The sequence below is a fragment of the Coregonus clupeaformis genome, chromosome 29 (assembly GCF_020615455.1).
Source record: "Coregonus clupeaformis isolate EN_2021a chromosome 29, ASM2061545v1, whole genome shotgun sequence".
NCBI classification, from domain to species: Eukaryota; Metazoa; Chordata; class Actinopteri; order Salmoniformes; family Salmonidae; genus Coregonus; species Coregonus clupeaformis.
The window spans coordinates 57,227,562-57,285,261 of record NC_059220.1 but is presented as its reverse complement, the minus strand read 5'-3'; the positions used below and the strand labels follow the sequence as shown (position 1 = coordinate 57,285,261).

At 44.1% G+C, this 57,700-nt stretch overlaps 3 protein-coding genes across 4 annotated transcripts; 1 reads left to right on the top strand and 2 right to left on the bottom strand.

The window, feature by feature from the left end:
- Window positions 1-2,012: 2,012 nt before the first annotated feature.
- On the bottom strand, window positions 2,013-5,663 carry chtf8 (CTF8, chromosome transmission fidelity factor 8 homolog (S. cerevisiae)). Its single transcript, XM_041890040.1, has 3 exons — window positions 5,469-5,663; window positions 2,931-3,048; window positions 2,013-2,619 (listed from the first exon to the last, which is right to left on the bottom strand). The coding sequence occupies exons 1-3, from the start codon at window positions 5,492-5,494 to the stop codon at window positions 2,386-2,388; spliced, it is 378 nt and encodes a 125-aa protein (XP_041745974.1). The 5' UTR covers window positions 5,495-5,663; the 3' UTR covers window positions 2,013-2,385.
- A 59-nt stretch (window positions 5,664-5,722) lies between these two features.
- On the top strand, window positions 5,723-13,302 carry LOC121576681 (U3 small nucleolar RNA-associated protein 4 homolog). The gene is made up of 17 exons (XM_041890036.2): window positions 5,723-5,823; window positions 6,174-6,342; window positions 6,717-6,905; window positions 7,022-7,106; window positions 7,271-7,360; window positions 7,486-7,697; window positions 7,929-8,100; window positions 8,206-8,297; window positions 8,473-8,569; window positions 8,962-9,026; window positions 9,230-9,352; window positions 9,957-10,113; window positions 10,284-10,390; window positions 10,504-10,599; window positions 10,765-10,950; window positions 11,189-11,299; window positions 12,952-13,302. The coding sequence occupies exons 2-17, from the start codon at window positions 6,184-6,186 to the stop codon at window positions 13,066-13,068; spliced, it is 2,058 nt and encodes a 685-aa protein (XP_041745970.1). The 5' UTR covers window positions 5,723-5,823; window positions 6,174-6,183; the 3' UTR covers window positions 13,069-13,302.
- A 130-nt stretch (window positions 13,303-13,432) lies between these two features.
- Window positions 13,433-23,391, bottom strand: LOC121576682 (WAP four-disulfide core domain protein 1). 2 transcript variants are annotated; one of them, XM_041890038.1, is made up of 7 exons: window positions 22,792-23,391; window positions 15,468-15,666; window positions 15,205-15,288; window positions 14,965-15,105; window positions 14,838-14,897; window positions 14,681-14,746; window positions 13,433-14,488 (listed from the first exon to the last, which is right to left on the bottom strand). In XM_041890038.1, the coding sequence occupies exons 1-6, from the start codon at window positions 22,900-22,902 to the stop codon at window positions 14,682-14,684; spliced, it is 660 nt and encodes a 219-aa protein (XP_041745972.1). In that variant the 5' UTR covers window positions 22,903-23,391; the 3' UTR covers window positions 13,433-14,488; window position 14,681. The 2 variants fall into 2 exon arrangements, with proteins under 2 accessions (XP_041745972.1, XP_041745973.1); XM_041890039.1 differs by having other exon boundaries at window positions 14,838-14,879; window positions 22,792-23,387.
- Window positions 23,392-57,700: the final 34,309 nt, after the last annotated feature.

Sequence of the window (57,700 nt, the reverse complement as noted above, 5' to 3'; positions counted from 1 at the left end):
AAACATGTTGGAGTCACAAGGCCATTAAGAGACGCCAGCCAGAGAGAGTGTGAGTGGAGGTGGTGGTGGCCAGGCACAGAGGGGGAAATGATTTACTGTGTGGCTGGATGAATTGGTCCCTTCAGCCATCATGGAGCAAAAAGGGTGGACATCTATGGTTACACTTCTATGTGCATGCCAAGAAGGGACCTCCCCCTTTCCCCTAAACACACACATAAACAGCCCCTAAGAGGGATGCCTGCAACCCCTTTGGCCCTCTTTAAGGAATCAGTACAGAATGCTGGAACACAGAACTTAGTGTTTAAAATTCTGTACAGACAGCAAATAATCTCTTTTAATCATCTGTCTTAACATGTAGATGTGGCCTACTTTTCCCTTTTTACTCCAGAGGGTGTATGTCAGGTGACTGTGTAATAAGACTCTCCGCACAGTGACTGTTGATGCACATGTATAATGTATGTAAACTAGAAGCACCATATCACCAAGTAGAATTATGAGTATGTGTAAATGTACTTGGCGAATAAAGGGGATTCTGATTCTTCTGATTCTGACATAGATATTGGGATTATGTGAAGAAATGTCTGACATTCAGTTGTATGGTGTGGAGATGTCAATTACAATGTTTGTTATAGCCTATCTTTCAGGCTGAACATCTGCTTTCAGTCTACAATATTGTCACTGCCTCTGAGGTACTCAGGCCATTGAGCTGTGACAGTTTCAGACCACTCATGTTTGACAAGAAATAAATGGATCTCATAATGCTGAGTGACTGTAGATGTCCACCCATATTTGTAAGCATATCTTACATGGAAAAAACCCAGTCTTATAATAGTATTGGTTTGAATATAATTACATAACTATTCAATAAGTCTAATGTGACTGAAAATCTATACCAGACTTTTCTAAGCCGTGTCTCAATGACATAGAACAACTGTTGAGCCTTTCCAACAAACCATGGTATCTCAGCTCATACATCATTTGATGTTACATAAAGGCAATGTTTCACAGTATATTGCAAAGTAGTATATTTTGTGTATTGTATATATTCAAAGATATTTTGAAGAATAGGCCTATATTTAAAAGGAACTATGGGATTTGTACATTTCATGAACCAATAGCTGTTTACATCATTTTTACAATGTGATGTAGTTAGCATATAATGATCTGTTAATTCAGTGTAGTTTGGTCTCTAGTGCTCATCATTGCTACACTGGTCTTTTCTGTAGTTTCATGGATGAGACATCACTCATATTACCATTATCCCTATTACTATTTAGAGATTATGCTTCATGTAGATTTAGAACAGGCAGGTATAACTGTCATGTAAAAGTAATAAACCAAAAGATAGCATTTCTGATACACTAGTAGGGTTAAAACTCCTGAGTGGCGCAGTGGTCTAAGGCACTGCATCGCAGTGCTAACTGTGCCACTAGATCCTGGTTCGAATCCAGGCTCTGTCGCAGCCGGCCGCGACCGGGAGACTCATGGGCGGCGCACAATTGGCCCAGCGTCGTCCAGGGTAGGGGAGGGAATGGCCGGCAGGGATGTAGCTCAGTTGATAGAGCATGGCGTTTGCAACGCCAGGGTTGTGGGTTCGATTCCCACGGGGGGCCAGTATGAAAAAAAATATGTATTCACTAACTGTAAGTCGCTCTGGATAAGAGCGTCTGCTAAATGACTAAAATGTAAATGTAAAAAAAAAAAACTCAGAATCATGCACCAGCATATGGCTATACACATTTTATTTTACTGGTATATAAAAGCTGAACATAATGTATTGTAACCACCCAGGTATTTCATTATGTACATATTTAAATAAAAGACAAGACGTTGTTGGAAAAAGTTTTGTATTTCAATTTCAAATCAAAACGTTTATTTTTCTGACTTGTACAGCGGTTGAAAAAAAAAAGTGTATTTTTATCTGAATAAAAAATATTTCTCATTCGACTGTTGTGGCGATTTCTCCCCCATTGGAAAATAATCACTGTACAAATGTCATGTCAACGCATTACTAAATCCTGTCACATCTGATAAGTGCAACAATTTATTTGAATAATACACCACATCATACAGAACATTCCAGCAATGTAACCACTGACATATCAAAACAAATATGCACACAGGCTAGTTCCAGATGACCCATAACCTCAAGCCAGAGGAGTGTGTCCCAAGTATAGTCTTGCACTGTGTGCTCCATACTTGTTGGCCTGGAGTCATTAAGAGTGCAGCATGTCCTTTGCTCCCACAGAGGTGACCAGGGTCAAGGTCATTAGGCACAAAATGGAAGAAAACAGACTGAAACAGGGACTACCTGAACTTGTCAAATTTTTTCAGTTAAAAGTGTTTTGCGACAGTGAGCCCTAATGCATACGACCAAGCACTTCACTACACTTTCTTGGGCACATTAGTGATGATGGGCTTTGGGCGAGTCTTGAAGATGAGCTTCTTCTTGATGAGGGCGGAAACAGAGTAGGTGGTAGGGTTCTGCTGGTTGGTTTCCATGGGAACCTCCTCCCCCTGCGGGAGGCCAGAGTGTTTCATCAGGACAGCAAAGGGCTTCTCCAGTTTGACCACCTTACCATAGAGGATGTGGTGTCCCACAATTAGCACAGGTACACCCTGGGGAGGGGACACAGGTGAGTACAGTAAAGACAAGAAACAACATCTCTGAGTGGAAAGAGGTAAGAGAAGAGTGTACTAGCACTACATTACATTTACATTTACGTCATTTAGCAGACGCTCTTATCCAGAGCGACTTACAAATTGGTGCATTCACCTTATAGCCAGTGGGATAACCACTTTACAATATGTTTTTTTTGGGGGGGGTGGGGTAAGGGGGGGTAGAAGGATTACTTTATCCTATCCCAGGTATTCCTTAAAGAGGTGGGGTTTCAAGGGGTTTCACATTATAGTGCCATGTTGTCCTGTACCTCTTTGGTGTAGAGCAGATCTCCCATCAGGTTCCCAGCCAGTCCAGAGTTCTGCCTGGACACCATCTCCCCCTGGAGTTCAACCAGCAACCACTCAGCAGGACCAAGACCATCCACACTGGACAGGGATGGATAGGGGAGTAAAAACAGATGTACTCACCAAATACATAGACATCAAGCATTGTCACTAAACATGATGAAATGAATATTTCACACACTCAGAGGCGACCCGTCATTCAGGGCAGGTGGGGCAGAGCCCCACTTATTTTGAACCCCACATATCAGTTTGCAAACAATGTAAAAAAATACATAATAATATCATTGCGTTAATAAAGCTGCATACAAACATGGTCTCTTTTTTGCTTTCTTGAGTAAGGCAGCTCCAAAATGCAGGTGGTTCAGCCTAGCTCAGTGCTTTCTGTAGTGGTGGGGCAGCTAGCGGAAAATACGGAGCGTAGGGGTTGGTAATAATATGCCATTTTAGCAGACGCTTTTATCCAAAGCGACTTACAGTCATGCGTGCATATATTTTTGTGTATGGGTGGTCCCGGGGATCGAACCCACTACCTTGGCGTTACAAGCGCCGTGCTCTACCAGCTGAGCTACAGAGGACCAATGTTCTCTAGTTGCGCCGTGATTGGGTAATGTTCTCTAGTTGCGCCATGATTGGCTCAGTGTTCTGTCACTCATGGGGACACTACATCACCGCCAAATCTAAGGGTAGAGCTAAAAAATTCAAGCCCCTTGGGTGCTGCCATTGAGTTACATTAGAAATGCCCATCCAAGAAGGCTCAAGGTCATTGGCCACAGATAAAATGACGTCAAATCACGTTAAATGTACAGTAGCTTTGATTGGACTGATCATGTCAACATCTTACTTTCAAAATCTTAGCTAGCAGTCATCATCATGAATCATGTCGACAATCTACTGGCAAATGCTTTTTAATCCTTGTCATATGAAGAGAAATAATGAAGAGAAATTACAGATAAAACGTATCGGTGCTCATCGGCCATTGAACATAAACATTACACAACAAGTTGGAAATCGCAAATTCAACAATGAGTGGTTTGGAAGGAATTAGTAACTGACTGCAAGCATTGCAAAGCAATCACTACCCTGCTTTTCAGAGGAGTGGCTGTGTAGTCCCAAGTCTGGGTTTAAGGGTCTCTTTTCCAAGCTTAAAATGATAAACATTTAACATTGGCCATGCTGTCAATCCAGCATGATTTATGTCGCACTCAAAACAACTGTTAACTCCGAACTGGGAAATCTGACTTCAGTGAGTTCAAGACAACTGGGAACAAAAACAAGCTCCGACTCGGAAAATACGTTTTGAACGGTCATCCAACTCGGAATTGTAAGTCGGGAACTCTGGCCTCTTTCTAGAGCTACGACCTGAAGATCACTGACGTCATCATGATTTGACCCTGTTTTTTCCCCGAGTTCCCAGTTGTCTTGAAAGCGCCATAAATCCAGAGAATGCCAGACTTTGATGACAAAGTTTGCCCACGAAGGACCGCCGTGCCACCTTCCTGTTCAAGTGAGCATAGCACAACAAGGTCAGTCCAAAAATGTATTTTATGCTGCTGCATAAATGATGTAATATGCCAGGGAGATATGTATACTGTAGCTAAGAAAGTGTATGTTGTGTAGTAAACTGTTAGTAGCCCATGTGCCTCACGCTAATAATTTGGTCTATTTTCACCTCTTAATTGTGCCTACTGTTCTGACTTGGTGGTGCACATGTAGCCTATAGCCTGTTTTAGAGAAAAGTTCTAATTGAATATTGTAAGAGCTTTCATTGTCTGCTTATATGCCCCCTTTATTTATCCTACGGTTCTGACTTGGAGTACAGGGAGAATACTGTAAGAACGGCCCATGTTCTGAATTTTGTCGCTGTACATTTCAAAAGTGCTGAAGAAATAGTTATCTTGACTACATCCGTCCAAGCTCACTCATTAAGTTCTTAATCGAAATTACGGATTGCCTCTTATCCGCTTGTCGTCCCCTTATGCCATAGTTTGTACATCTCAATTGTCAGTAGAAACCACGTTTGTTTAAGCAAGTCAGCCATATCTGCTATGTTTTTTAAAAAGGCAGTAAATGAGGCTGAATGAACTGTTTCGCTGCCAGACATGGCTCAGCTGATAGCCAGGTGTAGTAGTGGTAAGGTGTTGGGACAGCTTATGTAGGCCCTAACAGTTTGTGGGCACCGTTTGTCACCGTTACAATGCAATTAATGTATTGTTTAGTGTTGTGGCTTTGCTCGCATGCATCCCCAAATATTTTGTCTGTGTGTCCCACAAGATGTACATGCTAAAATCGCCACTGCACACACTACAGTTGACTGATCGACAGCATTGACACTCGCAGTCTCTCAACAGATCTAACTCTGTTCATTACCATCTGATGAAATGAAAGTTAGCTAACTAGGGAAGTTATACTATCCTGAATGTTTTCATACTCAGCGAAGAGACAGACAGAACTTCTGTGAATTGACCATTTATAAGAATCCAGATGAGATTGAGAAGTCTTACCTTGAATTTATAATTATTTGAACCATCGTGCTGCTCGCAGAAAGATAACTAAAACACTGACAGGGTGAGGAGAAGAAGAGAGATGCAACACAGGCACTCAATGCGACATTGTTAGGTAAATATAATGATCCATTAACGCTAATTCTGTCGCTGACAAGTCGTGTTTGTTTTCATGTTTTTCCCGCCAGGAAGATATACCACCTTCTTCCGGCGCACTGTCACGTCACTTGCGTGTAGGGGTTTTCGTTTCCGGTTCGAAGGTATCCAACGTGGTGTCTGCTGTAATTCAACGTGTGGATCTAGGAATGAATGTTTGTGAAAATTGAAGAAAATACTAAAGAAAGGGACGATAAAAGTAAGCGTTTTCTTTAACTGTTTTTATGTGCATTATAAATCGGTACATGTCAATAATATAATTATTTGCGCATAGGCAAGCGGTGTTCGTTCAGTGTCCAGCTAGCTAACCAGCCTAATTGTTTGCCAGATGGCTAAGTAACGTAGCTGGTTAGTTAGCAGCTATTTTTTTGAGTTGCTAGTTAGCCATCTTGTTTATACATGTTTGAAATTATGACTTGCATCGCATTATGACAGTTTAGCCGGTAGTTAACACGCGGCACGAGGCTAGCTAACTGGATAACATCAATACTGATTTCCACGCAAAACTGTTGATCCTCTTTTAATTTTAGCATCCATCTGTTTTCTTAGGTTAGCGACAATGGGGGAGTTTAAAGTGCACCGGGTTCGGTTTTTCGACTACATGCCCACTGCCATCAGAGCTATGGCATTCAATGCCCACACAGAGAAATTGGCCCTGGCACGAATGGATGGGAGTGTGGAGATTTACAACTTTGCTGACCACTATTTCCAGGAAAAGGTTAGTAACTTGTTGAATAAATGTATGGCCTATTCAGAATGAAAATAAACATTATGTTTGATCGTTACTCTACATTTTAGCATACTTAAAAGGCTTTACATTTACATTGTAGTCATTTAGCAGACGCTCTTATCCAGAGCGACTTACAGTTAGAGTGCATACATTTTTTTTCTTCCATACTGGTCCCCCGTGGGAATCGAACCCACAACCCTGGCGTTACATGCGCCATGCTCTACCAACTGAGCTACACAGGCTTTACACCTCCTTCCTTAGGACATTGTTGATGCTTATTGTTGATTAACAATGTCGACAGAAATACACCCACGGTTGGTTGTCACACTTGCCATTAATTAACACTTGTTTTGGATCTGCAGGTTATCCCAGGGAAGGACTCCCGGTCAATCGAGGCCCTGTGTTGGGTTGGAGGACGCCTGTTCAGTGCTGGCCTAAATGGAGAGATCACAGAATATGACCTGGAAAACCTGAGACCCAAATACTCCCTGGAGGCATATGGGGGCCCCATTTGGACCATATCCAGCTATTCTCAGGGGGCACACTTAGCGGTCAGTCACCTCTCTGTAATAGTGTCCTTTCAAACATATTGCACTTTGTGTTTTATGCCGACTTTAGATGGTATTTAAAATCTTGTAACTTTTTTTTTTTTTTTTTTACATGTTAGATCGCATGTGAAGATGGGACAGTGAAGTTGTTTGAGGTACTTGAAGAGAGCATTCAGTTTGAGCGCAGTCTGGACAGACAGAAAGGTGAGTGGAACAGAGTACTGATTCACTTGTCTAAACATTTGTTCCTTCCTTACATTGCAACCTTTCTTAATATGTTTTGGCATCCTTGCTGTCAATGGGGTTGCAACTGTGTTGACAACTGACCTCTTCTAGTGCAGCTTAGACTGTGTAATCCTGTCTTTCAGGTCGCATCATATCCCTCTCCTGGCACCCCTCTGGCACACAGATTGCTGCTGGCATGATGGACATGATCTGTGTCTTTGATGTTCCTACAGGTGAGTTAGGAACAGCCATGTGAAAATATTGTCAGACAGTTAGTGAGCTAACCACAATACGTTTAATGATAGGTTTCCTAATTTTGACTTGTTTTGATCCTGACCTCCAGTGTTTGTTGTTTCAGGTCATGCTGTACAGAGGCTCCTGGTGGACCGGGGCATTGGAGGCTCTAAGAGTCGGGAGACTGTAGTCTGGAGTGTAGTCTTCCTGTCAGACCATACTATCATCAGCGGTGACTCTGCTGGGAAGGTCCAAGTCTGGGACAGACACACCGGCACGCTCGTCAAAACACATCTGGTGACCAAGTGGGATGTGCTGGCACTGTCTGTCTCCAAGGTGAGAGGGTGTTCACTGTGATGGACACTTGGCCTTTACCATTATCTTATCCCTCCTTCCAGATTGTTGCACTTTGTTTATTAGGAGGAGCTAGAGAATGTAGATGTCTCTTTGATTTTCTGAATCCATATGTTGCAGAGAACATGATTTGTTTGACCCTACTAATGTGAATTGGTAGGATTGACTAGAGTGGAGCTTCCTTCTAGACTGGTCTGTGTGTGTGATTGACAGGATGAGAGCAGTGTGGTGGCGGGGACGTCAGAGGGTACTGTGATCCAGTTCCAGTTCATTGCTCCTACTCTGCAGCAGCAGGACAAGGAGTGGGTTAGAACCAGGACCTTTAAGAACCACACCCATGATGTCAGAGCCCTGGCTGAGATCGAGACTGCCATCGTCTCTGGAGGTCAGTACTAATGCTCAAATGGATGAGGATGAAGTGCTACTGTAGGACCATGAATGCTGCTTTATATTGACTGCATGACTAATTCTGGATACAATCTCTTCTCAGGTATGGATACCCAGCTTGTAGTGAGACCCCTCTTGGAAAAGTTTGATGAGAGGTCACATGCTTCGGGACTTCGCAAAATCCACTTTCCCCATGTGAGTACAGAAATAGTAGAAATTACTTGGGTATCAGAGCTGTTGCAAAAAATATTAATTGCATAGATTGTGAATAGTGAATTCAACAGAATGTTCATATTAACACTGAACAGATTGTTATAGAATTGCACTAAAAAGCTTGATTTGATCCTGTTTGTACTGTTGTTCTTTTCAGCGGAATCTAGTATCCTGTGCAAAGAAGGCAGGGCTACTGCTCTTCCAGTTCCCTGGTCAGCTGGAGCTGTGGAGACTGGGAGAGAGTGATGGACATGGTGAGAAGCTCTCACACACTCACTCTGGGAAGAGGGAGATGGGAGAATAGTCAATATCATGCAAATTATAGTAGCAACTTTACAAAAAAAGGGGAGTGATTATCACACTTGTCTAATCAAATCAAATCAAATCAAATTTTATTGGTCACATGCGCCGAATACAACAGGTGCAGACATTACAGTGAAATGCTTACTTACAGCCCTTAACCAACAGTGCATTTATTTTAAACAAAAAAGTAAGAATAAAACAACAACAAAAAAGTGTTGAGAAAAAAAGAGCAGAAGTAAAAATAAAGTGACAGTAGGGAGGCTATATATACAATAGAATAAAGTGACAGTAGGGAGTCTAATGGGTGTAGCTGTATTTGATGACACCTCTCTCTTCTTTTCAGGGAAGCCAGGAGACAGCTTGCCTCTGAAGAGGAAACCTGAGAAACTCCTCCATCTCAAGAGAAAGGTAGGTACATTGCTCTTGCATACACCTGTTTATCACCTCAATCTGTAGAACTATCCAAGATCACCTCACCCTTGGGCATTTCATTTTAGCTGATCTAATAACAGTATACATTGAATTTGAGTGGCATAGTCTGAGTTTATGTAATGTTGAAGAAACCCTGTTTAACTGTAGTTGTTTTGTTATTCTGTGACGTTTGCCCTCAGGGTGAGGATCAAATCTGCTGCAGTGCTCTGTCCTCCTGTGGAGGATGGCTAGCCTACTCCACTGTGTCCAGTGTACGTCTGTACAGGCTGCAGACGGACAATAACGACATCAGTATTACCAAGGTAGTACCAAGTCTTGATTGTGGTCTCCATTATGTTAGATGCACAATCGGCCTCCTCACCTACTTTATCATGTTTGCCAAAGTGGTTTGCTGATTTGCTACACAAATCCCATTTCATTGTTTGACTAATTCATAAAATCCTGTTTGTTCTAGTTTAATGTCATTTGAGCTTGTTGAATCTGATAATAGATTGTGTGCTTTCACTCTTCCCAAGGGACAGTCGTATTTGCAATCATTCAAATGGGCCAGCTTTGACTGGACAATAATTTCACTCTAATATTTAATATCTAATATAATATGTCCTCTGTAGCTCAGCTGGTAGAGCACGGCGCTTGTAACGCCAAGGTAGTGGGTTCGATCCCCGGGACCACTCATACACAAAAATGTATGCACGCATGACTGTAAGTCGCTTTGGATAAAAGCGTCTGCTAAATGGCATATTATTATTATATTATTACTGAGCATCCAGTAGATGGCGCCATTTGTCCGTGCTGTAAAATGTCAGTTTAAAACTCCAACATTGCTGGTTGAGCCCGGTCTTGTTCTCCTCTCCTACATTGTTCAGTTGGAGAGGTAGTCCAAATCCCTCTCCCTCTCTCCCCCAGGTACCCAAGCTTCCAAAAGTTCTGCGCTCTGCACACCAGCTGTGTTTCTCGTCAGACTCCTTCAAACTGTTTGCTGCCTCCAGCCAATCATCAGTCCTCGTTATTGCCCTTAGCCAATCTGAGTGCAAGTATGTGCACACCCTTAAGCCCAAGTCAGGTCAGTGGATCATCAGAAATATTGGTTATCTGATCTCCCATGTCAACTGGCAAACTGCTTTCTGAAATTGCAATTTTGATGCTCTTCACTGAAAAACCAAAGCTCTGTGCTGGATAACCTAATCTCTGTTTTTTGGTAACATGGCCTCACTCTGCTGTTTCCTTCTCCAGGGTCCAGACAGCCCATTCACCTAATGACTAACAGTGTGGATGGGAAGTGGCTGGCGACAGCAAATAGTGACTGTGAGATCCACGTCTACAATGTACAGAAACTAAAGGTGACTGAGTTTTCCTCTGATCCAGTCAAGCTCTACAGCTGTTCTGTAAAAGTAGTGTAATCTGCTACCAATGACAGCCTCACATGACCCATGACCCTATTCTTGTGTTCCAGCTCCACTGTATAGTACCTGTGTATGGTTCCTGTCCCAGTGCCATGGGGATCAACCCCACCACCAACAACCTGACCATGGTGCACGCTGACCAACAGGTAAACACCATGCCACCTCTCATACTGCCGCTGCAGATATTGGTATCTCTCAATAATACTTTTAACAGGAGTGATCGTTGAAACTTGTGATATCCCCTGTAGGTTTACGATTTAGTACCCCGACACGTGTAGATATGCTGACTGTTCTTTGGTCCATGTCTATAGATATTTGAGTACTCAATAGTGGAGAAGCAGTACACAGACTGGAGCCGAAAGCTTCAGAAGCAGGGGCTCCACAACTTGTGGTTGGACCGGGACACACCCGTCACCCACGTGACCTTCAACCCTAAAAACCCTGAACAGATCCTCCTGCACGACATGCACATGTTCTGCATCATCGACCAAAGTCTGGTAAGAAACCTGCATCTCTCCCACAGGCATCCTTCTTTTTTGTTTTCCTTTAAAGTGTTTATCCATCAATGTCTTTGTCATAATGGCCTTTAGCAGTCCTTCTCAGTTGAGCCTTTTCATCTATTCAAGGAACAGTGTTGGTTTAGTGGCCTATTATGGGTCATATTGAATGTATCATTATAATACACCTGCTTTTAGTGGCCTGTGAGGTTAACACAGTCACCCTCTACCCCTTCAGCCCTTCCCTGACCAGAAGACCCAGTTCTACAATCAGATGACCCTCAGGAGCCTATCAGAGCAGGAGAGGCCCTGTCACCTCCATGCTTTCAAAATATGTAAAACCTTCCAGGTGAGTCTCTCTGTTTGGCCAGGTAGAACCCAAACTGGGACAATATCAGGATTCTGTTGAATATATCTTATATACAGTAGGGGTGTAACGGGACACGTATTTGTACCAAACCATTCGGTAGGGGGACCTCTGTTCGGTCTGTGAACTGTGAACCCAAATTAAAACATACAAATAAAAACACTAAGCCTATGCTTCAAGTAAATCTGAGTTGGAAAATTGTTTCAGGCTATTCTGTTGAAACAACAAGACGTTGTATAAACAATTCTCATCTTAATTGGCGCATTTCAAACTGTCCTTTTGTGAGGCGCAGCCAGGAACTAGTTCTACTATGGCGAGTGGTGGGGTCGATAAACCAGGAGGAAGATTCTCCATTTAAAATCTCCAGTTTGGGGAAAATGTTGACTTCTTAGTAGATTACAACAGCAATGGACAGAGATTTGTGGATAAAACATTAACAGTATGTCGCCACGCTCAACAAGAATAGCCTATGCAGCTGCCAACACCTTAAATATGTTGGCACATTTACACCGACATCACGCCAGTAATCCGGAACAAGACTGAAGCGCAAAAAAACAACACAACATCGTCTCCCCTCTGCATTCAAGCAGCTGATTCTGACTGGGCCAAATAAATTACAAGAGCGATAGGTAGGCTATATTTATATATTTTTTACAGTCTTTGGTTTATAGCCACGGTTATGCGCCTATTCTCGGTGGTTGAGAATAGGAGGTTTCAGCACCTCGTAAAAGTGCTCGAGCGACGTTACGAACTTCCCTCTTGCACCCATTTCAGCGAACCGGTAGTATCCGCTCTATATAAGCAAACCGAAGGCAAAGTTTTCAATGAATTGTGCTTTCTTAACAGTGACAGCCCATCACATTACCCCAGAGTGGAGATGTACTATGCTACAGACACGGCCCCTTTATGAGAGTCACAAGTGCGCATCTGGCACTGAGAGAGGCAGTGTCATGGTGCATTCGTAACCAAGTGGAAATTTACCCAATACGACTGGGAAAAATCCACTTGAACGGCTCTCCAACTGGTAATTACTAATGGGGAAACTCGTTTATCATTCTGAGCACCCACTTCTCCCACATGGTGAGCTCTGACGTCACCTGCTAGGGAAATTGCCTCTAGAACAGCATTTTTGGCAGTTAATGTAACAAAACTCTATTTATATAAAGCAATCAAATGTTTTTTTTTACTCTTTAATTTGTTTACAAGCATGATAGCTGTACTTTTAGTTTATGGTTGGCGCAGCTTGTTGGCCATTAGCCAATCTGCGTTTCTCAATGAGTTCAAATCACATGAATGCATCCAACTGGTATTTACGATTTCACAACTAGTAAATTCCCCCCTCCCACATGGTTACAAACACAGCATCAGAGTGGAAACTTGAGAGGCCCAACATATCAATCCTGTCACAACAGACAATGCCAGGAACGTTATGAATGCTGAACATTGTGAATGGCATTTAATTTTCACGCTGTACCGAAACCGATCCGTGACCCCAAAACCGCAATACGTACTGAACCGTGGGTTTGGTGAACCGGTACACCCCTAATATACAGTAATGAGATGTTTAGATTCTATAAATGTGATAATGGGTCAAATCAGTATGTCTCTGTTCCTATGATATGTGTCCTGTGTAGGACTTGCTGTCTGTGAGTTTGCTGGATGACCAGTCTCTGGTGATGGTGGAGCGCCCTCTCCTGGCCATCACATCCCAGCTACCTGCTCCCGTCAGACAGAAGAAGTTTGCCACATAAACATGAGGGAGAAGTGTATTTTTGTTTGTCTGTGGCTGCGCTTCTATTCTCTACCCTTCTCCCTGAAGTGGGCACACATTCATTGGATTTGAAAAGATTGCGACTGCTGTGACCAGGTGCACATTTCAGGAGCAGGGAAGGGAATCGGAGCACAGTCTGTCTCTCTTCACCCCTGACCCATGCTTTGTAAAGACTGTTTGATACAGTAATAAATGAAATATTTACTGTAATGTACAGACTGTTTTGTCATTTTCTCAAGGTAGTCACCTAAAATTGGCAAGGACAGTCAATCATGCATTTGGGTTAATGGTTAGGTTTCAGTGTAAAGTTTGTAAGTCTGTACAATAATGTATATAGCAGATCATTCCTCAAACATACCGTTTATTTGTAATACACAAGGCAACATTACAGCACCAGTTTGATAACATTTGGATATTACTGTCTCCCTCATAGAGAATGGTTACATGTTGTTCATACCTCCTAGCTTATTAGTTTTGGAATTCAGTCTTCATGTGTAGACCAGCTTATTGTTCTGTTAGAAGAGACGGCGTTAGAACTGAGCACCATTTGATGTAGTACTAACATACAGACATGCCTATTCCTAACCACTCACACCTGTCTTTCTGTCATACTAATGTTCATCTTTGGACTGACTTGAGTGAAAATACTGGATGGAATATGTTCAATTTGATTTACAGTCGATACAAACAGTTTGAACAACTGTGTGTGGATGATGGGGTCATACTGGTGTAAGGCCCAGCTTGCTCTCCCACCATGATTGACAGGCTTTGTTCAAGCTGTAAGCGGAGTGGAGGGCAGCTGTGAAGTTATTACATGAATCATGTATGGAGTGTGTTGGTGGTTCTGGGTCTGTTCCTGGGTCTCTGTGTTTATGGGACCTTCATCCTGCTGGCCTGAAGGGTGAGGGCCAACAGCAGCACATAGTCCTTATTTCCTGTTGACCATCCATCAATGGGCCTCAGGTTAGGTTTCTATGAGATGGGTGTGTGTGTCTGGTTGTGGGGTGTTTCAGTGGATCTACTTTGATATTGTCTATACAAAAATGGCATGTTTTTTTATTTCCCAGTTTGAGACTGATCAAGAAAAGGGCTTTGTCTTGTTCCTTTCTCTGCTTCAACCATTACGCCTTACCCATGACTAAATCAAAGCATGTTTCTGTGTGTGTAAATCTGTCAAAGTATTATGTGTTTAAAACCCTGCCTGGATCATTATTCCAACCAAAGGAGTTTACCAGTTTGAGAAGAGGTAGGAACTGTATGCTTGTTTTCCTCCTTTCCCCAGGCCAGACGTGGGAAGTGTAAAGCACCGTGAGGTTATCTTGTCTGGGTTGTGCTGTGTTCCATTGTCAAGAGAGGTTTGATATCTGGGCTCTGATAGCTGAGGTTCTGTGTTGAGGTATCTGAGGAGGAGAGACTGTTTTGAAGAGACTTCCAGCTTTTTACTCTGTCAGATAGTCCGAAATGGTTATTATAGATTGTTAGATTGACCCTTGACAGCTCAGGCATGGACAAACAATATAGGCTATATTCTGACCTCTTGTTTTTTTTCCTAAATGGCATCAAGATGTAGTTTCTCTCCCAGTAACACCTACCTCATCCCAAGTGTTTGTGGTGGTGTTTCTCATAGGCCACTGCATTATTAGAGCTACTTCCAGTTCCTATAGTGGAGAAATGACAGGCATGTTCATGTAAAAGAGACCCCAGCAGTATAATTATGGAGTATACAGGACAGTTGATCACCACACTTACCCAAGTAGTCCTTGTAGGACTTTTGCCTCATTGGACGTCCATCTGGATGAGAAATAGCACCTCCAGTTCGTGATTATGCCAGTTTTTAGAACTATATTAAATGTCTGTTGACTGAATCAGACCTTACCAGAGTTGCCACGAGACTTGATGCACTGTCCCCGGTTGGGAATGCCAGCGGCGGGGTTTCCTTGGTTGATGATGTGGCACTCGTAGCCCGTGGGACAGTGCAGGGGCTCGTCACCATCCTCTGTGGTGCTGCAGGCCTCCGCTGGAGGGCAGGGGACACACAGGTCAGAGGTCAACTAAACACACACACTGATGGTGTAGAGTTCAGGTGCGTTTAATGGTGATGTTCCAGGCTACTCACCCTGCAGTACCTCCTCTGGACCGTCTAGAAGCCAGCCATTCCCTCCCAGCCATCGAGGCTTGGGTTGAACCAGCCAGTCCAGCACTGATCAACACAAACACACATCATTGGTAAGTTTGATCCTAATGATATCGTCAGTATTTTACTGCATACCCTAGTACCAATGGTTAGAGCCATGCCCATGCTATGTATGACCATGTGTGTCGTCATATGGGTCGATAAGTGTGGTTTTGTGGACTGTCATCTAGATCAGTGGTGCTTACCTGGTGGGGGCTGCACTGACTCCAGACAGGCGTAGATGCAGCCGTTGTAGCAGCAGCGCTTGTGGCGCTCACACTCTGAGTCAGAGCGGCAGCCGGGCACCTCACAGGCCCGCTCCGGCAGCATCTGAGGTGGGGGTGGGCAGCGGTCGTTCTTCTGGTACTGTGTGGACTGGGACTGCTGGTTCGGATACTCATAGTCCTGAGAGGAGATGAGATAACAGAATTACTTTATTGTTTGCACAGAAATTTGCAGTCTACTATCCTGAGGCTGCAATATAGAGAGACCTGGATCATTTTCAACACAGTAGGTGATTGCTGGAGTCTTTTTGTACATACAGTAGGCCTACAAAGATGAATAGTGATGTCCTACCCCTTTGACCAGCAGGTGGCAGTAATGCATTTTGTAACATACTTGTTGCAAAATTTTCCATCAGCTCCTTCTATTTGTTATGTTTTCCATGTTATGTAGCTATCATGCCTGTTAGTAAACACCTTGACCTGCACTCTAAACACGTAGAGTGATGAAGAACTGAAGGGTAAGTCAATAAGGGGGAAAAAGAGGGCAATGAACGTGATACACTGTCAAGGAAGTCTTACCTGCTTTAAACCCACACACATTCTCCACCTCACCTGAACAGTGGTGGTCTGTGATTTGCTCCAAAAGAGCTTGTGAAACACTTACATAATCAGATCTTTAATACAGCCATGGCTGTATTTCCATGTACCTATTGTGTGAACTACTTCCTGGAGGATGTCATAGGTCAAACTGGTTTATTCAGGTTTGTGGTCCCTGTATGTGATGTGCAAATAACCATAGAGCTAAGGAGGCAGCATTTGTGGGTCTTTCCTCATATTTTCCTAGTGTTATTCCACAGAGGAGCTGCTCTGGCTCAGCAGCAGATACAGTGAGGTCCGGTTTCCCGTTGCAGTTGAGCTAGCCTACTGTACAGGGCCAACCACACAGTCTCAGTCTGGGAGGCTCACTCTGACTCTGCCAACATTAACCAGAATGCAAATATTCCACATAGTCTGGCCAATGTTAACCAAAGCGCATCTTTATCATGGAGCTCCAGACCAGACACTGTAATTTCAAGTGCACATCCTGCTGCTCTCGACGTGGATGCCCTGCCAGCCCGGGTAAGGTGTCCCTGTCCCTTTCCCCCTGACAGAGAGACTGTGGCAGGGGCGCTCTGAGAGTTTCCCCCCTCTCACTAATTAGATAATGGGCTTGCGGACTGCACATGATCGTTAACTGCGCTGTTTATTTGGCAGGCTAAGCGACTGCTCTTCCAAACCGACCGTAAAAACGAAAGCAAATGTTTGGCGCTGGTGTTTGTGCCACAGAATGAATGTTTGTAATAAACACACAAATAATTTACTCCGTCAGCTGCCAGGTGGGGTGCCAGGTCTCAGTGACTGGATCAACTTGTAGCATTGGCGTGGCAACACACGAGTGCACTACTTTCTGGCCTTCCATTTACATTTTAGTCATTTAGCAGACGCTCTTATCCAGAGCAACTTACAGTTAGTGAGTTTATACATTTTCATACTGGCCCCCCGTGGGAAACGAACCCACAACCCTGGTGTTGCAAGCGCCATGCTCTACCAACTGAACTACAGGGGACTGCTGACTTGGTTAGGTTATTGATCCTGATTTTAATAATAATAATATGCCATTTAGCAGACACTTTTATCCAAAGCGACTTACAGTCATGTCTGCATACATTTTTACGTATGGGTGGTCCCGGGGATCGAACCCACTACCCTGGCGTTATAAGCACCATGCTCTACCAATTGAGCTACAGAGGACCACGTCTTAGTACCACTTCCAGTCTTAGTACCACTTCCAGATTTTTTATGTGCTTTACAGCGATTCTCCTTCCTCAAGATTCATCTTTAGAGCTTTTGGCCTTATCAGGGCTTGCCTGGCTACCCTTCCACATCGCTCCGGACAAACACCACGCCCACTAACATTTCTATGGAGCGATCGATATAGCAACGGAATTAAATTCAGGATGAGTCATCAGGCAACATCAGGGCGCTATTCATTCTAAGAATTAATGCTTTTAGCAGCTGTGGTCCACATTGGCCAGATTGGATCCATCATCTCTCAGATCTTCTGACTGTCTGTCTCCTGAGGGTTTCTAGGCCTAGCTACATTAGCCTGTCCTATAGTATCTCAAAGAGAAGCCAATCACATGTCACAATGCTCTTAGGTCTACAAAATGATTCAAATCCTGTTTACAACGTTACAGAAAATGATTATGGGAGGCAAAGTAGGCCATTCACTTTCATCCTCATGTCATTGTGTATCTTTACAAATGCAGTTCAGACAACTCCAGGTTTAAAGTACAAGAGTGAGGCTGATTATCCCTGTGATTGGACAATGTGAGCTACAGTGACCACGGTTCATTATCTGCTCAGTTCCCATGGTTTCCCTTCAGATCTCAGTAGCAGAGGAAGTAGAATATCCGGTTCCTGTCTATCAGTCTGCCTGTCTGAGTGCCAAGCTGCCCTGCACTGCCCTACCATGCCCTGCACTGTGCCGTGCTGCATGTGTCTGTTTGATGTTCAGTCCCACATTGTTTATTTACAGTCATTGGTCTCTTCCTGCTGGGCCACAGAAATGCCGGCAAACCTGTTATATTGATTTCTTCCAGGGCAGGGATTTCAAAGCTGAGCGATGCAGCAGAGTGGTCTGAAGCCATTAGAGACCTCATTTGGCTCCAGACTGTGATGTAAACTGTGATCAGGCCATTGACGTCTGTACTGTATCTAGTCCTTAGATCAGGCACATCCTGATTCCTAGAACTCAGGAAGCACACCAGCTTCTCAAGTGAAACGATGTGCAATGTGATACGGTCATACAGCCCAAATGGATGTATGGATTGCACTGATTATTTCATGATAGTCACACTTATGCATTGACCATGCTATTTAGATCCGTATCGCTTTCTTTCTCCTGTAATACAAGTGCAGCCATTCTCCACCCTCCTTTCCATGCTGAGATAATAGTTAGACTGAGACCATGTCTGGACATAACACACATGCAGGTCACTGCCTGCTTCTGCACTGACTGTTTACCATGGTGTTTTATCCTGATGGATGTTTGGACTATCACAGGTTTATTATATCACCAGAGAGCAATGGGGGTGCTTCTCCAGCCCGCTCTCAGCGGGGAGCTGATATTCCTGTGGGTGTGTACAGTAATGTCCAGACCATGCTCACATGATATCATCTGACTGGGATTAACGTTCAAAACTTCTATCGAATCCTCAGTGGGCTAAGTGTATTAACTCTGACCTACCCAGCAGTTTACTCAAACCAAGTATGAAACAGACTTTACCTCCTGTGGATTTCTTCCAGAATATCTTATTACTGTATGCCAAGGCCATATTATGTTTTGTATTTGTTATGCATATTTTGTTTTTATTTTTCCTATTTCTATAGAGAGTGGTATTTGCTGGCTACACTAGAGGGATTATATCCTATATTGAGTCCAGCCATCTTGGAATAGCCTAGTAAATGAATTTGGCCGACATACTGGAATTATCAAAATTAGGATGCTTGTTCCAATCTCGTTCGTTCTGACGTCTCAGCACACAAGACAGCCCAATCCAATGGGAATCATTCCCTTATAGCTCCCAAGAACGCTAATGTAACCTGTCTAAATGACTATCGCCCTGTAGCACTCACATCTGTAGCCATGAAATGCTTTGAAAGGCTGGTCATGGCTCACATCAACACCATCATCCCAGACACGCTGGACCCACTCCAATTCGCATACCGCCCAAACAGATCCACAGATTATGCAAGCTCATCACTATGCTCGGGACCCTGGGACTGAACGCCTCCCTCTGCAACTGGATCCTGGGCATTAAAGATAAAACACCAGGTGTCATTTTAGATTCTGAACTCAATTTCGAATCACACATTAGGAATGTGACCAAAATAGCTTTTTACCACCTGAGGAACATTGCCAAGGTGCGGCCGTTTCTATCTCAGGCTGATACAGAGAGACTCATCCATGCTTTTATTACAAGCAGGCTTGACTACTGTAATGCTCTCCTGCCATTGGTCAACTGCAAAGCAAACAGAATGCTGCAGCACGGGTACTGACCAAGACCAGATGGAGAGCACACATTACACCGGATTTAAAGTCTCTGTACTGGCTGCCTGTGAGTTTTTTAGAATTCATTTTAAGATTATTCTATTGGTTTTTTTAATCAATCCACGATTGTGCACCCCAATACTTGTAAGACATGCTTTTGAGTTATGTACCCAGTAGGTCCCTCAGGTCCTCTGGCACTGGCCTTTTAACTATCCCAAAGCCTAGGACCAAGAGGCATGGAGAGGCAGCCTTTAGTTACTATGGCCCCAGCCTCTGGAATAGCCTGCAAGAGAACCTGAGGGGGGCTGAAACTGTGGAAATATTTAAAAGAGATTTTAAAACACACCTTTTTAGCTTTGCTTTTACTTAGGGTGCAGTTTTTATTGTTATTCTTTTGTTTTTTTATTCCCTTATGTTTGTTGTGTAGTAAATATTTATGTTTTTATTTTCATTTTTATAAAAATGTTGTGAAGCGCATTGTGTTGCATTCATGTCAAATGTGCTTTATAAATCAAGTTTGGTTTGATGATTTGGACTTCCTGACGGGCTGCCCCCAGGTGGTGAGGGTAGGCAACAACACATCTGCCACGCTGACCCTCAACACGGGGGACCCTCAGGGGTGCGTGCATAGTCCCCTCCTGTACTCCGTTCACCCACGACTGTGTGGCCGCGCACGACTCCAACACCATCATTACGTTTTCTGATGACACGACGGTGGTAGGCCTGATTACCGATGACGATGAGACCGCCTATAGGGAGGATGTCAGTGACTTGGGAGTGTGGTGCCAGGACACCAATCTTTCCCTCAACGTCAGCAAGACAAAGGAGTTGATCGAGGAAACGGAGGGCCGAGCATGCCCCCATCCACATCGACAGGGCTGTAGTGGAGCGAGTCGACAGCTTCAATTTCCTCGGTGTCCACATCACTAAGGAATTAACATGGTCCACACACCCTCAGGAGGCTGAAAGGATTTGGCATGGGCCCTCAGATCCTCAAAAAGTTCTACAGCTGCACCATTGAGAGCATCTTGACTGGTTGCATCACCGCTTCGTATGGCAACTGTTTGGCATTCGACCGCAAGGCGCTACAGAGGGTAGTGCCTACGGCCCAGTACATCACTGGGGCTGAGCTCCCTACTATCCAGGACATCTTTACCAGGCTGTGTCAGAGGAAGGCCCTGAAAATCGTCAAAAACTCCAGCCACACAAGTCATGGACTGTTCTCTCTGCTACCGCACGGCAAGTGGTACCGATGCACCAAGTCTGGAACCAACAGGACCCTGAGAACAGCTTCTACCCCCAAGCCATAAGACTGCTAAATAGTTAACCAAATAGCTACATGGACTATCTGCATTGACCCCCCTTTTGACTCATCACATACGCTACTGCTTATTTTTTATTTATCCTGTTGCCTTATCACTTTACCCCTACCTATATGTACATATCTACTTCAATTACCTCGTACCCCTGCACATCGACTCAGTACTGTGTATAAAGCCAAGTTATCTTTACTCATTGTGTATTTATTCCTTTTGTTATTATCTTTATATTATTTCTATTTTTCTCTCTGCATAGTTGGGAAGGGCCAGTAAGTAAGCATTTCACTGTTAGTCTACACCTCTTGTTCACAAAGCATGTGACAAATAAAATTAGATTTGATGTCCGGACACATGTCAGGGACAGAGAGTATCCCCCTGGGTGGGATACAATAACAGGTGTGAGTTACTAAGCAGTGGAAGCTGTGGTTATTGTAATGTTCTCCCCACGCTAGCAGACTGTTGGCATGTTTCTGGCTGTGCTGGCCAGCTGCTCATTCTGCTTTGCTGCTCTGGAGGGAAAAAGAGAGCATCCTGTGCCCCTCTGCAGCCCATCTCTCTGCCTCCTGCACCCCTCTCATTTCTCCCCTCCCTCCACCACTGTCTCTGTCTGCTGCTCTCACTACAGGAGCCCCTCTGTGACAATGACCATGCTCTGTTTCTCTGTGGTCAGTCTTCTGCATGACCGTCCGTCACTCCTCCACTCCTCACACAGCCAGGACAGAGTGGAGAGGACAATACACAGGGGACTACACAGCATTCACCCTGCTATTGCTAAAACTGAGCACACTGGAAGGGTTTACATGGGAAAGATGGCAGAACTTTAAAAGCTGTGTGACTATTGAATGACAAGGGCTTTAACACACACACACACACAGACCTGTACCTTCTACAGTGAGGGAAAAAAGTATTTGATCCCCTGCTGATTTTGTACGTTTTCCCACTGACAAAGAAATGATCAGTCTATAATTTTAATGGTAGGTTTATTTGAACAGTGAGAGACAGAATAACAACAAAAAAATCTAGAAAAACGCATGTCAAAAATGTTATAAATTGATTTGCATTTTAATGAGGGAAATACGTTTTTGACCCCCTCTCAATCAGAAAGATTTCTGGCTCCCAGGTGTCTTTTATACAGGTAACGAGCTGAGATTAGGAGGGGACAGGACAACTTCACCGCATCAAAGGGACGATGGACGGGGCCATGCACCGTCAAATCTTGGGTGAGAACCTCCTTCCCTCAGCCAGGGCATTGAAAATGGGTCGTGGATGGGTATTCTAGCATGACAATGACCCAAAACACACGGCCAAGGCAACAAAGGAGTGGCTCAAGAAGAAGCACATTAAGGTCCTGGAGTGGCCTAGCCAGTCTCCAGACCTTAATCCCATAGAAAATCGTTTTTCTGGATTTTTTTGTTGTTATCCTGTCTCTCACTGTTCAAATAAACCTACCATTAAAATTATAGACTGATCATGTCTTTGCCAGTGGGCAAACGTACAAAATCAGCAGGGGATCAAATACTTTTTTCCCCTCACTGTATTTCGGAGTCTGGTGAGTTTTTATAGAATCCAAGCATGTCACATGGCTTCAGATTCACATGTCAAATCATACAGTTTCCCTCTCTCCAACTGTACTCATAGTAGGTTAGACATACACTCTACTGAGCTCTTTAACAGAGACATAGTCACACCATGGTAACAACACCCACCTCTCACCCAAGCCCCAAAACTGTTTTCAGTGTGTGAAAACCTCCAAACTACACCCCTCTGCCACCCTGCTAAAACAGTGTATGTATTGTATGTCCACCAGCTTTTCCCTCTCTCTTTCCACACACACACACACACACTGTATTGCTGCAGCAACAGTGAAGGTACTCCTATCAGGTCTAAACCCCACCTTTTGGTGAAGCCCTCTCTTCCTGATCCGCCGGGCACCTCCTGACCCACAGGACAGCACCAGCATGCAGAGCACCAACACCAGGGGCGTCCGGATGTGACAGCCAGGCATGGTCCTAACACTTTACTCCTCCTGCACTCCTCACTCTGTTTCTTCTCTCTTCTTCTGTCACTCTCTGTGGTCCTTGCTGTATCCTTCTTCCTTATTGTCCTGTTTTCTATGTTCTCTCCTTTTCTCCAACACTGTGGTGTTCAGTCCAGTGCTTGGTATTCCTTATTGGGCCGGTGTTGAGGCAGGAGCTCCCGTGCTTGTGAAGCCAGCGATTACACAAGCTCTGCTATAGGACAAGTCTTTTTATCCGTCTGAGCAGGGGAAAATAAGAAGAAAGGAAAGGAAAGGAGGAGAAATAATTAATAGAGCCACTGTGGAGGGAAAAAGAAAGAGGGAGATAGTTAGGGGCGTCAAGGAGGGAAAGACAGCTGTCTGTGCATTAGTTATTCTGAGGAGAGGGTTAAATCGGTCTGCTGGCACGGCAAGCACATGTCTGCCTTTCACTGAGAGAGAGGGAAGGAGAGAGCGAGCGAGCGGGAGAAGGAGGAGGGAGCCCAAAGGAGGGAGGGGAGAGAACAGAAGACACAGAGAGATGTAGAGAAATATTTATTTTGTAGGACCCTCCCCGTTGCCCCCCTGGGTCTGTAAATGCACATCTGCTGGAGAGAGAGAGAGAGAGGCTTGTCTGTCGCCATAATTTACAGCATGCTGCAGTAAAACGTTTCAGGGTATTTTAGTGTTGATAATACCCCAAATTATCGTATAATTTACAGTATTGTATGCATACATTTTACATAATGACTGACTTGTGGGAATATGAAATGCATGATATAGTGTAAGAAAGTATCTGGGAGTGCCATGACTATGCATTCCTGAGTAGGCTGTATGTTGAGAGGATGATGTAGACGTTCAACCAGAAAGAATAAAAGCATGTTGCGTGATCCAGAGAAGGGGCCACTTGTCTGTGAAATAGCATGTTCCCTCTCAAACTAGGACATATCCCCTCACCCTTCTCACTCCCTAACTCCCCTCACCCCCCTGGCCCCCTCATTCCCGTATCCTGCATTGAAAGGGGGAAAGAATGCTAAGCCTGTACAAATCTTTGTCATTATTAGTTTTACAGGAGCAAGGCTTATGTCACAATGGGGCCCTAGCTATAGTAACACAAAAGAGAGAGAGAATAGAGAGAGGGAGAGACATGCTTGTCTGTTGCCAGCGGAGCCTGGATTGGGTATAAGTCGGGAAAAGTTGCTTTAAAGACATGGCCACAATCACCCCTGATGATGGGCTCGATAGCACAGGTAAGGTGATACAGTAGCTACAGTAATAACAGCAAAAACTATGGAGCAATGAACTACAACTATGGGAACATAACTCAGAGGCATAATGCAGGCAATATTTGGAGCTCAGATCAGCACGTGATTAAACTCTTTAGAGCACTCAAACTCATTCCACGGAGGGCCGAGTGTCTGCGGGGTTTCGCTCCTCCCTTGTCCTTGATTGATGAATTAAGGTCACTAATTAGTAAGGAACTACCCCCAGGTCTTAATTGAAAGAAAAAAACAAAAACCAGCAGACAATATGCCCTCAATGGAATGAGTTTGACACCCTTGCTTTAGAGAATGGTTGTGTCATGTTGATTGTTGGTATAAGCCCATTATAATATCCCCATAATACAGCAGTGGTAGACTTGTTGAGTGGTGTTTATAGGACTGTTGATTATAGCCAGTCTAGATACAGCTCTGTGTTAGACATGTGGCTGTGCTCCATGCAGACAGCAGTCAGTCTCATTTCTGCACTGTGGGGTTAGGGGGTCACCCATCACTGTCACTACCACCCCAGACTGCCCCACCTTCCCCCACACATCCCTCACCCCCCGTGGGACAGCTGCAGCCCCCTGAACGCCTGGATGCCTGGCCCTTCCTCCCCTGGAGCCAACAGCTGCATGGAGCTAGAAAAAAACACATCTCTGTGTCCTGTCCACCCACCAGCTTAAACCCCAGTACACCCCTCTCTCTACCACCCTAGACTACCACCAGCACAACACTTTGTCATGATCCTCCCCTTCTACAGCAAGGATACTGAGGAACTTGACTCAGAGAAGCTTGACACAAAGCCTGGGTGCCCCTTCACATGAAACAGGACCTGACTATGTTGTGTGTGTCTGTGTTTGTTACAACAAGCTCGCACAGTCTCACATCAGAATTAGATGTTCATCCATATTTCTCAAATGTCAAATTTCAAAGTTATTCCAAACGTCAAATTTCAAAGTGTTTAAGCAGGTTAAATTTAGGCATTAACTCTGCATTTTTAAGGGTTAAGTTTAGGCATTAACTCCAAAATCTTAAGGTTAGGCATTAACTCCGAATGGTAACGGTTAGGTTTGGGATAGGCTTAAAACTAAAATCTCAAAAACAACTTTCTATCACTGGATTTGAACATGCAACCTTTGAGACCAGAGGTAGATGCTCACACCCATCTACCATCAGTGGTGTGAAGTACTTAAGTAAAAATACTTTAAAGTACTACTTAAGTCATTTTTTGTTGGATCTGTGCTTTACTTTACTATTTATATTTTTGACAACTTTTACTTTTACTTCACTACATTCCTAAAGAAAATAATGTACTTTTTACTCCATACATTTGATACCCAAAAGTGCTCGTTACATTTTGAATGCTTAGCAGGACAGAAAATTGTCCAATTCACACACTTATCAAGAGAACATCTCTGGTCATCCCCACTGCCTCTGATCTGGCAGACTCACTAAACACAAATGCTTTGTTTGTAAATGATGTCTGAGGGTTGGAGTGGGCACCTGGCTATCCTTAAATAAATAAAAAACAAGAAAATTGTGCCATCTGGTTTTCTTAATATAAGGAATTTTTAGTTATTTGTACTTTTACTTTTGATACTTAAGTTTATTTTAGCAATTACATTTACTTTTGATACTTAAGTATATTCAAAACCAAATACTTTTAGACTTTTACTCAAGTAGTATTTTTCTGGGTGACTTTTACTTGAGTCATTTTCTATTAAGGTATCTTTACGTTTACTCAAGTATGACAATTGGGTACTTTTTCCACCACTGGCTACCATCCCTGCCAACAACACCCTAGCAAAACCGAAACCTACTTGAAGGTAACAGCGCTCACTGTTGCCCCTAGTGGCCAGTTTCCTTGTCATCTCCCGACATCCTCAGACATGGATGAATGACGAATACTGACTTGTATCACGGTGACCTGGCTAATTGTTATACATTCTTATAGTGTCTTGTTGCACAGTATGATTGTAGCCTATATGTCCCTTGGGGCAGTGGGCTGTTTAAAGGTACAGTGTGACCATATTGGTTTTCCTTACGCCTGTCTTTCCCACGTGGTGTAGAGAGATACTGCACACAGATTCTTTGATGCATGCTGATAAAGAGCGGCTACACACACACACAACCACACAACCTGACCTGTACCTTCTATTTTGGAGTCTGGTGAGAGTTTTTATAGAATCCAAGCATGTCACATTCCTTTGATCTGAGGCAGTGTTCTCTGGAGATTGGGAAGTTTCTGTTAGAGGGGAGAGGGCTTTCTGCACACATCACATGCTTCTTTCCAACCATGGTGGATAGCAGATCTCAGTGTGCTGCTGCTCTAATGCAGGCCAGCTGGACAGTGGAGGCACCTCAGAGGAGGAAAGGGAGGACCATCCTACTCAGTGAATTTCATAAAAATAAAAATAGTGAAACATTAAAAAAGTTATCATTTTTAGATAAAACTATACTAAATATATTCACGTCACCAAATAATTGATTAAACACCCTGTTTTGCAATGAAGGTCTACAGTAGCCTCAGCAGCACTCTGTAGGGTAGCACCATGGTGTAGCTGGAGGACAGCTAGCTTCTGTCCTCTTCTGGGTACATTGACTTCAATACAAAACCTGGGAGGCTCATGGTTCTCACCCCCTTCCATAGACTTACACAGTAATTATGACAACTTCCGATGACTTCCTCCAACCTATCAGAGCTCTTGCAGCATGAACTGACATGTTGTCCACCCAATCAAAGCATCAGAGAATTAATCTTCTGAAAGCATAAGCTACAGCTAGCTAGCACTGCAGTGCATAAAATGTGGTGAGTAGTTGACTCAAAGAGAAAGACAATAGTTGAACAGTTTTTAACAAATACTTTTCTTCCAAAATTAAGGAGACGTAAGAGAGAAAGAGAGCGCGAGCGAGCTATATTTGATTGCATTTTTTAAAACTTTCACATAGCTAGCAAATGCAGCTAGCTAGTTTAGCCTACTCAAACACCCAGCTCAAACAGAGAGGGATGCTATGTTAGCTAGCTGGCTATGGCTATCCAATGCTGGAACTCTTCCAAGTCAAGGTAAGCTTTTATTAAATTATTGACATAAGGCCTGCTGGTGTAACTGCTAAACTGCTTTCTGACTGTACACTGTACTGCATGATTGTAGCGGGTTTACTAACATGTTAGTTCTAAGAGTTCTAGTTGACTATGACGTGACAATGATGTAGGCTATGTGTAATGGTTAGCGGTCATGATATGAAGGTTTGGCTTGTAAAAGTTTTTTTGCCTGATCATAGACAGCTGATGTGTTGTGTTCTGAAATCCACAAGCAAAGCGAAAAGGTGAGAAGAGGAGAGCACGTAGATAATTGCGGGAAGGAATTATATATACATAGAGGAAAGTGATCATGCTGTTTTTATGTGGCTGCTATGAAAGTGAACTGTTTGCGTGTGATCAGGGGTGTATTCATTCCACCGATTCTGTTGAGAAACGTTTCTTAAACGGAAGCAAATGGAACGAAACAGGGATAAACATACCTGAATTTGTCCAAGAGTGTGCAGGCTGTATTGAATGTGTCACTGTCTGTCACCTTGATTACTCAAAATTCTCTCGACCTTTGCACTTACAGTACCAGTCCAAAGTTTGGACACACCTATTCATTCAAGGGTTTTTCTTTATTTGGACTATTTTCTACCTTGTAGAATAATAGTGAAGACATTCATACTCCCGAGTGGCGCAGTGGTCTAAGGCACTGCATCGCAGTGCTAGCTGTGCCACTAGAGATCCTGGTTTGAGTCCAGGCTCTGTCGCAGCCGGCCGCGACCGGGAGACCCATGGGCGGTGCACAATTCGTCCAAGGTAGGGGAGGGTTTGGCCGGCAGGGATGTCGGTTTGTTTCCCACGGGGGGCCAGTATGAATAAAAAACACAAACATACAAAAAATTTTTTTAAATAAAAAAACATGTATGCATTCACTAACTGTAAGTCGCTCTGGATAAGAGCGTCTGCTAAATGACTAAAATGTAAAAATGTAATCAAAACTATGAAGTAACACATATGGAATCATGTAGTAACCAAAAAAGTGTTTAAAAAATCAAAATATATTTTTTATTCTTCAAAGTAGCCACCCTTTGCCTTGATGACAGCTTTTGCACACTCTTGGCATTCTCTCTGCAGCACTCCATCACTCTCCTTATTGGTAAAATAGCCCTTGCACAGCCTGGAGGTGTGTTGGTCATTGTCCTGTTGAAAAGCAAATGATAGTCCCAACCAGATGGGATGGCGTATCGCTGCAGAATGCTGTGGTAGCCATGCTGGTTAAGTTTGCCTTGAATTCTAAATAAATCACAGACAGTGTCACCAGCAAAGCACCCCCACACCATCACACCTCCTCCATGCTTCACGGTGGGAACTACACATGCGGAGATCATCCGTTCACCTACACTGCGTCTCACAAAGACATGGCAGTTGGAACCAAACATCTCAAATTTGGACTCCAGACCAAAGGACAGATTTCCACCGGTCTAATGTCCATTGCTTGTGTTTCTTGGCCCAAGCAAGTCTCTTGTTATTGTTGGTGTCCTTTAGTAGTGGTTTATTTGCAGCAATTCGACCATGAAGGCCTGATTCACGCAGTCTCCTCTGAACAGTTGATGTTGAGATGTGTCTGTTACTTGAACTCTGTGAAGCATTTATTTGGGCTGCAATTTCTGAGGCTGATAACTCTTATGAACTTATCCTCTGCAGCAGAGGTATCTCTGGGTCTTCCTTTCCTGTGGCGGTCCTCATGAGAGCCAGTTTCATCATAGCGCTTGATGGTTTTTGCGACTGCAGTTGAAGAAACTATCAAAGTTCCTGACATTAAGAAAAACCCTTGAATGAGTAGGTGTGTGAACTTTTGACTGGTACTGTACGTTGTAAACTTTAATTCACAGGCTAGGTTGTAGCAACCTCATGATGGGTACAGGGACAATTCGAGTATCATGTAGTAGCCTAAACCTATCAATGTTACATTGAGCTGGGTGAATGGAATATCAATGACAGTCATCCAATATGCTGCAATAGAAATAAGGCCATGCTCATAAAAAATATTATCATCCTCCCTCATCTTAAATGGCACAGACCGCCACTGCAGCTGGACCATGGTGGACAGCCATGTCACACAGCATTTGGGACCTGAGTAGGGTGATGATGAGACAGAGGAGGAAGAGGGAGATTCTGATGATGAAGGGAGGATGTTAAAGCAGACCCCAGTGCATTTGCCCTTGTGCTCTGTCCATCAGAGCAACATTTCATGACATAATACCATCTGGGAAAGACTGGATTCAATGTGTGGGACATGTGTGTACATGTGTGCGTGCGTGTTTATTTTGCCTGTGTCTGTGTTTGTGTGTGACAAGAAGTGTATGTTTTTTCACTTCATGTGTAACATCAGCCAGCCCTGGCATGCTGGGACCCTCCATGGAGTCAGTAGGGCAGCGGGGGGCAGGAAGTAGTCTCAATAATGTTCCCCAAATTGGAGACCCAATCAGGGCAGTCCTCACTGGGTCAGAGATCAGCAATGATGAACTGGTAAACCAATCCGCTTCCATTACAGTCCCTTACATTAACTGTACTGTTTTCACATGGGCTCTTAACAGTAATGCTGTTTTAAGTCCCAGTGGTGGCTTTTATTATGTACTCATACTAATGGAAAGTAGGTTAATAGCACTTTGTTTTACAGTGAAATGAGTTGATTTACTCATTTGATTTACAGTTAACCTCTTAAATCAAGAGCAATGAAAGTATTACTTTCTTATATTATGGCCTTTGACATTTAAAAGTTCTCCAGGCATTAATTAATTCCTGGCAGTTTATTTAATGTGCATGTCAGTGCTGAGATGTAAATCTCTAGATAGCAACTAAGCAGAGCTGATTTACAAGCTCTTTGAATTAGAGTGTGCATTTGTGAGAAAGTGCAAATTATTTGTGCTAGTGTTTTTCAGAGAGAGCGAGAGTCTGTATGGGGTAATAGTGTTTGTTATTGGGGATTTTATTATCTATTATACAGGAACCAAGAGGCCCGGCGCCATCCTCTCTGCTTTACAAGGCTCACAGTAGATACATCTATGGGAATTGTTGCTAAGTTGGTAATGGAAAAATGATTTGTGTACAAATCTCTATCTCTCCTCAGGATACAGATGCATGGTTTAGAGTATGCTCTATTGTGTGGTTATGTTAAAGGTTATGTGCATACAAAAGTGTTTGTTTGTTTAAGGATGTTTTAATATCTAAATGGATGTGTTTGAGTGAGTGTGTGGGGGTGGTACATACACTACCGGTCAAAAGTTTTAGAACACCTACTCATTCAAGGGTTTTTCTTTATTTTTACATTGTAGAATAATAGTGAAGACATCAAAACTATGAAATAACACATATGGAATCATGTAGTAACCAAAAAAGTGTTAGACAAATCTAAATATATTTTAAATTTTAGATTCTTCAAATAGCCACCCTTTGCGTTGATGACAGCTTTGCACACTCTTGGCATTCTATCAACCAGCTTCACCTGGAATGCTTTTCCAACAGTCTTAAAGGAGTTCCCACATATGCTGAGCACTTGTTGGCTGCTTTTCCTTCACTCTGCCGTCCGACTCATCCCAAACCATCTCAATTTGGTTGAAGTCGGGGGATTGTGGAGGCCAGGTCATCTGATGCAGCACTCCATCACTCTCCATCTTGGTCAAATAGCCCTTACACAGCCTAGAGGTGTGTTGGGTCATTGTCCCGTTGAAAAACAAATGATAGTGCCACATGAAGGCCTGATTCACACAATCTCCTCTGAACAGTTGATGTTGACATGTGTCTGTTACTTGAACTCTGTGAAGCATTTATTTGGGCTGCAATTTCTGAGGTTGGTAACTCTAATGAACTTATCCTCTGCAGCAGAGGTAACTCTGGGTCTTCCATTCCTGTGGCGGTCCTCATGAGAGCCAGTTTCATCATAGCGCTTGATGGTTTTTGCGACTGCACTTGACATTTTCCGTATTGACTGACCTTCATGTCTTAAAGCAATGATGGACTGTCATTTCTCTTTGATTATTTGATCTGTTCTTGCCATAATATGGACTTGGTCTTTTACCAAATAGGGCTATCTTCTGTAAACACCCCTACCTTGTCACAACACAACTGACGGAAAGAAATTCCACAAATTAACGTTTAAGAAGGCACACCTGTTAATTGAAATGCATTCCAGGTGACTACCTCATGAAGCTGGTTGAGAGAATGCCAAGCGTGTGCAAAGCTGTCAAGGCAAAGGGTGGCTACTTTGAACAAACTCAAATATAAAATATATTTTGATTTGTTTAACACTTTTTTGGTTACTACATGATTCCATATGTGTTATTTCATAGTTTTGATGTCTTCACTATTATTCTACAATGTAGAAAATATTAAAAATAAAGAAAAACCCTTGAATGAGTATGTGTTTCTAAAACTTTTGACCGGTAGTGTACATGTACATGTGACTGTATGCATGCGTGTGAGTGAGTGTGTGGGCGGGGCTCGGAAACACAAAAGCACTGAGCAGCTGTTTGAATCTGCAGACTGGCACTGGCTGAGAGAAAGGAAGGTGCAGATTAGTGAGATAGGAAGGGATGGGGGCAGGTGTGGACAGACAAGGTGTGGTGCTCAGAGACTAAACACATCTGTTTGGCTCCTGTCTCACTGCAATCACTGCTTCAAGAGGCAGCCTGAGATTTCCCAGCTAGCACAAACGTTCTGAGAACCTGGGTGAGAGCGTGGTTGTCCTATGGCTATTTTTCATACAACCTTCTCACAACTTTCTGGGAATGGTGCAGGATAGTTGCTTGGCTTTGGAACATTCTCAGCACATTTAAGGAACTTCACAAAAAACACTTTAACAGAAAATGTCCTAAAAGTTCAAACATGGTTCCATTTCATTTCAATTTTTGTAATGTTTTAAGAACGTTCTCCAACTGGTTTGATATTGGGAATGTTCTCAAATAGTTCAGAGAACGTGAAGAAACAACATTCTTCAGTGGGAATTTCAGTACTTCAGCATAACTTTTCAGCATAACGTTTTGTACAGGTTTCCTTGTGATTCTATGCTAGCGCCATCCTGGTGGCACAGTGGCCTAATTCCATGGATAGAGAACAGAAGATCATAGGTTTGAATCTCACTGATGCTGTGCCACAATAAAAAAGAATTGTGTTTGCATGATTAATGCCTAAGCAAATTGATTTCCGTATGTCCTATCTGTACTTGGAGTTCAAAACAGTTAACCCAAACTAAGCTAGCAGTGTTATCAAAAGTCTTATTGAAACATGTTCTCAGAATGTTATTTAATTACCTTAAAATAACCCTTTGATTTCTGTTCAAAGAATGTTAATTAAACCTCCCAGGAAAACTTTCAGGGAACTATAGTAAAGTGTTCTCAGAACCTCCCTGCAACCTAAACATTTAAGTTCACAGAACAGGCGAAATTATCACTTCCGTTCTCAGAATGTTTAAAATACGTTCAGTTTTACCGCTCAGGAAACGTATGGCTTCGTTCCCAGAACCAATGGGAAATCAAAAACATGCATTCCAACAACTTCCAAGGAACCAAATGTGCTAGCTGGGTTTGAACTTGAGCCAGAATATCTATATATTCCACTGAAACGATGATTTACGAACTGGAATGGTTGTACAACATCATGGGTAAACTCAAATAATTGTTTTTCCAACTTAAAAGGTTTACTTTTGGTTGACCACACTTGCCAAGAATTTGGCTTTAAAGATTGTTAAGTTTTCAGTCTTCATTCACTTTGAGTCTAGGATTTTGAACTTGTACACTTTTGAGTTTAACTTTTGATTTAAATTGGATAAAATTACCATCATGTTCACTTCACACTTTCTCCCCTGTTTAGAACTTTTCCCCCAAGTTCACTAATGAAAGACGCTATAGCAGGTCTTAACTGCTCATCTGGGAGGCTCTTCGTGCTTGTAGCTGCTCATTATCCTAACCCCCTGCAGCTGGCCCAATCACAACTCATTAAGGCCATTTTCCCCTGATCTCCCCCAATCAGTGCCGCTCTGCCACCCCTAGGAACTAGAGGGAGCCATCCACACTGGGCTGGGGGATTATCCTGTCCCCCCTCTAACCTAGACCTCTATCTACCGTTTTCACCCTCCACCTCCCTTTCTGCCCCCCTATTTCCCTCCATCATTTCCCATTTTCCTCTCGTCTCCCTCCTCGTACCAACTTCTCTCTCAGTGACTTTACTTCTTTGTCTGTTTCTTACTTTTCCCTCATTCCTCAAACCACACTTGGACCCTCCTTTTCCTTCTGTCTCTCTCTCTGTCTCCAGCTGTCCCTCTCTCCCCTTATGCATACAGCCGGGTGTCCTTTGAACTCAGGTAGCTGCCTGGAATTCCTCAAGGTGACCCCTGAAAGCAAGGTCAAAGCAAACCTTTCAACCGGCCGTTAGTATAGCGACCATCTGCCCAGGAGTCCAACAGTGTCACGCTCTGGCTCCGGGACTTTGTATGTTGAGCCAGGGTGTGTTCGTTTCGTGGTGTTCTGTTTGGTTGGGTTGTTCTATGTGGTTGTATTTCTTTGTTTGAATGAGTGACTCCCAATCAGAGGTAACGAGTGTCAGCTGTTGGCTCGTTGTCTCTGATTGGGAGCCATATTTATACTGTCTGTTTTCACCTTGGGGTTGTGGGTTTTTGTTCCGTGTTCAGTCAGTGTTACTGTGGACTTCACGATCGTGTTTTGTTTTGTACTTGTGCTTTACTAATTAAAGTCATGTTCGTTTCACACGCTGCGCCTTGGTCTACTCCTTCTCGTCAAGACGATCGTGACAGAAAAACCCACCATACAAAGACCAAGCAGCGTGTCCAGGAACACACGCAGGAGGTGACGCTGGTGGATGTCCTCCTCGGTTGGGGGCAGATTACCGAGGAGGAGGCCGTCCGGTACCGGAAGGCGATGAAGGGGGAGACCCAGGCAGGAGTGGAGAAGCGGCGTCAACCGGGCCGTGGTCGGAAAGGCGAGAGGCACCCCCAATAATTTTTTAGGGGGGGGCACACGGCATGGGCGACTGGGCAGCAGGAGGCTGCCACAGGGCGGATTGGGAGATTAAGAGAGGAGGCCACCGGCTTTTGGGGGCCAGAAGGCAGGTTGGCGGAGCCTGGATGGAGAGCAGAGCCAACTCCCCGTACTCAGGCATGGCAGCATGAGACTGGGCAGGTTCCGCGGTATGCGGAGATGCGCACTGTGCCGCGAGTGGTCCGGCATAGTCCGTACGTCCTGTGCGAGCACCCCGCACGTGTTGTGCGAAGGTGGGCATGCAGCCAGGACGGAGTGTGCCGGCTCAGCGCTCGCGGCCTCCAGTGCCTCTCCTCGGTCCCCGGATATCCTGCGCCAGTGTCACGTGCTGTTATGCCAGTACGGGTACACAGCCCCTGTACGTCCTGTGCTGATGCCTCACACAGAGTGTGTGAAGGTAGGCATTCAGCCAGGACGGGTTGTGGCAGCTCTTCACTCCAGGTCTCCTATCCGTCTCCATAGCCCAGTCCGGCCTGTTCCTGCTCCACGCACGAAGCCTACGGTGTGCGTTGCCAGCCCTGTTCGGCCTGTCCCTGCTCCACGCACCAAGCCTACGGGGTGCGTCGTCAGCCCGGCCCGGCCTGTACCTGCTCCACGCACCAAACCTACGGTGTGCGTCGCCAGCCCAGCCCGGCCTGTTCCTGCTCCACGCACGAAGCCTACGGGGTGCGTCGTCAGCCCGGCCCGGCCTGTCCCTGCTCCACGCACCAAACCTACGGTGTGCGTCGCCAGCCCTGCCCGGCCTGTTCCTGCTCCACGCACCAAGCCTACGGGGTGCGTCGTCAGCCCGGCCCGGCCTGTCCCTGCTCCACGCACCAAACCTACGGTGTGCGTCGCCAGCCCTGTCCGGCCTGTTCCTGCTCCACGCACTAAGCCTACGGTGTGCGTCGCCAGCCCAGCCCGGCCTGTTCCTGCTCCACGCACCAAGCCTACGGGGTGCGTCGTCAGCCCGGCCCGGCCTGTCCCTGCTCCACGCACCAAACCTACGGTGTGCGTCGCCAGCCCTGTCCGGCCTGTTCCTGCTCCACGCACTAAGCCTACGGTGTGCGTCGCCAGCCCAGCCCGGCCTGTTCCTGCTCCACGCACCAAGCCTACGGGGTGCGTCGTCGGCCTGGTCCAGCTCGTTCCTGCTACTCGCACCAAGCCAAGGGTGCGAGTCGTCAGCCTGATCCAGCCCATTCCTGCTACTCGCACCAAGCCAAGGATGCGAGTCGTCAGCCTGGTGAGGTCCGTTCGGCTCACGCACCAAGCCAAGGGTGCGTATCGTCAGCCAGGTCCGGTCCGTTCCTGCCTCACGCGCCAAGCCAGGGGTGCGCGTCGTCAGTCCGGTGCCTGATCAGGTCAGCTACTCCACTACGGAGTTTGAGCAATCCGCTCCGTCTATGTCCGGTCCAGATCCAGCCAGCGGGGTCAGACCGGACCGGGGGCGCTACGGGGGATTGTGGAAGGGGTGGTGGTCAAGCCCGAGCCGGAGCCGCCTCCGAGGAGAAATGCCCACCCAGCCCTCCCTGTTTGGGGTTTTGAGGCGCGGTCGCGGTCCGCGCCTTTAGGGGGTACTGTCACGCTCTGGCTCCGGGACTTTGTATGTTGAGCCAGGGTGTGTTCGCTTTCGTGGTGTTCTGTTTGGTTGGGTTGTTCTATGTGGTTGTATTTCTTTGTTTGAATGAGTGACTCCCAATCAGAGGTAACGAGTGTCAGCTGTTGGCTCGTTGTCTCTGATTGGGAGCCATATTTATACTGTCTGTTTTCACCTTGGGGTTGTGGGTTTTTGTTCCGTGTTCAGTCAGTGTTACTGTGGACTTCACGATCGTGTTTTGTTTTGTACTTGTGCTTTACTAATTAAAGTCATGTTCGTTTCACACGCTGCGCCTTGGTCTACTCCTTCTCGTCAAGACGATCGTGACAAACAGTGAGGTCAAAGTGAAGGGGTGGGGTGGGGGGTGTGGTAGGGACTGGGAGAGAACGTGAGGGGAGGTGGATCTGGGAGTTTTTTAGGACATCAAAGGATTTCCTGTCTTCCTGCTTTATAAGAGTTGAAGTCTGAGGTCACATGTCCCACTTTCCCAACGTATTATTATATCCTGTCTCTCTGTAAAGAAGTCTTGTAGGTGAGACTTTATTTTCCTACTTTTTACTGTCCCTGCATCGTAACTTGAAGCGTATGTGCCATGCTATGTCTTTCAGTGGCTGTATACACTCAAGCGGGATTCCCACAGTTATCTGAATTTGCTGTATACTGTACCATTTGTTCCAGTAGAGCGCTGAGGGCTTGTGTATTTGAATGGAGGAAATATGATGCTCAGAAAGGTTTTCACATGTGGGACCTTAAAGAATGTTAGCCTTACATCAACATGTATTTTTACAATGCATACAATATCCTCAAACAAGTAAGGGAGATTTGGGTTTAGATAGTTTAGACTGGAAAGAGATCAAAATATGAAACATCCACTTGCAATAGAGAATAGGAGTTTTAGTTCCATGGGACGGAAATCCTGTGGTAATTTGTTTCTTTGATCTGGTAGTCCTCTGTAAGATAATAGGTGGGCTCTTCCCTTGGGAGCCAACCCTCTTACACAGACGGGCCTCTCAGTGTGTGTGTGTGTTTCAGCGTGTTTGTGCATGAATGCATGCGTGTTTGTGTGCGCGCATGCATGTGTGTGCACACGTGGGTGTGTGTGTGTGTGTTTGTATGTGCATGCATGCGTTTCTGTGTGTTTGTATGTGGTGGGAGATCCCTGGGCCAATGTTTATGGAACAGCTTACTTTGGCTATACATCAGTTTGTAGTTTATTATTCCAGATTTATGGAAGGTGACATGTTTATTAATGCTTATTTGTGTTATTACAGGGGTACGATTTTTATCAGGCCACCTTTGTTATTGCAGTTCTGTAGACTTTCCTTATCTTTTATGCATATTTTGCACAAAACATTCCAGAGCAGAGAAAATGAAACCCCCTTTTTTCTCTGCCATTCCCATTGATAAAGAACAATTTAATTTCTTACCTTTGTGAGCAATGTTTCACAGTAGCCTACACAATCTAATTTCCCCTTATGATGGCAGTGAGTTAATGTGTATTTGTTCAGCTGTGGCTTTTCAAATGTACTACTGCAAAGGTTATTCCCTCTATTACTACTGATCCACTAAATGATTTACAACTGATAAAGTCATTATCTAAATCATGTGAGAGTGCCAGCTCCAGCAATAAATATATTCTGACATGATTCTGCGTTGGTTTCTCAAATGACTGCCTCGCCTGGTTCACCAACTACTCAGATAAAGTTAAATGTGTCAAATCGGAGGGCCTGTTGTCTGGACCTCTGGCAGTCTCTATGGGGGTGCCACAGGGTTCAATTCTCGGGCCGACTCTTTTCTCTGTGTATATCAATGATGTCGCTCTTGCTGCTGGTGACTCTCAGATCCACCTCTACGCAGACGACACCATTTTGTATACATCTGGCCCTTCATTGGACACTGTGTTAACAAACCTCCAAACGAGCTTCAATGCCATACAACACTCCTTCCGTAGCCTCCAACTGCCCTTAAACGCTAGTAAAACTAAATGCATGCTCTTCAATTGAACGCTGCTTGCACCCACCCGCCCGACTAGAATCACTACTCTCGGCGGGTCTGACTTAGAATATGTGGACAACTACAAATACCTAGGTGTCTGGTTAGACCGTAAACTCTCCTTCCAGACTCACATTAAGCATCTCCAATCCAAAGTTAAATCTAGAATCGGCTTCCTATTTCGCAACAAAGCCTCCTTCACTCATGCTGCCAAACATTGACTATTGACTATCATTTACATTTTACATTTACGTCATTTAGCAGACGCTCTTATCCAGAGCGACTTACAAATTGGTGCATTCACCTTATAGCCAGTGGGATAACCACTTTACAAATGTTTTTATTTTAATTTTTTTCTTTGGGGGTTGGGGTGGGGTAAGGGGGGGGGGTAGAATCCTACCGATCCTTGACTTCGGCGATGTCATTTACAAAATAGCCTCCAACACTCTACTCAGTAAATTGGATATTGTCTATCACAGTGCCATCCGTTTTGTCACCAAAGCCCCATATACTACCCACCATTGTGACCTGTACGCTCTCGTTGGCTGGCCCTCACTACATATTCGTCGCCAAACCCACTGGCTCCAGGTCATCTATAAATCACTGCTAGGCAAATTCCCGCCTTATCTTAGCTCATTGGTCACCATAGCAACACCCACCCGTAGTATGCGCTCCAGCAGGTATATCTCACTGGTCATCCCCAAAGCCAACAGCTCCTTTGGCCGCCATTCCTTCCAGTTCTCTGCTGCCAATGACTGGAACGAACTGCAAAAATCTCTGAAGCTGGAGAATCTTATCTCCCTCACTAACTTTAAGCATCAGTTGTCAGAGCAGCTTACCGATCACTGCACCTGTACACAGCCCATCTGTAATTAGCCCACCCAACTACCTCATCCCCATATTGTTATTTATTTTGCTCATTTGCACCCCAGTATCTCTATTTGCACATCATCTTCTGCACATCTATCACTCCAGTGTTAATACTAAATTGTAATTATTTTGCACTACGGCCTATTTATTGCCTTACCTCCATAACTTACTACATTTGTACACACTGTATATAGATTTTCTATTGTGTTATTGACTGTACGTTTTGTTTATTCCATATGTAACTCTGTGTTGTTTTTTATTGCACTGCTTTGCTTTATCTTGGCCAGGTCGCAGTTGTAAATGAGAACTTGTTCTCAACTGGCTTACCTGTTTAAATAAAGGTGAAATAAAATAATAAAATAAAAAAATAAACTGATTTTAGCCATACTCTGCTTTAAAATACCTCTAAGCTCCACTAGAGGGAGTAAGTGTTGGCATTATCAAACCTGTCCCAGCGATTTGAATGCGTGGGTATCAGATGCACTGCACATGTCCTGCAAAGCATTATTGTGGAGGAATTAACCTTATTTTGGTCATTATCCCATATTTTTTTTTGCAGTGAATCAAAAGTGAATCACTGCATAGTTGTTGTGATACTTCAAGCCACCTGGAAGAGTTTAGGGGCCATTACCTTATTAGCTCATTTAAACTCTGGGCAGAACAGAGGTGACTGCCAGTGCTGTAAGGCAGTAGTTTGAGCAGAAAAAGGCCTTTCCTGTTCTGTCTGTTCAGCACTTTTGGGCTCAGGAAGTTCCTTAGGACTTAGCCCCACCTGTCTCCTCTCCACCTCATTCTTCCACCTACAGTTACAAAGTCTCTGGTGTTTTCTCGTTTGGGCAAAAGGCCGTCTTCCGTCCTCTTTCCTCCGCCCTCTGTCCTCTGTGACCCGGAAACCGATAAGTGGTGAGTGGTCGAGGTGTCAATTCGTTGTTAAGAGTGAGATAAACAGGATAACAGCAAACATTTGTTCTGTTATATATTCCTATTCATTGAACAAGTAAACTTTTAGTACAATAGGTGTGTGTGTGTGTGAGTTTAGTGCAGATGTATTGGAGGAGCTGTTTAATCTCACTCCAGCCTATACGGTTCTCCTGTCCTCTGAGGACCTCCGCGTAGCTGCGCTGGTCCTGCTGTTGGGCCCTGTGGAGTGGAGGGGGGCCGGGGGGGGGGGCTTCCTCTCTGGTCTGGTGCGGGGTAGTAGGCGGTCCAGTCCAGTCTGGCTAAGCCGATGGAAGTGGTTCTCTCTCTCTCTCTCTCTCTCTCTCTCTCTCTCTCTCTCTCTCTCTCTCTCTCTCTCTCTCTCTCTCTCTCTCTCTCTGTAAGTAATTCAAGGAAAGACATGTCTTTCTATGTGTGCTAGTATCTATGCTATCAGACCACTTACAGGTTAGGAGCCCTTTGTGTTCTTTAAGTACAATGCTGTTCTCTTTTTATTATAGATGTGTTTTCTTGTGGTATCTACATTATTCTTTGGCTGAGGTGGCATGAATTACACATACCCAGGTAGCTCAAGAGGTAAAAAATGTTAGTGGTGAGATTCAGCAAAGAATAATCAATAAGAAATACTGTATTATGACGTTAACAGATTTATAGACCTGTATATTCAACTATGTGGTGTCCCTACATCACCCTGGCTATAGTTTCGCATTGCTTTACCTCCAAATTCACGTCATTGTCACGCCTCCCTTGGAGGTCTGGAGGATTTTGTATTGCAAAAACGGTTTGAATGATCCGCTGGCTCCCAGCAGCATGATTTTGATTGGATGTTACATTTCAAGAACCTCCTCCCACACGGTCCAACTCAAGGTCTAGAAAATATTTTTACATGACCCTCCCCTTGTACTGTAAAATAAATTAAACACCGTCCCCCCTCATAAAATGTACTCAAAATAATGTTTACAACCACAAATAACAAAAACTGTAGCAACCCTGTGTTTATAAACGTGGATATTTATTTAGCTTTTGTGTTACAGTCGATGCCATGCAGGGCTACGGGCCAGAAGGTTGAGGGTTCGCCGACCACCAGAGGAGCTCACTCTCCCTGACTGTTTCATTACTTCACGATCAGAGCCGGTTGCAGACAATGATCAGCTAGGAGGAAGTCAGATTTCCAACATTTTGATGCCATATTTATAATTATATAAAATATATGCAATACATTTTCCACCAATAGGTTTCTGTGCCAATGCACCACACAACCAATAAACAAAACATACCGACATGGTTTGCATTTTGAACACCACAATAAATAGTCTATGTCAATCTCGACAAACAGAAAACACATCCCTCCATACCTTGTAGGCTTACCCAGTATTGAAGGCTTGGGTTGACAATCTGAATGTCATTAAACTTTTTGGTGTTTTGTAACAGATGTCTCTTTCCATTCATCAAATACATTTAAACTCAGTTTTTCACAATCCCTGACATTTAATCCTAGTAAAAATTCCCTGTCTTAGGTCAGTTAGGATCACCACTTTATTTTAAGAATGTGAAATGTCAGAATAATAGTAGAGATAATTATTTATTTCAGTTTAAATTTTAATCACATTCCCAGTAGGTCAGAAGTTTACATACACTCAATTAGTATTTGGTAGCATTGCCTTTAAAATGTTTAACTTGGATCAAACGTTTCGGGTAGCCTTCCACAAGCTTCCCACAATAAGTTGGGTGAATTTTGGCCCATTCCTCCTGACAGAGCTGGTGTAACTGAGTCAGGTTTGTAGGCCTCCTTGCTCGCTCACGCTTTTTAAGTTCTGCCCACAAATGTTCTATAGGATTGAGGTCAGGGCTTTGTGGCCATTCCAATACCTTGACTTTGTTGTCCTTAAGCCATTTTGCCACAACTTTGGAAGTATGTTTGGGGTCATTGTCCATTTGGAAGACCCATTTGTGACCAAGCTTTGACTTCCTGACTGATGTCTTGAGATGTTACTTCAATATATCCACATAATTTTCCTTCCTCATGATGCCATCTATTTTGTGAAGTGCACCAGTCCCTCTTGCAGCAAAGCACCCCCACAGCATGATGCTGCCACCCCCGTGCTTCACGGTTGGGATAGTGTTCTTCGGCTTGCAAGCCACCCGCTTTTTCCTCCAAACATAACGATGGTAATTATGGCCAAACAGTTCTATTTTTGTTTCATCAGACCAGAGGACATTTCTCCAAAAAGTAAGATCTTTGTCCCTATGTGCAGTTGCAAACTGTAGTCTGGCTTTTTTATGGCGGTTTTGGAGCAGTGGCTTCTTCCTTGCTGAGCGGCCTTTCAGGTTATGTCGATATTGTCACGACTGAGGCTGCCTCCTCTCCTTGTTCGGGCAGGCTTTGGCGTTCGACGTCACCGGCCTTCTAGCCACTGCCGCTCCTCATCTCATCATTCCATTTGTTTTGTCTTGTTTATTACACACACCTGGTTCATATCCCCTCATCAGTACCTGTATAAGGGTTCCCTCTGCCCCCTTGTCTTTTTGTGTGATTGTATATTGTGAGATTAGTGAAGCTCGGTAGACTCCTTGTATTTTTATCACCAGGTTATTTTCCTCGTGTGCCTTCTTGGTTTCAGTGCGCCTCTTTTGCGCACTGGACTGTTTTGACGCTTTATTGCGTATTCCGGAATAAATCTTGTAATTCAGTGATTTACCCACCTGCGCCTGACTCCTTCAAATCACCACATCATAGATATAGGACTTGTTTTACTGTGGATATAGATAGTTTTGTACCTCTTTCCTCCAGCATCTTCACAAGGTCCTTTGCTGTTGTTCTGGGATTGATTTGCACTTTTTGCACCAAAGTACGTTCATCTCTAGGAGACAGAACGCGTCTCCTTCCTGAGCGGTATGATGGCTGCATTGTCCCAGGTTGTTTATACTTGCGTACTATTGTTTGTACAGATGAAGGTGGTACCTTCAGGCATTTGGAATTTATTTTCTGAGGTCTTGGCTGATTTCTTTTGATTTTCCCATGATGTCAAGCAAAGAGGTACTGAGTTTGAAGGTAGGCCTTGAAATACATCCACAGGTACACCTCCAATTGACTCAAATGATGCCAATTAGCCTATCAAAAGCTTCTAAAGCCATGACATCATTTTCTGGAATCTTCCAAGCTGCTTAAAGGCACAGTCAACTTAGTGTATGTAAACTTCTGACCCACTGGAGTTGTGATACAGTGAATGAGAGAGAGAGAGAGAGAGAGAGAGAGAGAGAGAGAGAGAGAGAGAGAGAGAGAGAGAGAGAGAGAGAGAGAGAGAGAGAGAGAGAGAGGGGAGGAGGAGAGAGAGGAGAGAGAGAGAGAGAGAGAGAGAGAGAGAGAGAGAGAGAGAGAGAGAGAGAGAGAGAGAGAGAGAGAGAGAGAGAGAGAGAGAGAGAGAGAGAGAGAGGAGAGAGAGAGAGAGAGAGAGAGAGAGAGAGAGAGAGAGAGAGAGAGAGAGAGAGAGAGAGAGAGAGAGAGAGAGAGAGAGAGAGAGAGAGAGAGAGAGAGAGAGAGAGAGAGAGAGAGAGAGAGAGAGAGAGAGAGAGAGAGAGAGAGAGAGAGAGAGAGAGAGAGAGAGAGAGAGAGAGAGAGAGAGAGAGAGAGAGAGAGAGAGAGAGAGAGAGAGAGAGAGATATATATTTTCGTCGTATACATTTTTTCACTTTCACTTACTTAGCGAGGGACAAATGTAGCTAGCTAGTTTAGCCGGTGTAACTGCTAAACTGATTAATGCTGACTACACTTAACTGCATGATTGTAGCAGGTTTACTAACGCATTAGTTGTAGTAGCTACGTTGACTATTACGTGACAAACGATGTAGGCTGTGTGGTTAGCGGTCATGATAGGAAGGTTTGGTTTGGAAAGGTTTTATCTCCTGGTCACAGACAGCTGATGTATTGTGCACTGAAGTCCACACATGAAGGGAACAGGTGAGATGAGGAGAGAACATAGATAGATGCGAGAAGGAATTATATATACAACGAGCTGTTTGTATGTGTCTGGTATGAAAGTGAACTGTGTTTGCGTGTGATCAGGGGGGTATTCATTGCGCCAATTCTGTTGAAAAAAACGTTTCTTAAACGGAAGCAAACGGAACGAAACGGGGATAAACATACCTGAATTTGTCCAATAGAAACTCTAATTTGCAACTGTTGGACTAATAATCACACCCTAGATCAGCTAGATGCAGGCAAGAGTGTGCAAGGCGGTATTGAATGTGTCACTGTCTGTCACCTTGATTACTCAAAATTCTCTCGACCTGTGCACCTACGTTGTAAACTATAATTCATAAGCTAGGGTGTAGCAACCTCATGATGGCTACAGGGAAAATTTGAGTATCATGTAGTAGCCTAAACCTATTGATGTTACATTGAGCTGGGTGAATAGAATATGAATGACAGTCATCCAAAATGATGTAATAGAAAGAAGGCCATGTTCATAAAAACATTTATCATCCTGCCTCATCTTAAACAGCATCGAACGCAACTGCTGGAATTATATTTGGGATGAATGTGTGCATGCCTACAGGAGACTTTTGAAGTAGCCTAATCAGATTCAAACATTGTGACTGGTTGTGTTTATGCCACATATAAAAGGTAATACATTGAAAAAGTTAAATGGTAAATATGTAGGCTATATTAAAGCGTTAGGTTCTAGGTGCACAAGGAATAGCCACTCGGATTGGAGAGGCAGAGTGTGTGTTAAGTGTTCCTGAATAACTGGGCCTGCTGGGAGCATATGTGGCCACATTATTATAGGACGACTTGGGAGAATGATGATCTGCAACAGACAGCTCATCTCAGTATCAGAAGTAAAAATACAGCCAGACTGGCCTGCTACTGTCCCTTTCTAGACCTTATGAACTGGCAAGAGTAGACCCACAACTGATCCAAATAGAATGAAACATTCAAATCACAGGGCTTTTGTGCCATTATTCAAATGACATTCACTGCAGCCTAGAGTAGGCTAGAATGTTGCATTCACTTGAAAACAACAATGAACAATTATTCATTGCATTGGGGTGTTGTAGGCAAGTCTAGGTATGCAGCTTTGAATGTTTTTATGTGTGGTATGATTGCTAGTTAGCCTATTGCAGATCTGGACAAACAATCTACCTAGCACTATTCATAGCTGCAGGAAGATGTTTTTATTTTTTTATTTTTGTAGGGGATAGATCAGCTTAATATTGCAGATAGAATTATATTTTGTTAGTTTTTTCTCCTGAAGATGTTTGTGTGTGTGTGTGTGTGGGGGGGGTTCGCAGAAAACAAAAAAAAACATGCCTGCGCTACAGATGGCTATATCATATCTGTCCGCTAATACAGCACTAGTCAAGGTCCAGTGCACTACCTTTGAGATTATTTTGTTAAATTATTTTTAGTTTTCAGAGGGTGCTGCAGCACCCCTACTAACCATGGCTATGCAACTATTGTCACTATGAATGGTGGATAGAGGGCCGGATAGACCATTAGACTGGTAGACTATACTGACCTGTAGTATAGTAAAAGTTAGCACATGGAAAAGCATGGTATATAAAGGAAGTACCAAAACACCTTGATATAGGGGAGGTGCATGCAAGCAGATGAGGACATTTGGCTAGGATGGAAGACATTATATAGTAAAACCTGCAGAAGAGTGAATGTAAACCATGGAAAAAACACACTACCCTCCCCTGTGGCCCAATAAAACACACTACCCTCCCCTGTGGCCCAATAAAACACACTACCCTCCCCTGTGGCCCAATAAAACACACTACCCTCCCCTGTGGCCCAATAAAACACACTACCCTCCCCTGTGGCCCAATAAAAAACACACTACCCTCCCCTGTGGCCCAATAAAACACACTACCCTCCCCCTGTGGCCCAATAAAACACACTACCCTCCCCCTGTGGCCCAATAAAACACACTACCCTCCCCTGTGGCCCAATAAAAAACACACTACCCTCCCCTGTGGCCCAATAAAAAACACACTACCCTCCCATGTGGCCCAATAAAAAACACACTACCCTCCCCTGTGGCCCAATAAAAAACACACTACCCTCCCCTGTGGCCCAATAAAAAACACACTACCCTCCCCTGTGGCCCAATAAAAAACACACTACCCTCCCCTGTGGCCCAATAAAAAACACAACCCTCCTCAAATAAAAAATGTTTGACAACCCTTCCCTATTTTGGACCACCCCTCCCCCCAACTAAATTGCAATCTGTCCCTTATCAGTCTACAGGTTAATTTGCATAATTTAGTGGAATTAAATTGACACGTGTGTAGGCTACAGTATATTCGTTATGTATCTTATTCATCACAAGCATACAACATACGATACAGATCCTTTGAGCAGAAAATCTCTTAGACATCGCGAGAGCTGCTGCTGCAGAATCTCAAATGGCAATGGAAGGCAGGCTTCATCAGCGTGTCTCACACCACTTTGCAGTGAGCTGGAGGCAGTAGGCTATGCATTTTGAAAAAATATACTTAATTATTTGAAACATGAACGTTGTAATAAATATTATGAGGCATGTCTTACCTTGCTTCAAAGTAGCCTATTAGATCTCCTCTCTTTCTAAATTCGAATGGATATTTCTGTCTCTGTCACATGAAACCGCTGGCATGTGAGGTGCGGTGTTTTCCGCTAATTGCATTATGGAACGAACATTCGATCATAGCCTACTGTCTGTGAAGAAATAATAGTTGATCAACATTTTAAGCTAAACGTTCTGATCTGTTGCATCAGACTCATTGCTTTTTAAAGTTTTTCTTTGTATGTAGCCTAGGCCTACTGGTTGTAAGAATATGGGATCTATACTACATGACCAAAATGACCTGCTCGTCGAACATCTCATTCCAAAATCATGGGCATTAATATGGAGTTGGTCCCCCTTTTGCTGCTATAACAGCCTCCACTCTTCTGCGAAGGCTTTCCAGTAGATGTTGGAACATTGCTGCGGGGACTTGCTTCCATTCAGCCACAAGAGCATTAGTGAGGACGGGCAATGATGTTGGGCGATTAGGCCTGGCTCGCAGTCGGCGTTCCAATTCATCCCAAATGTGTTTGATGGGGTTGAGGTCAGGGCTCTGTGCAGGCCAGTCAAGTTCTTCCACGCCGATCTCGACAAACCCTTTCTGTATGGACCTCGCTTTGTGCACGGGGGCATTGTCATGCTGAAACAGGAAAGGGCCTTCCCCAAACTGTTGCCACAAAGGTGGAAGCACAGAATCGTCTATAAAGTCATTGTATGCTGGAACTAAGGGGCCTAGCCCGAACCATGAAAAATTATTCCTCCTCCACCAAACTTTACAGTTGGCACTATGTATTGGGGCAGGTAGCGTTCTCCTGGCATCCGCCAAACCCAGATTTGTCCGTCAGACTGCCAGATGGTTTAGTGTGATTCATCACTCCAGAGAACGCGTTTTCACTGTTCCAGAGTCCAATGGCGGCGTGCTTTACACCACTCCAGCCGAAGCTTGTCTATGGAGATTGCATGGCTGTGTGCTCGATTTTATACACCTGTCAGCAACAGGTGTGGCTGAAATCGCTGAATCCACTAATTTGAAGGGGTGTCCACATACTTTTGTATATATAGTGTATCTTCCCACAACTGTCCCAGAGTCTGTTTGGAATAGGCTATTTCTTTCTTGACAAGCTGACCAATAATAGGTTTTAGGTAACTTTTCTACTATGGGGAATAGTAGATTGACATAGGCTAGGGATTTTGCTCTTCATTACTTGTCTTGTTGGCTGAGGAAAAGTAAATGTGGACAGTTATTTGAACATCTTCAAAGTGCACATCAGAATTTGGTAAGAAGGACTGCACATTATTGCATCCTAGACTTGCATGTTCTGTTAATATTAATTACCATAATCGAAATGTGATTTCTGTCATTCTGAGCACCGTGGGTGGATGCCCTAATCAGGTTACACACCTAATGCATATGGGTCTGGCAGGTCAAATGTCAGATAAATTAAAATGTTGCCGGTCAAATGTCTGGCGCCACATTTTCCTAATGGAAACCCTGCATGTTATATGTGTAGGCCTAACTATGTTAGCAAATGTTGTATACAAAAATACAGTTAAACATCACACACAATGTATAAACCTATTACAATTGGAACAGGCCGATCCTGCTGGAGGTCTGCTGGGTGTGCAGGGTTCTGTTTCAGCCCAGCAATAACACACCTGATTCAACTTATCAAATCTAATGAGTTGATAATCAAGTGTGCGATTGCTGGGCTGGTATAGAAGTCTGCTCACCCAGTAGATCAAGGATCAGTGGATCAAGGTTGGCCACAGCTGGTATGGAGGTTTTTGTTGTTTAATAGCCTACTTGTTACTACTCAATTATCTATTGTTGTTTAGACTAAGATGTCTAATCTTTACATAGGAGTTAGCTTATTTGTACATTTTGAAGTGATTAAGTGTTGTTCTGTGAAGTGTTTAAACTTGTTTTAATTGTTAAACTATTATTCAAAATGAACTAGTGTCAATGTTGATGAATCACTGATCACAATCCTGCAGTAAAGAAGGGAAGGGGTTCTGTCTGTGTTTCTGTGTTGTATTCTCAGATGAACATTTCCTTTTTGTCTAGTTGTAAGATCTCCAATCTGTTTGATTTGATTGTCACTCTCTCACTATATCAGCTATGTGAATCCATTTTGCAGAGTATAATATGGCTTGCATCGCCAAATGCAGCCATAAGCCTACAGTATGATGGCATTACTGGCTTTATGGGCATTTGTCATCTGACGCAGAGAATAGCTAAACTCACACATTGTTTACATGTTGAGCTATATGTTCTCAATTTAAAATGATACCAGTAGACAATGTATATGAGGCAAACCATATGCCAGATTTTGTACATGCCTTTTAAGCGCTTACATATAAAATGTTTAGTACAAATCCAACCCTTGTAATTTAGGTACAGTTACAGTATAAAAATAAGGAGATGACAATTAGGCTACAGGAGATGAGCATTACAGGTAACATTTTATGAGGTTTATTTTATTTCATACATTTGAACAATGTTTCTTGGAAAATGATTGCAGTTGTTCCCATAGATAGAGCAACCATGTACTGTCTATGTATCATTGACCCTGGATAAGCTAGCGACTGGGCTAACACAGCTAACCTTTTAGGTCAATAATATGCTGCTTTTATAAAATATTGTTGGCTTTATAATCGTGAGAAAAAGTAGCTGATTTCTGCCATGGAACCTAAAGGGGAAGCCTGGGTCACGATGAAACTACCTTGGCTAAAGCTTTTGATTACAACCGTATACTGACACCTGGTGGTCAATATCTCAGAAGACTGACAAACATAAACTGACATAAACATGTAGTAGAAATAAGAATAGTAGAAATAGTCAAAGAAAAGTCCAGAAGGTTTGGAGCCTATAGTTTGATCCACTATTGACTAGAATAATACTGGTTTAACTCACTCAGATTTCACTGTAAAGACACTCAGATTTTATTCTAAGGACCATGTTCTCACCTCCACAGTGGATGGTTGCCACAGTGATGGATGTAATCCAGGATGTTCTTGTTGCTGTGGTCTCAAAGTAGCGGTGGATCCCCACGTAGAACACTCCGAAGGCCTTGATCACCTCAAAGGTCAGCCCAAACACCAGGAAGCAGGCCAGCATGATGAACCATCCATAGCCTTCATCAGGGGGGCCCAACGTACGCCACTGCTGCTCCCGCATAGTCCCACTCTTCACTGGGGAGTCCATCTCTAACCTCAGGCTGACAGGCTCCTCTCAAGCATCTATGTTAAGATACAGTAACAGATAAGATAATATCTCATTTGTTCTTATATCTGCTACATCTAGCCCGTTTAAACAGGTGACTGTTATGACTCCAGTTACATCCACATGACAGTGATCTCAGTGCTATTACATGGGTAACTTGACCTTAGTTTAATTATTTAATGCCTCACAATAACAAGACTTGAATGAATCATTACTACACCTTACAAGACAGTTTTGTTATTATCAATCTAGTTGTTAAAGGTCCCACACAGTCATCCTGATTCCCATGTAAAATAGCATTTGAGTGACCAAAACCTCACCCATAATATATTTCCCGATAGAAATACTGAGAATTTGAGAAAATCAACTTTTTCTCTCATGTCTAACTATCAGTAGGGCTGAAAAGACAGTTGGCAGGGAGCTCACCTTGACTGACAGTTCTTTGAAACGCCTATGTCAAGCAACATGGACGCAATGTCGCAATGAGATCATCTCAAGCAAATTTGCTAATACAAAAATAACTCAAACATTAAAATTGTATGCAAGATCCAATTCTGTCATATATCACATCATGGTTTCACAAATTATTTGTTCATCCAAATGTTTGGTTATTGTAATATAATCAATATAGACAAAATGCTTGCTGTATAATTTAGCTATAGCCAAAATGGAATGGTCAGCACTGTTTTATCAAGCTAGCGTTAGTTCATCTTGGACAATTATAGTTTAAACTGACCAGGGAGAGGTCTGAGTTTATATTTATTGACTGCCAGTGCCAGACCACGTACATAAACCACGAGTCATGACTGTATACAGAACAGCTTCAACGCACCTTGGCATAGATTCTACGAGCATCTGGAACTCTATTGGAGGGATGCAACAGCATTCTTCCACAATAAATTCCATCATTTGGTGTTTTGTTGATGGAAACGCTGTCTCAGGCACCGCTCCAGAATCTCCCATAAGTCTAGTGACTGACACACACACTATGCTCGTTTGAGACCCCTCTTTCAAAGTCACTGAGATCTCTTTTTCTAGCCATGGTAGCCAAAATAATCGGCAACTGGACAGTTTTATACATGACCATAATCAAATCAAATCAAATTTTATTGGCCACATGCGCCGAATACAACAGGTGCAGACATTACAGTGAAATGCTTACTTACAGCCCTTAACCAACAGTGCATTTATTTTAAATAAAAAAGTAAAATAAAACAACAACAAAAAAGTGTTGAGAAAAAAAGAGCAGAAGTAAAATAAAATAACAGTAGGGAGGCTATATATACAGGGGGGTACCAGTGCAGAGTCAATGTGCGGGGGCACCGGCTAGTTGAGGTAGTTGAAGTAATATGTACATGTGGGTAGAGTTAAAGTGACTATGCATAAATAATTAACAGAGTAGCAGCAGCGTAAAAATATGGGGTGGGGGGGCAGTGCAAATAGTCCGGGTAGCCATGATTAGCTGTTCAGGAGTCTTATGGCTTGGAGATTTGACGTGACTTCCGTCTCGCTTCCGCATTGTCTCCGTACTGCTGTGCTGTTTGTTGCTACTTGGCTACCTGCCAAACTATTCACGTTTTACTTTTAATAAACGTTTAATCAATCTTTGTGTTCAACAAATTTACCAACTTTTTAGTTTTGTCCTCACTCATCTTTTTCGTTAAACTTTTTCACCCCGGACGTTTATCCCGAGACAGAAGAGTCATTTTCCTGTGCGTTTTAGCTGCCAACTTTACGTTATTTTCCTTTTTTCCATCGCAACTTTTTTCCCTTATTCAACTTTTTTCACTCCGGACGCTTTATCTGGACATGGTTCATCAACATCTTCAACAGCCGAAGCTAAGTAGTAACATTAACATGATGTCTTCTAATTGCAGTCGCTGTACTCATAATATACAGGAGAACGATCGCCTTACGGCGAAAATAGCTGTGCTACAAGCCCAGCTTCAGACGCAATCGTTAGGCAAGGGTAATCTCAGTGTAGGAAAGGAAGAAACAGCGTCTGTGCCACCAGTAAGTACAGACAGTAACGTTAGTATAAATCCCCCCGCACAGTCCCCGCGGCCGGACAACTTTCTCATGGCTTCTGGAGGGAAATACTGTTGGAATGCTCAACCGGTGTCGCTCATTCAGCCGACAGAAACCTTCAACCGGTTTTCCCCATTATGTAGCGAGTCGGAGTCTGAGTCTGAGTCTTCTCTAGTCTCTACTCCTCCCGTTACGGGGTCTGAGACGCCGAAGGCTCCCACCATTAGCTCTGACAAATTGAAAACCCTAGTCATTGGCGACTCCATTACCCGCAGTATTAGACTTAAAACGAATCACCCAGCGATCATACACTGTTTACCAGGGGGCAGGGCTACCGACGTTAAGGCTAATCTAAAGATGGTGCTGGCTAAAGCTAAAACTGGCGAGTGTAGAGAGTATAGAGATATTGTTATCCACGTCGGCACCAACGATGTTAGGATGAAACAGTCAGAGGTCACCAAGTGCAACATAGCTTCAGCTTGTAAATCAGCTAGAAAGATGTGTCGGCATCGAGTAATTGTCTCTGGCCCCCTCCCAGTTAGGGGAAGTGACGAGCTCTACAGCAGAGTCTCAGCACTTAATCGCTGGTTGAAAACTGTTTTCTGCCCCTCCCAAAAGATAACATTTGTGGATAATTGGCCCTCTTTCTGGGACTCACCCACAAACAGGACCAAGCCTGACCTGCTGAGGAGTGACGGACTCCATCCTAGCTGGAGGGGTGCTCTCCTCTTATCTACCAACATAGATAGGGCTCTAACTCCTCTAGCCCCACAGTGAAATAGGGTGCAGGCCAGGCAGCAGGCTGTTAGCCAACCTGCCAGCTTAGTGGAGTCTGCCAATAGCACAGTCAGTGTAGTCAGCTCAGCCATACCCATTGAGACTGTGTCTGTGCCTCGACCTAGGTTGGGCAAAACTAAACATGGCGGTGTTCACCCTAGCAATCTTATTAGGATAAAGACCTCCTCCATTCCTGCCATTATTGAAAGAGATCGTGATACCTCACATCTCAAAATAGGGTTACTTAATGTTAGATCCCTCACTTCAAAGGCAGTCATAGTCAATGAACTAATCACTGATCATAATCTCGATGTGATTGGCCTGACTGAAACATGGCTTAAGCCTGATGAATTTGCTGTGTTAAATGAGGCCTCACCTCCTGGTTACACTAGTGACCATATTCCCCGTGCATCCCGTAAAGGCGGAGGTGTTGCTAACATTTACGATAGCAAATTTCAATTTACAAAAAAAAAATGGCGTTTTCATCTTTTGAGCTTCTAGTCATGAAATCTATGCAGCCTACTCAATCACTTTTTATAGCTACTGTTTACAGGCCTCCTGGGCCATATACAGCGTTCCTCTCTGAGTTTCCTGAATTCCTATCAGACCTTGTAGTCATAGCAGATCATATTCAAATTTTTGGTGATTTTAATATTCACATGGAGAAGTCCACAGACCCACTCCAAAAGTCTTTCGGAGCCATTATCGACTCAGTGGGTTTTGTCCAACATGTCTCTGGACCTACTCACTGCCACAGTCATACTCTGGACCTAGTTTTGTCCCATGGAATAAATGTTGTAGATCTTAATGTTTTTCCACAAAATCCTGGACTATCGGACCACCATTTTATTACATTTGCAATCGCAACAAATAATCTGCTCAGACCCCAACCAAGGAGCATCAAAAGTCGTGCTATAAATTCTCAAACAACACAAAAATTCATTGATGCCCTTCCAGACTCCTTCTGCCTACCCAAGGACGTCAGAGGACAAAAATCAGTTAACCACTTAACTGAGGAACTCAATTTAACCTTGCGCAATACCCTAGATGCAGTTGCACCCCTAAAAACGAAAAACATTTGTCATAAGAAACTAGCTCCCTGGTATACAGAAAATACCCGAGCTTTGAAGCAAGCTTCCAGGAAATTGGAACGGAAATGGCGCCACACCAAACTGGAAGTCTTCCGACTAGCTTGGAAAGACAGTACCGTGCAGTACCGAAGAGCCCTCACTGCTGCTCGATCATCCTACTTTTCCAACTTAATTGAGGAAAATAAGAACAATCCAAAATTTCTTTTTGATACTGTTGCAAAGCTAACTAAAAAGCAGCATTCCCCAAGAGAGGATGGCTTTCACTTCAGCAGTGATAAATTCATGAACTTCTTTGAGGAAAAGATCATGACCATTAGAAAGCAAATTACGGACTCCTCTTTGAATCTGCGTATTCCTCCAGGGCTTAGCTGTCCTGGATCTGCACAGCTCTGCGAGGGCCTGGGATCGGGAGAGACACTTAAGTGTTTTAGTACTATATCTCTTGACACAATGATGAAAATAATCATGGCCTCTAAACCTTCAAGCTGCATACTGGATCCTATTCCTACTAAACTGCTGAAGGAGCTGCTTCCTGTGCTTGGCCCTCCTATGTTGAACATAATAAACAGCTCTCTATCCACCGGATGTGTACCAAACTCACTAAAAGTGGCAGTGATAAAGCCTCTCTTGAAAAAGCCAAACCTTGACCCGGAAAATATAAAAAACTATCGGCCTATATCGAATCTTCCATTCCTCTCAAAAATTTTAGAAAAAGCTGTTGCGCAGCAACTCACTGCCTTTCTGAAGACAAACAATGTATACGAAATGCTTCAGTCTGGTTTTAGACCCCATCATAGCACTGAGACTGCACTTGTGAAGGTGGTAAATGACCTTTTAATGGCGTCAGACCGAGGCTCTGCATCTGTCCTCGTGCTACTAGACCTTAGTGCTGCCTTTGACACCATCGATCACCACATTCTTTTGGAGAGACTGGAAACCCAAATTGGTCTACACGGACAAGTTCTGGCCTGGTTTAGATCCTACCTGTCGGAAAGATATCAGTTTGTCTCTGTGAATGGTCTGTCCTCCGACAAATCAACTGTACATTTCGGTGTTCCTCAAGGTTCCGTTTTAGGACCACTATTGTTTTCACTATATATTTTACCTCTTGGGGATGTTATTCGAAAACATAATGTTAACTTTCACTGCTATGCGGATGACACACAGCTGTACATTTCAATGAAACATGGTGAAGCCCCAAAATTGCCCTCGCTAGAAGCCTGTGTTTCAGACATAAGGAAGTGGATGGCTGAAAACGTTTTACTTTTAAACTCGGACAAAACAGAGATGCTTGTTCTAGGTCCCAAGAAACAAAGAGATCTTCTGTTAAATCTGACAATTCATCTAGATGGTTGTAAAGTCGTCTCAAATAAAACTGTGAAGGACCTCGGTGTTACTCTTGACCCTGATCTCTCTTTTGTCGAACATATCAAGACTGTTTCAAGGACAGCTTTTTTCCATCTACGTAACATTGCAAAAATCAGAAATTTTCTGTCCAAAAATGATGCAGAAAAATTAATCCATGCATTTGTTACTTCTAGGTTAGACTACTGCAATGCTCTATTTTCCGGCTACCCGGATAAAGCACTAAATAAACTTCAGTTAGTGCTAAATACGGCTGCTAGAATCCTGACTAGAACCAAGAAATTTGATCATATTACTCCAGTGCTAGCTTCCCTACACTGGCTTCCTGTTAAGGCAAGGGCTGATTTCAAGGTTTTACTGTTAACCTATAAAGCGTTACATGGGCTTGCTCCTACCTATCTTTCCGAGTTGGTCCTGCCGTACATACCAATACGTACGCTACGGTCACAAGACGCAGGCCTCCTAATTGTCCCTAGAATTTCTAAGCAAACAGCGGGAGGCAGGGCTTTCTCCTATAGATCTCCATTTTTATGGAACAGTCTGCCTACCCATGTGAGAGACGCAGACTCGGTCTCAACCTTTAAGTCTTTACTGAAGACTTATCTCTTCAGTAGGTCATATGATTGAGTGTAGTCTGGCCCAGGAGTGTGAAGGTGAACGGAAAGGCTGGAGCAACGAACAGCCCTTGCTGTCTCTGCCGGGCCGGTTCCCCTCTCCACTGGGGTTCTCTGCCTCTAACCCTGTTGCAGGGGCTGAGTCACTGGCTTGCTGGTGCTCTTTCATGCCGTCCCTGGGAGGGGTGCGTCACTTGAGTGGGTTGAGTTACTGACGTGATCTTCCTGTCTGGGTTGGCGCCCCCCCCCTTGGTTTGTGCTGTGGTGGAGACCTCTGTGGGCTATACTCGGCCTTGTCTCAGGATTGTAAGTTGGTGATATTTAGAGATAGTTGGTGAAGTTAGAGATATCCCTCTAGTGGTGCGGGGGCTGTGCTTTGGCGGAGTGGGTGGGGTTATATCCTTCCTGTTTGGCCCTGTCCGGGGGTTTCTTCGGATGGGGCCACAGTGTCTCCGGACCGCTCCTGTCTCAGCCTCCAGTATTTATGCTGCAGTAGTTTATGTGTCGGGGGGCTGGGGTTAGTTGGTTATACCTGGAGTACTTCTCCTGTCTTATCCAGTGTCCTGTGTGAATTTAAGTATGCTCTCTCTAATTCTCTCGTTCTCTCTTTCTCTCTGAGAACCTGAGCCCTAGGACCATACGTCAGGACTACCGGGCATGATGACACCTTGCTGTCCCCAGTCCGCCTGGCCTTGCTGCTATTCCAGTTTCAACTGTTCTGCCTGCGGCTACGAAACCCCCTACCTGTCCCAGACCTGCTGTTTTCAACTCTTTAATGATCGGCTATGAAAAGCCAACTGAGAGACCTGAGCCCTAGGACCATACGTCGGGACTACCGGCCGTGGTGACTCCTTGCTGTCCCCAGTCCGCCTGGCCTTGCTGCTATTCCAGTTTCAACTGTTCTGCCTGCGGTTATGGAACCCCTACCTGTCCCAGACCTGCTGTTTTCAACTCTTAATGATCGGCTATGAAAAGCCAACTGAGATTTATTCCTGATTATTATTTGACCATGCTTGTCACTTATGAACATTTTTGAACATCTTGGCATGGTTCTGTTATAATCTCCACCCGGCACAGCCAGAAGAGGACTGGCCACCCCTCATAGCCTGGTTCCTCTCTAGGTTTCTTCCTAGGCTTTCGCCTTTCTAGGGAGTTTTTCCTAGCCACCGTGCTTCTACACCTGCATTACTAGCTGTTTGGGGTTTTAGGCTGGGTTTCTGTACAGCACTTCGAGATATTAGCTGATGTAAGAAGGGCTATATAAAATAAAATTGATTGAAAATTGATTGATTGGGTAGAAGCTGTTGAGAAGTCTTTTGGACCTAGACTTGGCACTCCGGTACCGCTTGCCATGCGGTAGCAGAGAGAACAGTCTATGACTAGGGTGGCTGGAGTCTTTGACAATTTTGAGGGCCTTCCTCTGACACCGCCTGGTATAGAGGTCTTGGATGGCAGGAAGCTTGGCCCCAGTGATGTACTGGGCCGTACGCACTACCCTCTGTAGTGCCTTGCGGTCGGAGGCCAAGCAGTTGCCATACCAGGCGGTGATGCAACCAGTCAGGATGCTCTCGATGGTGCAGCTGTAGAATTTTTGGAGGATCTGAGAACCCATGCCGAATCTTTTCAGTCTGCTGAGGGGGAATAGGCTTTGTCGTGCCCTCTTCACGACTGTCTTGGTGTGTTTGGACCATGATAGTTCGTTGGTGATGTGGACACCAAGGAACTTGAAGCTCTCAACCTGTTCCACTACAGCCCTGTCGATGAGAATGGGGGCGTGCTCAGTCCTCTTTTTTTTTCCTGTAGTCCACAATCATCTCCTTTGTCTTGGTCTCGTTGAGGGAGAGGTTGTTATCCTGGCACCACACGGCCAGGTCTCTGACCTCCTCCCTATAGGCTGTCTCATTGTTGTCGGTGATCAGGCCTACCACTGTTGTGTCGTCGGCAAACTTAATGATGGTGTTGGAGTCGTGCCTGGCCATGCAGTCATGGGTGAACAGGGAGTACAGGAGGGGACTGAGCACGCACCCCTGAGGGGCCCCCGTGTTAAGGATCAGTGTGGCAGATGTGTTGTTACCTACCCTTACCACCTGGGGGCGGCCCGTCAGGAAGTCCAGGATCCAGTTGCAGAGGGAGGTGTTTAGTCCCAGGATCCTTAGCTTAGTGATGAGCTTTGAGGGCACTAAGGTGTTGAATGCTGAGCTGTAGTCAATGAATATCATTCTCACGTAGGTGTTCCTCTTGTCCAGGTGGGAAAGGGCAGTGTGGAGTGCAATAGAGACTGCATCATCTGTGGATCTGTTGGGGCGGTATGCAAATTGGAGTGGGTCTAGGGTTTCTGGGATAATGGTGTTGATGTGAGCCATGACCAGCCTTTCAAAGCACTTCATGGCTACAGACGTCAGTGCTATGGGTCGGTAGTCATTTAGGCAGGTTATCTTAGTG

Bases quoted from the DNA above. Each gene is read 5' to 3' on its own strand.
- chtf8 (XM_041890040.1), bottom strand. From the start codon at position 5,494: ATGGTTCAAATAATTATAAATTCAAG. The intron at 3,049-5,468 runs GTAAGACTTCTC...ATCCCTGTCCAG, and splicing joins CAAATAATTATAAATTCAAG to TGTGGATGGTCTTGGTCCTG. The intron at 2,620-2,930 runs GTACAGGACAAC...TCCCCTCCCCAG, and splicing joins ATCTGCTCTACACCAAAGAG to GGTGTACCTGTGCTAATTGT.
- LOC121576681 (XM_041890036.2), top strand. From the start codon at position 6,184: ATGGGGGAGTTTAAAGTGCACCGGGTTCGGTTTTTCGACTACATGCCC. The intron at 7,361-7,485 runs GTGAGTTAGGAA...TTGTTGTTTCAG, and splicing joins TGTCTTTGATGTTCCTACAG to GTCATGCTGTACAGAGGCTC. The intron at 9,027-9,229 runs GTAGGTACATTG...GTTTGCCCTCAG, and splicing joins TCCTCCATCTCAAGAGAAAG to GGTGAGGATCAAATCTGCTG.
- LOC121576682 (XM_041890038.1), bottom strand. From the start codon at position 22,902: ATGCCTGGCTGTCACATCCGGACGCCCCTGGTGTTGGTGCTCTGCATG. The intron at 15,667-22,791 runs GTGGGGTTTAGA...ATCTCCTCTCAG, and splicing joins AGAGAGGGCTTCACCAAAAG to GACTATGAGTATCCGAACCA. The intron at 14,747-14,837 runs GTAAGTGTGGTG...TCTCCACTATAG, and splicing joins GTCCTACAAGGACTACTTGG to GAACTGGAAGTAGCTCTAAT.